This window comes from Phoxinus phoxinus (genome assembly GCF_949152265.1).
Source record: "Phoxinus phoxinus genome assembly, chromosome: 4".
In the NCBI taxonomy this organism is placed as follows: domain Eukaryota; kingdom Metazoa; phylum Chordata; class Actinopteri; order Cypriniformes; family Leuciscidae; genus Phoxinus; species Phoxinus phoxinus.
The window spans coordinates 20,270,498-20,324,457 of NC_136879.1; the positions used below are offsets into that span (position 1 = coordinate 20,270,498).

Genomic DNA, 53,960 nt, shown 5'->3' on the forward strand with positions numbered 1-53,960 from the left:
AAAGTCAGGTTAGCCTGCAGTTTCATGAACAGAGCTTCTCTTAATACAACATACAATATTACAATACATAATACTTTACAATATATCCGTTATAGGCTTTACAGCATACAACCCTCGGATGTATCGTAAGATAAGTGTTAAACCCTAACGTTAAACCCACATCTGCTCTAAGGGACATATAAGATATTAAGTTAACGTACGCTACCTAGCTCCATTATACCTTAAACCAATAGCCCCGGCAATTTTGGGAAACGCTACCGTTAATGACGTTAACGTTACATCCATGTAACAGGCTTTACAGCATACATAACATTACATACATCCCTCGGCATAATACCATGGCTACAGGACCCAGAACAGTCATATGAACATGCGCAGTACCGCAATATAACAAAGCCCCACGAGAAAGACGGCTTAAAGTTAAACCCCAAACCCTTGCATTACAACCATGAAACTGTAACGTATTTCACTTACTTTTTGAGAATGTGAAGCTCGATGGTTGCTGTTAATTGGTCATTGTTGGTTGTTTTTCCAAGACTTCCTGATAGTGAACGGTCTACTGAGTTCTACGTAGACTTATCAATTTCCTCCAGCCAATCAGGAACGTCCGTGTTGCGTCACATGCCTTGACGTCAGCAAACCTGGCCAATCAGCATTTTAGAGGGTAATTTTAAACTAAAATGGAGTGTTGCTATCTCCGACCACGAATATATGTTATTTCTTTCTTAAACATTAGATATGGAGTTTGTTTTTTTAATGCACTGTTTAAACATAAAAGTATAATGCTACAGTGTGTGACATTACACATCCGAATGTGCTCGAGTAAGCAGACAGATACTGCATCATGGTTCGAGCATTACGGAAGGACATTACATCCACTATACAGATTATTTTATAATATATACACACAAATTGTGCTACGTTTAGTTGAACAAACATGGTTCAGGCAAACATACGTAAAAACATACACGTACCACAATGATGCTCTACATGCATAGAAACACAGAAATGCGAACGGACGGATCCACACATTTCCCAAAATGCGCTCTCTGATGACGTCGTACGTCGTTGTTTGGTGTGAGAAAACTTTTTTAATTTCACTGTTTTAGATTGTCAATTTCAGTAATAGGATTATGTAGACTATAGCTGTTATTGTCTGACCAGTTTCTAAATTACTGAATAGAGACGCATTGACGCCATTGCCACCTAATCAGAGGCCTTGCTTTGCATACATGCAAATAAGTGAGTGTAAAATGCCAACGGTACAGGAATAAATTAAACATGTTCTGAATGTATTCTAACAGTGATAGCAGAAAAGTATTCTAAAAATATTTTACCAAACTATTATTATCCTACGTGAAAATCACAAACAATGGGTGCAATGTGTGTATTTCTAAAGAGACGAAAAAATTAACTAGCACTATAACGTTAAGGGCTCCATACCTGTGCTCAAACAATTTATCTTGAGCGTCCATTTACACGAAAGCCACTGAAAGAAGACGGATTCCCAGGCAAGTTGTGTATCCAGATAGCCTGGGAAAACCCAGACCACTCTCAGTTGTAACTGAGTTAGGGTCTGGCAAAGCTCCATAGACAATTCATTTCCACAGGGGCGTCACCAACGGACGTCGGATAGATCTAAAACCAATCAGAGCGATGAATGACATGACGTATGCAGAGCGACGGAGAAACATCTCGAGACTCTCAGCAATTCTCTGTTTGTGTTAACGAAAATGACAATTTTAAATCGCTTGAAACAGACGCAATAGCTGATTCGAACGAGTGATGTTGTGATGTTCCACGGCGGCATCCATCTTTGTAATGTACAAAATCTGCGTCACCGTCTCTGCTTTGTCGTCATCGTGTAAAGCCCGCCCCAGCGTTTCTGATTGGTGCCGCGATTTCGACGGATTGGAAATGGGTTTCAATGGGCTCTTTGCCAGACCCACTTGCAGAGCAAATCTAAATTTGCCGGAAGTGGTCTGGGTTTTCCCAGGCTAGTATCCAGAAGGACTTTGGTGTAAATCGCAGAACACGGAAGTCAGGACACAGGACAGGATTTCAATCGGTCACCTGAAAACAAAGGCACTTGCCCCTACTGGCGTGGGGGTGTAACGGTTGAATTTGTACACTGAACTTAGCTACTTTGTTGGAAGTGAATTTTCTTATTTGTGAAAATCGTTCGATTGATAGATTCTTGTTTTAAGTATTTTCAACTAATACAGTAAAAAAAACGAAATCAGGCACAAAAGTATTGTTTGCTAAATTGATCAGTCTAAAATTTAATATATTCTTTTGATAATCTGCTTATTTTACTTGGATTTCATAAGACCAATAATTTTTGAGTGAATTAAATCAACTGACTGCAAACCTTTTATATGCTACGTCAAAAACTTAAATGGAGCTTGTTTAAATAAACATGACCAAAAACAACCAAACGGGAACGTTGTGTGGTACAGTGCAACCACAGGAGAACGTTTTAGTTGGTTGGTTCCCTTAACGTTTAGGGAACGTTATAACCCTGAGGGAACGTTCCCCAAACGTTCGTTTTTGGTTTGGTTCAAACTAACCTTTAGAGAACCATAAACTAACGTTCCCTAAACGTTCTGTGTTAGTGGGGTTTGATTGACAGGCGATCTGACCAATTATCATCCGCCAATTTTGTCCGACAAAGCAGCCAGGAGAGTTAGTAGATTAACATGGGAGGATTTGAACTTGAAAAACGGAGTGTAGCCTGATGTCTTTCCACAGTTAAAACAACATCCCTTCCATTTGATGCTATAAATAAACTAGAAGGAGGAGATTATCGGTTCAACGAGCAGCTTTAACTTTCCTGGGAAAGATTTTAGTGATTTAAAACAAAATATTACTGAAAGATACCCGAATGTCGTAATGCAGGTTCGTCCAGTCTTCGGGATCCAACTTCCAGAATGCTTTAAATGTCTCACTAATTAAAACAAATGAACCAACTCATCAGCTTATTAGTGTGTTAAACAGGGAGACATCTAAATCATTCTGGCATGTGGGTCCCGAGGACTGGAGTTGAGTAATACTGTCATAATGCATTCTCAAATGCTCACATATAAGTGCAGGGTTTTAAAATGATAAGAAAAAGTCCTGCAACAATTTGTACATACAAGTTTTTTTTCTGGGTGCATAGATTCAGTTTAAAAAACATGGAAGGAAAGAAAACACCAAACAAATTAGTATTTTACTGAAGTTTACTGATATTTACTTGGAATATATTCAGTACTTAAATCTTAAAAACATTAGACAACTGCTTATTTTGTCACTTATGAAGATCTTCAGTAAAAGTCTTATTTTCAATGCATCTTGAACTTTGTGCGGTTTCTTTGTGTGTGTGTGTGTGTGTGTGTGTGTGTGTGTGTGTGTGTGTGTGTGTGTGTGTGTGTGTGTGTGTGTGTGTGTGTGTGTGTGTGTGTGTTAAAATGAACCAATTTTACATCAAATTAAGTAATTTACACAAATAACAAATGTTTTTAGGAATGCATTTCTTATTATTAGTCAATGATCTCATGCTAAAATCAGATCCAGACTCATTTGTATCTCTTGACAATGAAGAAACACAGTAATCCAACCAAAAGAGCAGCTCCAAGACCAGAGAGGGATGGTATGAGAATGTGACTGAGAGTTGCTTGTTCTGAAAAAAAAAAAAAAAAAAAAAAAACTTAATTACTTAAAATGATCACTTATAACAATATATACACAGTATAGTTGTATTGTTATACCTTTCACAACGATAGGTTGAGTTGCTTGCATTTCGCCCTCAACACCCCCGTGGTACTTGACTGTGCATGTGATAGAGGAGTGATCATCCTCTTTTGTTGGGGTGAAGGTAAGGAGAGACTCTGCTTCCCATTTTCCATGACCAATGTGCTTGTAGCTCGGGATGGTTTTTCCAGGGTGGCTCCAGCTGAGAGTGGGCTGATGGGACGGACAGGTGTGACGGACAGAGCATTTGAAGATAGCAGGTTGACCCTCTTCCACAGACGTCTCAGCCAGCAACTCTGGTTTTGATGCTTTCTCTGTACATATATTTTGAATGACAGAACACATATTTCACATAAAAAATGTTTTAGTCTGTTTTCTTATTTTGTACTCTATAGCTTTTGTAATTACAGATTGACAGCTCAAAAGCACACTTACCAATCATATTAATTGTCACACAGTTCTTCACAAAGGAAAACTTGTCTATTTTAGATGTCTCTAATTCCACCCTGAAACAATATGGGCCGTTGTCATGGTTTCTGACATAATCAATCTCCAATGAGCAGTTTAATTCGCCCGGTGAACCAATCAGTTTTGCACGACCCTTGAAATTGTCTAGAATCCTTGTAGGATCATTGTGATAGATGTAATCCTCCCATTTGTCCTTCATGTGCCACATGCCTTTAGTACGACTGGAGGGCTGTTGTTGAGCAGGGTATTTGAAGGAACAGGGCAACACGACACAAGATGAGACCAGAGCATCCATTTCAGGCTCTACCTCCACCTTCCAAACATCACCAAACACGACTGCACAAAGAACTGCAAAATAATAATACAAAAAAATCAGCGAAAGTTGATAAACTTTGATAAAAAAATAACAATTAAATTATTAATAGAAATCTTTATATATATATATATATATATATATATATATATATATATATATATATATATATATATATATATATATATATAAAGAGCCTGAGAGCAGGCTCTCAACCTGCTCTCAGGTTGAGAGCAGGTTGATATATAATCTCACAACAAAAATTAAATCATTTATTTATATAATGTATGGACTTTTTTTTTTTTTATCCTACCCTGAAGCCAGCAGAGAAGAACTCGTGCCCGTACACCCATGATGGACTGGACTGAAGAGGAAAAACATTGCAATTGATAAAAAAAAAATTACTGATTACTTTGTGCATACAACAATCTTCATCTATGGCACTGGATAGGCTTCAATTATAGTGTTCACATATATATATATATATATATATATATATATATATATATATATATATATATATATATATATATATATATATATATCAACCTGCTCTCAACCTGAGAGCTCTCAGGAGTTATAAAATGGAAGCAAAAATGTTTAATTTATTGATCATATTTATGCAAGTAGAATCCGAAGACAAGGTAGTTGTTGGACAATGATATTTGTTGATAAAGGAATAACAAATTGAATCAATGATTGCGCTACTTGAAACAAATGCAAAGGGAATATGAAATTGAGAGAGTCGAGCAGAAGAGAACCATGCACAAGTCTAACATAATTCTAATCATAACATTTTCCTGCAGACTAGTTCACAAGCAACGTGGGCAAACTGAAATAAAGTTAAGATAGATGGGCCTCGCTTAGGAGGTGAAACAAGTTTTTTTTTATATATATATTATTATTATTATTGAGGTTAATATGACCTGTTTTAGTTCTCTATACTATAAGAGCAAAATGACCTTTACATCTTCAAAATAAAAATTAAATAAAAAATTATATTGTGCTACATATGCATATAATATGAATCATACAGTCAAAGGGATATGAATAATAATGGAAATCAACTAGACAAGATTATACAAGGCAGTAACTCTTATGTATATTTGGAATTTTCTCATTAATCACATACAATTTCGCATACACAGACATTTGGTTTTAGATCTAAATATTCTGCTTCTAATCATGATGATTTATCTCGATGATAATATTTATATAAAAAGAAAGGGAGCCTACCTTCTTTTTCAGTGTGTGACTGGTGTGCCTTAAAAGACTGACTGAATTCTAATGCAAACCAGAGATATAAACTGCCTAAAAAAAACAGGAAGTATATTGCTCCCCACAGATTACTGAGAATTCATTAAGACCTGTATTTCATTTCTCATTTTCTCATGCATCCCTTGAAGACTCTGAGCATCAGAGCAAAGTTCGGATGAAGAAGAGAATTATTGTTTATGACTTGATCAAAACGTACATCTTTTGGTGAGTTCGCCAACTAAGCAGAATGTCTCCAGTTGCTTTACTAGACCTTCCACCAGAAGATACATTTTTATCTGGCATCTTAACACTGAATCTTCTCTGACATTCAAAACCAATCATGTTAAGTCATCTAGCAGTCCAAGAGACGGAGAAACAGAATCAGGAGATGAGGTAAAAATGAGCAGACTTTGTCTGACCAGATCAGATTCATCATATTATAGTTCCCCATGTAGTTCAAACTCTGTCAGAAAATAGGACTTCTGGCGCGATGGCTGATTGTCTGTGATAATCCCATAGGTACGTCTGCTAAATGTCTGCTAAAGATCTATCAATCTGGAAAGCATCTGTTGTGTAAAAATAATAATACATCTTAGAAAAGGCAGTTCACATACATTCTAAACCTTACATCTTAAAGATGCAGTGTGTGTTTTTAGCGGCATCTAGTGGTGAGGTTGTGAACTGCAACCAACAGAAGTGACGGTGGCCGACAGGAAAACATGTCTTCATCTGAGACAGCAGAGAGTAGACAATTAAGCAATGCGGTTTCTTTACAAAGATAAATTAAGAAATCATGTTTTAATTTATTTAAAACATAGTAATTAGCCTGGGTTTCCCCATACTGATTTTCGCCTCATCTAGGGAACCAATCACAGAACGGGGAGGGAGCATGAGCTACATACAGGCGCTTTTGATAGACATTCTTAGCACCCAATAAACGGCTCCGGGCATTCGTAAACCACGCCTCAAATACGAGAAAATGCACATGTGGTTCCCAGACCCAATTTCAAAAAACTTTTAATACATATTTTGTTTGTCTTGATATAAGTAATCAGCTCAGTAATTTTGATGGTGATATCTAAAGGTTACATTTTTTACCCTATTCATGTGAGAAAAATAATGAATAGGCGTATGAATAGGATATATTTGGGTCTTTTTCTGAACTTTCCCCTAATGGGATTCTTCTGGGCTTTTTTTTCCTTACTCAGGACATATTGAGGATACAAAATCAGTTGAGTTTGATTCTATTGCAATTTGTTCACCCTTTTTTTCTAAAATGCCTGGACTATTAGAAACATGCAAAATGGCTATTTCAATGTAAGGGGACCCGCGGTGTATGTAGATTCAGGTGCTGGTCATATAATTAGAATATAATAAAAAAAGTTGATTTATTTCAAGAATTCAACTTAACAGGTGCAACTGAAGTGCTCTGAAAATGTCCTGGTAGACGGCTGCGTTGACTCTGGATTTAATAAAGCATGGACCAAAGTCCTCTTTTCTGATGAGAGCCAATTTTGCATCTCATTTGGAAATTGCGGTCCCAGAGTCTGGAGGAAGAGAGGAGAGGCACAGAATCCACGTTGCTTGAAGTCCAGTGTAAAGTTTCCACAGTCAGTGATGGTTTGGGGTGCCATGTCATCTGCTGGTGTTGGTCCACTGTGTTTGCTGAGGCCCAAGGTCAACGCAACCGTCTACCAGGAAGTTTTAGAGCACTTCATGCTTCCTGCTGCTGACCAACTTTATGGAGATGCAGATTTCATTTTCCGACAGAACTTGGCACCTGCACACAGTGCCAAAGCTACCAGTACCTGGTCAGGCCAGCAAACTCGCCTGACCTTAACCCTGTAGAAAATCTATTGGGTATTGTGAAGAGAAAGATGCGATACACCAGACTTCTAAGGCTGTGCGTGAGCTAAGTAATAGACATTTTAATGAGTTCCCATTACGACGCCGCCGAAAAGGAATTGCTGGGTTTCTAAGTAGCCTATTTCGCTCTCTGCACTGCGGACGAACGTTGGGATTAACGCTGTCTCGATACCTGAAGGAGACACGTCATTTCATCGGCAGTGTATGGGTTGAGTGAGAGCTGAACGTTGCAGCGCTGTGAGTGAGTTACCCCTTTTCATTGTGGAGTGAGACACGAAACGCCAAGATACGGAGCGTCTGACTCCCGGTAGGACTGTCTGCAGTACACATTCCTCTTGATAAACTATTCGCTCGCCTTCAACTTACAAAAAAGACGCTACAAACTGAGATCACCTACACACACACACACACACACACACACACACACACACACACACACACACACACACACACACACACACACACACACACACCCTCAACTAACGAATGTTAAAAAATGTCCGAAGTGAAGCCTATTGAAATTAGTAAAAGAGATTAACGCATTGAGGTATTGCGTATGTGAGTTGAATCAATCACTTTATTATTTTTGTTTTGTGGACTTTATTACATGAAGTGCTGAGGAATATTTTGTTAATGAGATATATGCTTAATTTCCCCTTTTCTTTGTTAGTTGCTCAAGGTGGTTATATATATATTCAGTATGATTGTGTGATTCATGCATGCTTTAATTTCTGAAATTGTGGTATGAGAATGTTTTTTTCTGAAGTAGACTAAGTGATTAGAGAGAAGAAAATACAAAAAACCTGAAAGAGTCATACAAGACTTAAATAAATCATTTTATTTTTGATGTCATAACTGTGTGTAGTTCTGTAACGAGTGATATGTTCATTTCATGACTACCACCGTCACACATGCCACGCCGCATTGCTGCAGTAATTCCGGCAAAAGGAGTCCCAACTGAGTATTGAGTGTTGTACATGCTCATCATTTTCATGTCCATACTTTTCAGTTGGCCAGCATTACTAAAAAAACTTTTTTTGTATTGGTCTTAAGTAATATTCTAATTTTCTGAGATACTGAATTTGGGATTTTCATTAGTTGTCAGTTATAATCATCAAAATTAAATTAAATAAACATTTGAAATATATCAGTCTGTGTGTAATGAATGAATATAATATACAAGTTTCACTTTTTGAATGGAATTACTGAATTAAATCAACTTTTTCATGATATTCTAATTATATGACCAGCACCTGTAGAAATGGCTCATTCTAAGGTTATAAAAACAGAACGGTTCATTATGTAAGGTCTTTATACACCACTGAAAACATAGTTATCAGTGGCGGCTGCTGGTCTTTCAAAGAGGGGAAGCTCATTTTCAGCCTACATCATAAAAATGGTCCAAAACTTCCATCAAAATATGTGTATCGTGATTGTCAAAACATTAGGTAATTAAACAGAATTTTATTAAGTTTAGTAAAAACATGTTACAATGTTTACATGGTACAATGACTGTAGACTACTGATTTTATTGCTTGACACACGATTTCATTTCAATTCAATTTTATTCTTTTGATTTTATTCGGATCTTGATTCAATATCGATTCATTTGGATAAATATTAGGTAGCCTAACCTACATTCATTTTTTTTTTCAAGAAAAAAAATCTCATCTAATGCTTTAAACATACAGAGAGCCCTGTCAGCTGGTATTATTATTAAAGGTTAAATAACAACTCAAATTAAATATAATACAAATATAATATAAATATGTCATACAGTGCACATATTTAGCAAAATACTCCTCTCTGTAGCTAATTTTTCTAGCCAACTAACGTGCAATGGTTATTAAATGGCTTTCTTGATCCTGAGATAATGTACGTTAAACCTAAACGTTGTGACATTTTTCTCCAGCTGTGTTATTGACCTCTTTCCGCGTTGAAAAACACTGATTGCTCGATATTAAGTATGAGGCATATACATTTTGGTAAGTTGTACTGGGTCTTTCAACATGCTGGTTCGTGTTTATTTATTATTTACTGGTTGTAAAGAGTGAGAGATGATCTGTCACGTCACATTTACAAGTGCTAAAGCGATATTTATTGTTTGAATTTCGTAATACAAATTACAGAATCGGAGAGCTGAGAATTTGCTTATCAAAAGTAACCTTCTCTTTGTTGTCTGTCAGTGTCAGTGTCCTCTTTGCTTCGCGATTTTTCCCTGCGTGAGAAAAGCATTTTTCGGTTTACTTTTCACTGAGCTCGAATAGCTTCAGCTATTGGCAGAAATTCTGTCAATCAAAAGGAGATGACAGACCCTCCAATCACCACGCAGACGCCCGGAGTCCGGGCCCGCCCACTTCTCCATTCCCCCCAGAGACGCTGAGCGTCCGTGGGCGGGACATAATCGCAGCATTTATCCAATGACCGTGTAGTTTCGGAGCACTGAAAAAAACTGTTCAAAGCAGCCCCATTGAAGTCAATGGACGCTCGGCTTCAACAGGGAAATGCACTGTGACGCCACGGGAATTAATGAGAAGGAAATCGAGTCAGCTGACCAGCAGCTGATTCTGAACGAACTCGTCTTCGAGATGAACGTGTTCTAAACTCTATGGTTCTAAAGCATTTTTAGTCAATAAAATGTTAACAAAATAGTACATATATTTGACCATTAATTGTGGACATTATAGGGGAAGCCGAGCTTCCCTTGCAGTCTTAAAGAAATCGCCACTGATAGTTATGTATATTATATTGCATTTCTGTCAACAGATCCTCCTACATATTACACAATGCACCTTTAAAGACATCTTCTAAATGTCCATATCATCTGACAGGAAACGTCCTAGAGACGTATTGCAGATGAGCAAACACTCTAAAAAATACATCTTGCGGATGTTAATGTAGACATCAAATAGGCATCTCCGAGACGTACTTGTGCTATCAGGGTAACGATTTTTCGCAATACCTTGACGGGCCACTGCGGTCATTCTATGAAAATAAAAATGGAAACCAAAAAGTAAATTGATTGGCAACAAACCTGATTTTTCCTGTTACGTCATCCGAACTAAAAGCGGTATCATAACGTTTTAAAAAGCACATTTAAACTCCATATAAATAAGTAGGTTTGTGATAATAAAAACGAAAAATCACCTCAAAAAGTTCAGCATAAATGTAAAGGAAATGTATGAAAAGAATATGGCTTCTAACCGAATATAAAATGGATGAATGATTTGTTATATTCATGCATAGATTATGTGGCTAAGTAAAAACTTATAAAAAACAGCATAATCTATCTGGTTTCAGTTGTCTTAAGGTTGCCAGCAAGCCAGCCGTTTTCATTCAGTTTCATTTCTATGATTTTTGAGTGACATATGACCTGCTATAAAAGGTTGTAATGGTACAATTCACATTCATTTGCATAATTTTAAGGAGTTCTTTTATAGTTATTCTTGATCTAAGATTTTTTGATGAAGTAAATGTTGAATAAATCAATCTTTGAATAATATTCAGATGCAATCACATTTAGTCAGTGAAGCTTATTGAATCAACATCAGTTCAAGTAGATAGCCTACTATCAAGGGTTGCAACAATATTGTTTCATCACTGACCAATGATCTGAGAATCCATTGTTCTCAGTAATCCTATTTCTCATCTAATTTCCACAATCCATTCAAAGAACAGAAACACCTATCTAACACGTAGCTGTTCATACCACTCACTGAGAGCTGATATAGTCTGAACCGCGGGCACTCATCACTATTTAAATCCAAATCAGATTTCAAACCAAATGAGACCCATTCAAAATCAACTCAGGTAAATACATACTTTTACTTTTTTACTTTTGCATGTAATGTCTGTGAACATGCTGAATGGTTTATTAATGGAGGCTACAGGTTTTATAATTATTGTGCAAGAAAGTAAATAAACTTAACTTAAAATGTAAATAATAATACTTTTATTGTCTTCATTTTTTTTTCTTCTTAGTGCATCACATCTCACAATATATCATGGGCAATGAAACATCAAGGCCTCTGTTGACCCAAGACCCAGGAAGAAATATTTGGAGAAATGAAAAACTCACTAAGGATTTCCCAGACGTCAAAGTCCCTTACAAAGACGCCCTGAGGAAAAACAAGGATTGGAAAGTACTGTCAAAGAAAGACTGCAGTGTGGCGAAACTGAACCTTACCAGAGGAAATCACAACCGCTACTGCCATCTGCCGTCAGCTCTGGAGCAAGAGCAGGAACAATTTTCAGTGCAGAACTGGGAAATATGCAACCCTGTCTTTGTGGAGGAGAACAATCCATAAAGCAATGAGTATACTGACTTCTAGTGGAGAATGTCAGGATCTCTTGAAACTGTAGCTTTGTGTGATTTATTACATAGTCTCTCTTAATTCAGAAAATTATGCTCCACCCAAATCTTTAAATCATTCCGGGGTAGTTCCTGTTTGTCCTTAAAATGTAACTTCCCCTTTTTTCATTGTCAGTCAATTTTAAATGTACAACAAAAATAAACATTGAAAGATTTTAGACTCCATTATATTCCATTTCTTTTACACAGTATCTCAAACACAGGAGACAATGGAGATGGTGATAAATAGAGGTCATGACCAAATTCATAACTAAACCTTAAGTTTGTTTTAGCAGTCGAGATGTTTAGTAATTAACCGACACACGATGACAGTGAAGTGCCACTTTTTCCAATTAAAAGGTAATCCCTGTGAATACAATTTGTTAAGGTCAGAATTATAACCCACATCCTAGTGGTCACAGTCAGGCCACTAGTGGTGCATATTGAAAAAATTATAATTATACACATATTGGTTTTGACATCTATGTTCTCTTAAAAGCAGAAGCTCTGTTTTAGGCTCAAACTATAGTACACATTGTTTTATGATTTTTCTTTGAATCTCTGATTAGTGAGCATCACTATTACTATATAGGGTTATATATCATATATATCTCATATAGGGTTTCATCAGACTCTTAGTATTCAATTCTGGTGTATAGTTGCGCCCATAGCAAATAAAAAATACCACAAATTTACACGGAAAGACCTAACCCACCCCCTAGAACCCACATAATATACCCTAGCAGCCACTGCAATACATTAACATCACTCAGTCAGAGCATCTTAAAAACTGCATGAAGATGCAGAAGTGACACTCTAGCAAACACTTATTTATTTATGGGCCAAGTGGGCCCATTATGGGCCAAAATTATTTATTATAAATGCAGTGAGTTTTCCACAGGAAAAAAAACACACCCTCTCACATCTTATGTGAGAAGCTAGTTGATCTACTCATCTCTCAATGGTATTTCTCTTTCACCCAGTGGATCCTAAAGGTCAAAGGTAGGCCATTTTTTCATGAACACTTTTTGTTATTCTGGTTGAAACTGTCTTCACACCAAGATAGCAATCAATAATAGAAGTGGTCTAAATATACAGTATATACTAATTTAAAATATAGCTTCTGTGGAAAAAATCATCCAATCATTGCATTGATCATCGATCATCCAACACAATGATACGGTAGCTGTGTTCCAATGTGAAGGCTGCACATTTCGAAGGCAGCATTTGAACAGGTGGGTTCAAGCAAGGTGGGTACTTTAGCTTAAAAACGTATACGTAGGAGTCTTACTTAAGAGTGATTCAGGACCGATCTGAGAGCAACTCTGAGCAAGGAAAAGACAAACTTTCATCTTAGTGAGATGAATGATAAAAATGAATGATAAAAATTGTTCCACTCTTTCCAATTACATTGATTGCTGGCATATATTTTTAAGTGGTGGTTTGAATGTTGGTTTTAATGTAGCAAACATGGAATCAAAAACAAGAAGTACGAGAAAGCCCAACTGGACAGAGGAGCAGGGTTTACTGTTAGCCCAGTTAGTGGATGAACACAAGGCCATCCTTAAAGGAAAATTCGGGCCAGGTGTCACAGCACGAGGCAAGAAGCAGACGTGGGAGCTTATAGCGCAAATTATTAAATGGTTCATTTCCCTGCTTGTGCGCACCAGTAAAGACTGCGAGAAATGCTGGTACGTGTTGCAATCAAAAGCCAGAGAGAAAATTGCAGCACACAAGCGGGAGTCATCACGCACCGGTGAGTGCTATAACACTTTTAAAACCGCTGGCAAAGTTCTCAAACAATTGTATACTGTACCATAGCGGCGCCAGGAGTTTGATTGTAGGTGGGCCTCCAGAAAAAAAAAGGGTTCCCCTTCATCTCCGTTTCAGCGACTAAGTAGATTTCAAAATTTCTGATGTCCATCTACAGAAGCCAATAATGAATCAAAATAAGATTATTTGTATTATTTACAAACTTTTGTTTTGTCATGTTTTCATAGCCTACCTCAATAGCGTGCCAACAGGCTTAGGTGTGCTCAGATGTGTGCGCTCTGCAGTTGCTAGGAAACACAGACACGCACGGATATGGATTTCGGTCGCACGGGTCAGCTTCTGTTTTCGGTTAAACTGCGTTGCTTTTACAAGCGTTGATTGTTTTATTACTGCGTTGTAAATAGATAATTTATATTACCCTATAACATAATTTCTATTAAATACACTGACAAATAAAATAAATTGTTAAACTCAAAACTTCAGATTTACTGGGGCACAGCAGATTTATACGGGTCTAGCAACGACCCTGGGCCTGGGTCAAAATGGGCGGTCCCGGACCTGGTAAAATACACCGTGATCATGGCGGATCATATTTCCCTACACTACACCTTGAAAACATCATAATGGGCGGAAAACTGTTCCTGGTTTGGTGGTTCTGTTTATCAAAACTACATATCGCACGATCACACGTGAATTAGCGGAATCTCGTGGGTCCTCGGCCGCAGCCGTCCCGCAACAAATCCGGACCTGGTGGGTATTGAAGGACAGCGGAGCACGGAGCCGACACGCAGCGGAGCCATGGTTTACAAGGTTAACCACTGTCCCCTAACAAGTGGCAATTTGCTGGAATACAACGTCCTTCAAACAGATGTCTCAGGCCTCTCTCCACCACTATCCTGGCATCATGTGTTGCGCAGGGCCATTTTGCAACAATGTCTAAAATCCTATAATCTGCACTGAAAAGAACTTGAACGTTTATGCTGTGTTACCTCTTTCTATTTACATAAATGTCCTTGTCTTCCGACGGTGCAATAATTCTGATGTGGTTTCCATCAATTACTCCGACAACACATAGGAAGCCTGCTATATTCATAAATGCAGTTTTTGAGCCTACAAGGTGGGAATGTCCAGTGGAAACGGAATTAACTGCGACACAATAAGAGTTTCTGAAAGTGCAGTGTGATCATTCTGCTTACAGAAGGTTGTGACAGACCCAACTCATCACTGCTGCATTGTTGCATTTTCAAAGTTGCCAAATATCTTAATGTAGTGATTACTTTCATTTCTGGCACTATGGCATTTCTGTGCTGTGTCAGAGATGTTAGCGTGTCTCTAATAAGATCGGTCACAAACATGATCCCTGCACGATCTAATCTATAGCGTCTTATTAACTCACTGTCATCCATTGTCTGCAACACATTTCTTCTCCCTCTTCATCTTTCTGCCATTTTCTCCTCTGCTAAAGAAACTCTAAAGCCTCTTAAAAGTCCTTGTCCGTACTCCTAACAATTTTGACCTTAAGACCTCTTTTAAGGGTTAAGATGCTTTCTGAATAACTTTTTTCTTTACTAGGATTTTTATTTCATTTTAAGAGTAAATGCCCACATTTCTAAGAATTTATGATGTTTAGTAATTATAACCAACTCATAATGATAGTATAGTACTACTTTGTCCAAGTGAGAGGTCTCCCTATATATTTAGTTAAAGTCAGAATTATAACCCACATCCAGTTCAGATGAAGACACAGTGGTCAAGTTACATTGTGGTCACAGTCAGGCCAGTGGTGCATATTGACAAAAAAAAAAAAAAAAGAAGAAACCCATTGACTTTGACAACTTCTATGTTCTCTTAAAAGCATATTCTCAGTTTTAGGCTCAAAATAGGGCATACATTTAGTTTTATGGTGTTTCATTGAATCTCTGATTAGTGAGAATCACTACTATTGCTCATATAGGGTCTCATCAGACACTTAGTATTAGATTTCGGTGTGTTATTCCACTAACAGTAACATCACTGCAGCGAGTTTTCCACAGGAAACCCCCATCTCACATCTCTTGTGAAAAGCTAGTTGATCTAGTCATCTTTTCACTAGTATTTCTCTTTCACCGAATGGATGTCAAAGGTTAAAAGCACTATTACAGACATCTGCTTAATGAAACTTAATCTCTTTGAAAAGTTGCTGTTCTGTGGCCGACACATTTCTGAATGCATCTGATAATCTCTATAAAGCAAATACTGAAAGAAAGAAAGAAAGAAAGAAAGAAAGAAAGAAAGAAAGAAAGAGAAAGAAAGAAAAAAGAAAAAAAGAAAGAAAGACATGTGGTTAACTGTTGGTGTTATGGTTAACTATTAGTTGTATAGTTGATCATGCACAATGTTCTCTTGCACAAAGCAGTGGGCAATAGCAGAAACTTAACTTAATAAGTAAAAAGCTTTTCTTAGTGCTTGAGCCCCTGCCTATTTAATCACGAAAGTGAAAGTGCCCTTTTCTGTTGTATCGCAGTGCCCTGTGGAACGATATTTCCCCCACCCCCCAGAACTTCCTGTGTCATGTCTAAACACAGGTTATTGTTGTGGCTGTGAAAATTATATTTGAATTATCAGTTGAAAATATGCTTTCATTCAAATTCGTTAAAGAAATTACACACACAATAGACATACTGCATTGCAAGATGCACAGCAGTAATGTTTTTTATAAAAGCTACTTAGATATTCTAATTAAACTAAGGTCTAATCCTGTCTTAATCTAAGCCCTGTCTGTGAAACCAGGCCATTATCTATCATAATTATCCATCTATTAACTTGAGAGTTGGCTTCTTTGGTTTGGGCCCGGCTAAAAAAAGCAAAACATACAGTAGCAACCACCCAAAACACCCAAACCACAGTCTAACAACCCCACAGCAATGCAGTAAAAAAACACTAAGAACAGGGAAAACCCTGGCAATCACCTACAATGCCCCGCAGCATCATGGTGGCAATTTATATGGACAGGTCCACATTTGAATGAATGAATGAATGAATGAATGAATGAATGAATGAATGAAGATATTAAATTGAGGACAGAGATTATTTTTGCACTATCCAGCCAAACGGTAACAGCTGCTAAATTGTGCTGTTCTGCTCCTTTATCGTTTATGTCTTTTCATTGCAGTGCGGCAATTCAGGATCAGTTCGTTTGTTTGCGGAAAGCTGCATGAAGTTCGATAAAAATAAAAAAAAACCTAGACCATTTGTTTGTAAATGTAATCCATTCCTGTATGTCTAGTTTTTTATTTGTTCAAGCAGACCTATTCATCTACATTTAGCAAATGGAGCAAACTAAAGTTTGTTGCAAGAAGCATTATTCTTATGTGGAGTCTTGTACATGTATTCACCAAGAGCAGGGGTTTCTCAGCCCTCGAGGTCCACTTTCCTCCAACCCTTATCAAACACACACGTACACGCCAATCAAAGGTCTTCTGGAGTACTAGAAACTTCTGATCAGGGTTGGAGGTGAACTCTGTAAAGTGGACCTGAAAGGCTAGAGTTAAGAGTCCCTGGCCTAGAGGTTCATTATTCGAATAGGCCCAATGCCCCTTAATTCTACATCCACTGATATGCAGTAGTTCCATTTCAAGGGAACTTGAGCTGCATCGAGATGCGGTGGGAACGCCCTGCGTGATTGCGTCGTGAAGCAAGTATATAATCAGTCCAATGCAAAGACGAGACGTCATAGGCGGTAACGTCATCGACCAGGAAGCTATAAAGCATGCCTGAAAACAGACCGCGACAGCTTCTGCGCCTTCAGCAAGCGATCTGTTTATTATTTCCTTGTTATATTTATAGTTGTCTGTCAAGTTGCAATATATTATGGCAAAAGAGAGCAAGCAAGCGTTGTGTTGTTCCCTGCCTATGTTATACGGGTGGGGACACACACATCAGCGTGTGTTGCTTGTTGGGGAGTGGAGCATGTTATCGTTAGTGTTTTGTTAAGAAAAAAAGAACAAAACAATTAAAAATATAATGAATAAGGCAGATGTTTATGCGTTTTCAATATAAATAAGTCAGCTCATAACTCTGTTGAATAAAGAGGAGCTTATAAAAGGAGGCTTCATCTAGTGCTGTTGCTAAGTTGAATATTTACTGGCCAGCCGAACATTATGAGAGTGAGAATATAAGGAAAACTATATCTCAGCCTCCTCATCTGGGAATGCCAATGAGGTGTCGAGATCGTGGAATAAACCAGTTTCTATTTTATGTGTTTAATCCCCAAACTAAATGGTATGACAGTGCCTCGGGTTAAATAGACGCTTGCTAGCTAGCTATCTCTCTCCCGAGTCGGCGTCATCAAACCCTGACGTTACACACCAGCCATCATAAATAATAGATAAATATTATTAGGCAGCGCTGGTGGGTAAAGTTTACAAGGACATGGATGAATGTGAGGATGTCAGCACTGACGCTATTCCAGAATTGCGTCGCGCAACAGATAAACTATAAATAAATCGTTTCTCCTCGGCGTCCTCTGGTGGGCGACTCTCTGAGGAGGGTCGCAGCGCTGCCAGTTCGGTTGTTTTCCTGCTGGTGGCCACGGAATTATATATATATATATATATATATATATATATATATATATATATATATATATATATATATCCATTCTCAACACAGGATGTTCCTGAGGTTTGCTTTCGGGGGCGAAGCATACCAGTATCGGGTTCTTCCATTCGGCCTTGGTTTACCACCCCGCACCTTTACAATATGCGTGGATGCAGCTCTGGCTCCTCTGAGACTCCAGGGCATTCGCGTATTATACCAAATCAACTGGTTGATCCTAGCTCAATCTGAGCAGATGGCAGTTCGGCATTGATATTTCGTTCTGTCTCATTTAAAGATGTTGGGGTTGCGACTCAATGCCAAGGAGAGTGTGCTCAGCTCAGAGGACCGCTTTTCTAGGTGTGTTATAAACGATTCGCCGTAAATGGGGTACGGGCGCTTGGACTGGATGCAATATATTAGGTGTGGTTGAGGCTACACCTGTACGCATTTCTTTGCTCCAGGGAGTTACCCTCATCTGGAGTCATGGATACTGTGGGCTCGGCCTCTGAGGGAGCCCAGCTCATAGATCCAGGTCTCTTGACTGAGGTCGTGGAGACCATACTCCAGTCTAGAGCTCCCTCCACGAGAAGACTGCATTGAAATGTAAACTGTTCTCTGCCTGGTGCGGAGAACACCTTCTGAATCTTGCTATCTGCCCTATGGTACAGTACTTGATTTCTGCAATGAATGTTTCTTTGCTGGGTTATCTCTGAGGAGAGATCCTTATTTCGTCTTCTCCGTGGTACATGAGGCTGAGGCCTGCACGTACTTGGATTTGCACCTGTTTTTTTTATAGTCTTTCTTCAACCCAGGCCGGGTTGTATTCCTAGGTCCCTACTAAATTTGCGGGTCATTTGTGCTGCAGGCCTTCTGTCCTCCACCTTAATACCCCAGATCAGGAAAAGCTAAACAGATAATGAGCAATTGAGTAGTTGAGGCTATCTCACTTGCTTATGAAGCGGCCAGACAGCCTTCACCTTTGGCTGTCCGGGCCCATTCTACCAGGAGTATGGCTGCCTCTAAGGCTTTATTATCAGGAGTTTCCCTCCATGACATCTGTGATGCGGCAGGCTGGTCCTTACCACATACATTTGTTAGATTTTATGACTTGGATCTTGGCTCCACTCCAGGGTCTAAGGTGCTTTCTGACTGATTATACACTTGGTTCACGACGCAATCACGCAGGGCGTTCCCACCGCATCTCGACGCAGCGTCTCGTTCCCTCTCAGGGAACCAGGGTTACATACGTAATCTGAGACGGTTTGCTTAGTTTATTGGAAGTTCTAGAAGCATGTAACGGTGGCGACCTTAACTTAAGGAATTCATTTCCAACTAAATTTCTAGAAGTGGTGTAAGGTCGCCACCGTTACAAGCATAAGTGGACAGAGTTAAAATTTTCCGTCAAAGCAAGAACCACTGAATCAACAGTTTTATATATGTATTAGGCTGTGTAGCTATACCTTGGGTTTTTTGTTGTTTATTATACAATATTTGTGAAGCTAAGGTTAATAGGATGTTGAACTTATATAATTAATTTATTTAGTTACACTACCATTCAAAAGTTTTTGGACACTGAAACTTTCATGTTTTATTTTTTTAAAAAAACATAATACCATTACAATCACTGGATGCATGTGTAACAGGTACAGAAAGTTATTTTTTATTATAATTCACACAAAATAGTTTATTTTCATATGCTTGATACTACTACTAGTAGATTAACGTCGTTTTATGGTGAGACTTTCTTAAATTGCGTTCATAGCAAGCCTTTTCACTGATTGTTTACAGCTTAAAACGGAAGTTACACCCATAATTCGCGCAAAGCGTCATGGGGTGCAGGAATAGTGTGGATATAAAAATATCTGTGGGGTATTTTGTGCTAATATATATTTGCTATATAAAAATATAGTTTGTGCTAAAACTTCTCACACACACACACACACACAGGCAAACACACACACACACACACACATCAGAGATTTATTTTATATCTTGTGAAAATGGCATTTTACCACCCCTTTAAGGCCAGACAACATGGTATATGCTACAGTCAGTACTCACTGGTATTTTGAGTTTCTGGGCCATTTTTCTGGAGGAAATGCCTTCATTATTTAATGTAACAATAACTTGCATATTATCTCTTGTTAGTTCACGTTTGCCTACCTTGTTTGCCACTGAATGCCGTTTTCTGAAAATTAGTTTTTTTTGTCATTTTTTTTGTTATGTACACCAAACTTTCCAGTTATACACTTAGCAGTATTTTGAAGATATTTTCAGATGGCTCTGTTAATAAGTCATTCCCGGCCTGATTTATGTGAAATTGTAATTAAAACAAATATGGTAAAAATTGATTTAAGGCTATGGACAGTATGGGCCCTATCTTGCACCCAGCGCAATTGACTTTGTACATTGACGCATGTATCATTCCTATTTTGCACCCGCGGACAGCGGATTTTTCCCTCCACAGACACACGTTGGTAAATTAGGGAATGAACTTGCGCTCGCGGGGGCGGTTCAGCGCAAAGAGGAGGCGTGTTCCGGCACAAAAGTTCCCTGGTGCTATTTTGCAGTTTTAGAAAACAATTCCGCCATTGACCAGGAAAAACCCAGTCTAAAGACAGTGGCGCGTTGCGTGATAGTCATATTCTATTTTAAGGGCGCATGCTTGGCCATTATGTAGCGTGTGAGCAACGCGCATGTGTCACGAGGTGACGAAAGCAAAGCGGAACTGAGTTCCCGCTGGAATTGTGTTCCGCCCGGAACGGTGTTACTGTAACACCGGCCCACTTCCGGGTTGCGCGGTATGTTTCCATAACGGCACTGATTGGCCGATTGACATCTGGTGCGGAGGATCTGATGTGGCGATCTGTGAGAGGATTATGGAGGCGGGGCAACCCTATAAAAAGGAAGTACAGAGGCCATAGCAAGGTTGTCGATTCTTCCTGTGAGTTCTCCCTCCGCGTTGTGTGGTTGTTCTTTGTCTTCCCCCGGTGATCTGGTGTGGTTCTCTCCTGTTGGGGAATGTTTGTGGAGTGTTGCAGCTGAAGGACCATCGTGAAAGAAGCGGAGTGTTGCTTGTGGGATCCGAGGGCAGTTTTGAAGAGTGGAATTCGTCGTCTGGACTGGGAAAGAGTGAGATGAGTGATTGACAAATTGAATCTCATAAACGCATGTTTTCTACACTAAATTGGATACTGGTTTGAAGTGCTTGGATCACGTTGTATACATCGCACTGAGTGAAATAGACTGATTCCTTGTCGATCTCTAGCCTCCCCCTCGTCCATTGAAACCAGCGAAGTGAAGCCGCTTGTAGTGGTGAGGAAATTATTCACCGCATCTGTCCCAACTCTGACTATCATCGGCTCTTTAGATCGAGACCTCTGGGTGAGTGTTGGCCTTACTTTGCACTTGAAGAGTGGATTTGTAGTGCTGAAATTGACGTTTCCCATCACGTTGCATGTTTGGAATTGGACTGTCGTGTGTGTGTGGAAGATTTACCTTTTATCGCCGTGCACTCCCCATGTGTTATGCTGGTCTACCGTCCATCATAAGAGTCTAGCAAGATCGATTGCAGTCACCTGTTGGATGTCAGAAGGAAAAGCCCCCGTGTGCACACTACACGTGAGAACTGGTTACCTCTGCTTGAAGTTTGTATGCTGTCTGTCCCAGTGAAAGCCCGGCTCAGCTTGTGACTCTGTCCCCTGCAACACACGTGAGAACTGTTTACCTCTGCTTGAAGTTTATGCTGTCTGTCCCAGTGAGAGCCCTGCTCAGCTTATGACTTTGTCTCCTGCCACCCATGTGAGAGCTGTTCACCTCTATTCGAAGTGTTGATTCCGTCTGTTCCAGTGAACGTCGCTCAGCTTGTGACTCTGTCCCCCTGCAACACACGTGAGAACTGTTTACCTCTGCTTGAAGTTTGTATGCTGTCTGCCCCAGGAAAGCCCGGCTCAGCCTGTGACTCTGTCCCCTGCAACACACGTGAGAACTGTTTACCTCTGCTTGAAGTTTATGCTGTCTGTCCCAGTGAGAGCCCTGCTCAGCTTATGACTTTGTCTCCTGCCACCCATGTGAGAGCTGTTCACCTCTATTTGAAGTGTTGATTCCGTCTGTTCCAGTGAACGTCGCTCAGCTTGTGACTTTGTCCCCTACAACACACGTGAGAACTGTTTACCTCTGCTTGAAGTTTGTGTGCTGTCTGCCCCAGTGAAAGCCCTGCTCAGCTTATGACTCTGTCTCCTACCACCAATGTGAGAGCTGTTCACCTCTATTTGAAGTGTTGATTCCGTCTGTTCCAGCGAACGTCGCTCAGCTTGTGACTTTGTCCCCTACAACACACGTGAGAACTGGTTACCTCTGCTTGAAGTTTGTGTGCTGTCTGCTCCAGTGAAAGCCCTGTTCAGCTATTGACTCTGTCTCCTGCCACCTATGTGAGAGCTATTCACCTCTATTTGAAGTGTTGATTCTGTCTGGGCCAGCCAAAGCCCCGCTCCGCTTGCGACTTGAGTCTGCTGTAGCCCTGAAACCCACCTGTATGGTGCGAAGTGCCCGCCCTTACAATTCCTGTGAGCCCTGATCCACCTACTCGCCTGCGATATTCACCTGTGATACTCACCTGTTCAGTGAGTTGGCACCAGCGCCAGAAGGAAGTAAGCCTGACTCATTTACTTACCTGCGATACCCACCCGTGCAGTACCTACCACTGTGAGTTGGCACCAGCGCCAGAAGGAAGTAGGCCTGACTCATTTACTCACCTGTGATACCCACCTGTTCAGTACCTACCACTGCGAGTTGGCACCAGCGCCAGAATGAAGTGAGCCTGACCCCCCACTTGCCTTGGATTCCTGGGAAGAGGAAGGAAGAGGAATTTTAGTTTAGGATTTTCAAATTGTTTTTATATTTAATAAAGCCTGTCATTCTTTTTATTCCGTCTCCTGCCTCCTCCTTTGATACGCTCCTCAGGGTGATCCTGGTCTAGGGGTGGGTGCAGTCTGGCTTGGCCCACCTCGACCTGTGACACATGCACTTTGATTCTCTAAACAGACGCAGCAGTTTTCATTTTTGCAAATCATACATTATTACAAGAAAAAAATATTAACACACGATGGAAATCATTGTTGTGTCAGTGAAGATGTGAAAAAATAGGCATACATCTAGATTACAAATTTACCCAAATGATTATACGCCTGTTTAACCGAAGCTAATTTGGGTGGGTTTCTCCCATCCTCATACAATGTCACTTCTCTGTGTTTTACGGCCCTGACGAGAACGTCGGTCTCCTCCGCTCCTGGCGTGCGCTGGCAAATCCGCCGTTATAATAGCAATCCGCCATGGAACAAGCGCGCCTGCTCTTAAAGGGAATGTGAGAGGACGCTCTGATTGGTTAATTTCATGTTACGCCCAAACCACACCTATGAATAATGAAGCTACTTCAGACCAACCCATTTTAGATTTGCGTCAGGTGCAAGAGTCGTTTATCCCGCCGGTATAATAGCAACAGCGCCCGGGTTCCACCCACAAAGTTACTTGCATTTCGCGTTTGATACTTGCGTTTCAGATTGTTCAAATAGGGCCCATTATATTTAAAAAACGGCGGTGCCCGCTCTTGCGTGAAAAAAGCTGTTCATGTTATTTAATTTAGCAAATAAAAAATGTTTTGTTGTGCTGTAGTAAAATATATAACATATTTTCAGTACAATATTTGCATAATTTTGTAATGAAAAACATGGGCTGTCCAAAAACTATTTTTACTGGTAGTGTATATATATATATACATACAATTGAACACTTTAAGACACTTTTATGCTGATGTGTACAGCCCATCTTTCAGAAGTCTTTAAAATAGGAAGTGAACAAAGGATTACAGGCGTACACTCAGCCAAATATAGCGGCAAGGAAGCTCTGAAATATTTAGCGCACGTTCGTCTGCTGATGAATTTAGGCACTGTTTGAGGACACGACATTAAGTAAGTGAAAATATTTAATTTTGTACCTACATATAGACTATTTAAATATCATAATATATAAGGCAAATGTTGCACTGTGCTCCATAAACAGTGAAATTAAACAAGGTTCAAAAATGAAAACAATGTGATTCCAAAACAATTCTGATTGTTAGTAATGGCACTAGCTGTAAATGATGACAACATGTACTGTATTCCCAGGTGCTGAACTTTGATGCAGAGATGGTTTTCTGTAGCTGTTTATTGTCACTCTTTCTCTGGCTCAGAGGTTAGTAGAATGAAAATGGTTATCATGTATGACAACTGTTTTAATGTTGTAAATATGTGTTGTCCTGTTTTAGTGAATTTTACTCAATACATGACTTTAATTCTCTGTTAATTTTCTCAGATCTTAGGCCATGAAGTATTAAAAATAAAGTAAAATGAGTCATTCTTCAGACATAGGAATTATTGTCTACTTACAGTCATCTATGGGAAATAAACTATTAGGTGTACCAAGATGAGTGTCTAGGGGAGGAAAATAATTTAGACTCAAACTAAGACGAAACTATCATTGCAAAAAAAAGAAGAAGAAAAAAGAAAAAGGAAACCTGTGCAAATGTTACATGATGTGCTGTCACTTAAATAAACATAAATCTTATATAAAATATTTTAATTGGTCACTAAATTGTCATACGAAAAATTATGTAATATAATTCCTTTTACTGAATCATTCTTCTTTCAGTGTCACCTGCTAATGTTGACGGATGGAACAATGATGTGCCTGCATCTGTGGTGGGTTTGTCTGGGTCATGTGTGGAGATTCCCTGTACGTTCAGCTACCCAGCAAATGGAAAGACATACACAAGATTTACAGGAGTCTGGTACACAGAGAATTATGAGTCAACAGTATTCCATACAGATACCTCAAAAATCAGTGAGGCATTCAGAGGACGCACTAGCCTCACTGGGGATTTGCACCTAAACACATGTTCTTTGAAAATCATCTCTCTGCGTGACAGTGACATTGGGCCATTCATGTTCCGGATTGAGATTGAAAATTTGAACAAGTTCACCTATGCGGCGAAAAAAGTTTCTATAACAGTGAAAGGTAAGAGAAATTTGTTCAATAATGGTTGTGTTCAATCACGGTACTGAATTAAGTTACACAATTTAAGTGTTGTCCTGAGATTAAACAGATTAAAGAGCAAAATAACTATAAAGAACAATAATAAAGAATCAACAACATTTGCAATCAATAACATGTTTTATCCCAGTTTTAAAAAAGTGTAAAAAAATATTTGAAAATAAATAGCCTGTTAAGTCTTTAAATATACAAAATATAACTTTAAATATATTTAAATATATTTTATTATGTGATGTGATGAACACCTAAAGAATACAAAAAATCTAAATGGTTGTTTAAAAAATATGTTCAGAAACAGAAAATAGCACAGTCTGTTTTGTGTACGGGGTTACTGGTGTCATGGCTGCATTATTGCTGTTCCGTTGTCACACTGTGGTTATCTCAGGAACAGACTAAAGACTCAGAATAAAGATGCACTCAAACTTTAATAATACTCTGGAACAAGCTGGCAGGCAGGAAAAACACACATTAATGCAACAGAGACCAGACCAAGCAAGGGTGCATAATAACAAACAGAAACGAGATAATTAATCAGACACGGCTGGGACAAATTAACTAATAATGACAGTAACCATAGAGAAAGGAGTGGCGGGAAACAGAACAAATGAACCGGAACTGGTCAAAAATACAAACAGAAAGTCCACATACAAACTGAAATGTGACATCTGTAAGCGTTATCTGCTGTCAGAGAGTCATTGTGCATTTTTTTTATGCAGACGGCAGTTGTACATATTAATATTTGTGTACTGTACGTACAGTAAGGGAAGTATTGTTAAAATTGCACCTGTAGTAAGTCAGTCTGGTCACTAGGGAATTACTACAACCTTTGAAACATGAAAAACAGTATAGATTAAATAAAATAACATTTTCATTTTAATATTTGTGTACTGTACGTACAGTAAGGGATGTATTGTTAAATTTTCACCTGTAGTAAGTCAGTCTGGTCACTAGGGAATTACTACAACATTTACTGTAACATTAAAAAACACTTAGGTGAATTACAATAATATTGTTGTATCAATATTTGTGTACTGTACGTACATTAAGTGAAGTATTGTTAAAATTGCAAATGTAGTAAGTCAGACTGGTCACTAGGGAATTGCTACAAACTTTGAAACTTGAAAAAAGTGAATTTTAGTAATATTTTAGTATTAATATTTGTGTACTGTACGTACAGTAGGCCTAAGGGAGGTATGGTCAAAATTTCACCTGTAGTAAGTCAGTCTAGTCACTAGGGAATTACTACCTTTGAAACGTGAAAAAACACTAAAGGTGAATTACAGTAATATTTTAGTGTGAATATTTGTGTACTGTACGTACAGTAAGGGAGGTATGGTCAAAATTTCACCTGTAGTAAGTCAGTCTAGTCACTAGGGAATTACTACCTTTGAAACATAAAACAACACTATAGGTGAATTACAGTAATATTTTCATACTAATATTTGTGTACTGTACGTACCGTAAGGGAGGTATTGTCAAAATGTCACATGTAGTAAGTCAGTCAGGTCTCTAGGAACGTACTACAACCTTTGAAACATGAAAAAAAAAATTAATTAGCCTATTGTAATTTGGTTCTATAAATGTATGTCCTGTATTTACAGTAAGGGGGTTATTGGCAAAATATCATATAGTAAGCCAGGGTCGTCACTAGGAACAACTAAAACCTTTGGAACACAAAAAAAACATTAATTATTGGACTTCGGTTTGCACTGTGGGATGAATTAGCAAACGGTCCCTAAAGCAGCCTATGTGAATATGCAGCGAATATGCTTGTTTGAGGTGCACCTTGCCTCGTCTGAAATGTATGCGAGAATAGGCGGCTGCAGTGAGGGGAGGATTGAAAAAAGTGCAGGCAAGACGGGCAGATCTCTCCCGCGGATATCGCGGGATTCACGCTTGTGCACGGTGTTGCTAATAAACTGGATGTAATTTAAGTTCTGTTGCTTTTATAAGAAAATAAATATAATGAACAAGATACTCAAAGTTCTTGTTATTTAATGAAATACCAAAGACGTGTTTATCAATCATTTTTACTTTAACTACATATATTTTATAAATATGTTTTAATAAATATGACAACAATCAAATAACCCAGATCACACTGTCAAAGAGTTTTGGCACTTTTTTCACTCCTCCCCTCCCTGCAGCCACCTACTCTCGCATACATTTCAGGCAAGGCAAGGCGCATCTCAAACAAGCCTAATACATCACGGTTGTTTAAACCAATGAGCATTAAGCTGTGTCGTCAGCAAGTCGTTTCCCATCGTGCTGCAGTCGGTGGAGAGCTACTGCACTCGACTGCAGAATCCGACACGTGCGGCTTGCGCTCGCGAGAGTTTTTTTTTTTTACATACGTCAGCATGACATCAGAGCCAGGCAGACCGCACTCGGACACATTTCTAACCGGCTGATCACCGGTGATCGGTTCTGCGCAGATTATGCTCATCTCAAAAAAGCCTAATATCGAACCTAAAACGTCATGTATCTGTGTCGTTTGCATTGTTTAGCCTACATCAGAGTGTGCATGCCTCTTTGACGTAGCATACTGTACATGCAATTTTGTACATTTTGATGGAAAATGGTTTAAAAAATGCATTTTAAAGATCTAAATCATTCGTAACTCTCCACTGTATGTTGAAGTGCACACGACATCAATTTCTTGCATGCTCATGATTGTGATATATCGTATTACAGTAACGGCACATGTCCATCTGTGTGTCTTCCCCAGATTCACCAGAACAACCTACCGTCTCTGTGAAAGATGAAGTGACATCAGGGGATTCGGTGACTGCTACCTGCACTGTGTTACATTCCTGTCCATCAGACCTTCCTCGTATCAACTGGAGCCACGATGGCAGTCGCTCGAGTCCGTCACAGCCACAAAGTCACGGTCAATGGAAGGTTACATCTTACAACCTTACCTTCACTCCTTCTAGAGAAGACCACAATAAACATCTCAGCTGTTCTGCAGAGTTTAAAGGGAAGACAGGGACCGGCTACAAAATGCTCAAAGTTAAATGTAAGTCTGCTTTAATTGAGTTTAGGATAAATAAATGATCAGGCGCTAATACAAATGTTTGTTTGCTTTTGTTTGCTTTTAATAGTAGTACTGTCAGATCAATTAATCACATCTAACATATGATGTTTTATTAACGAAGTTCGGGAGGAACACGTCGTTCAAATTGCCTGTCCAATCGGTACAAGAGAATGCATATACATACATACATACATACATAGCCGACTCCCATATGTTCCTCAACAGTTTTTCGCATCCCTCCACCACCCAGATTCCTCATGCTTTCCTGGTTACTATCCTAACCAGTGATATGGGGGGGGGGGGGGGTGCACTGGGTTCAGAGCCCTCCCCTCGGACAGCACGCCAAATAAGCATACTTTTTACTCTTTCTGATTATTTTTAAGAGTGTACTTGTGAAATACACATAGGCCTACATACACGCATTTATGTTAGATGTGATAAATCCTGTTTGATCGATTTGACAGCCGTAGTTAATAGTTTTAGGACAATGGTTCTCAAACATTTTGACTATAAAGCCCCCCATCCAACACAATAATCGAAGGCCCCTCAAATTAGATATTTCGTGTGTGGTATTTCTGCTGTAAGTATGACAGTGATGTTTGTTTTCAAACTTTTAAGGTGTAAAAAAAAGAAAAAAGAAAACTGTAAGCATAAGCTTCAATATGCCAAATAATTAACCACAATTCATTTTGTGATTCCAGATGTTTCAAGATCTGCATTTTCCTCAAAATATATATTTTTAAATGTATTTAAAAATGCATGCTAACTTAACACTATAACGCCTAATAGTATAATATTTCATAGTCAAATGTTTACCATTTTCTACTCCTTGATAATACAACTAAGCATTTAAATATAACCTCAATAAGACAATATTGGGAGTTACAGTGACAAATTATATTTGTATGCATTTTATCTAATTAATCTGCTGTTATAAAGTTCTCTTTAATAAACCTTACATGTTATCAGAATTGTATCTTACTTTTTTGGCCATATAAACAAAAGCAAATTGTATATGCACCAAATTGCAAATTTTGGGTCAGATTGTGCCTCTGTATAAAATGAAAAAAAATGGAACAGACAGTTGTTGACATAACATTTTATCAACATTTTATCTCAATCAGATCCTCCATATGATGTAAACGTGGTGACTAAACCCTCAGTGAAGGAGAATGACTCTGCAGAACTGACCTGCTCCAGTAACAGCAACCCTCCTGCAAACAGCTACCAGTGGTTCAGCTTGAATGGGACGTTGCTAGGAATTGGACCCACTCATAAACTGGAGAGAGTGTCTCGGCATACAGAGGCTATTTCCTGTACCGCCATTAACACAGTGGGAAGAAACAGTTCTGGTCAACAGAAAATTAACGTGCTGCGTAAGTACTGAGTATTTTTGACTGGCCCTTTATTGGATTGGAGAGATTACTTTTTTTAACATGAAAAAATTACACACATCAGCTTTGAATTTAACTGTAGATTTGAAAATTATGCTTTCCCCGGAAGCTACACCAGGTATTTTGCCATCTCTTATTTATTATTTAATATACATGTATCAGAGAAACAGGCATAGCAGAATAAGGCTGTAGGTGAGGAGGTCTTCATTCCAGGTTTCTCTATTCCCTCACCCCATCATGCCAGCCATAAATGGTTTCTTTCCCATATGTCTGCTCAGCACACGTTCAACATAATCTTGACTTCACAAAATACATTAGGAAATTATTATAAAAATGAATAAAGAAAAATAATACAAATAAAATAACATTAAACATTTACACCCTGAAAGCATTTTTAATGATTTCAGTCTAAGTGGTATACTTAAAAGTAATGGATTGTAACTCTACAGAAAACATGATATAAAACAGTGCATGGTCATTTGATAGAAAAACTTTCACATTTTGAAAAAAATGAAAATAAAATAATAATATTTCTGGTCTTGTTTGGAGGTTCTTTTGTTATATTTTACAATTACCGTTACAATTTATTGATTAATTTTGTTATTATTGATGATAGACATGATGACTATTAGAAAGTATATACAGTATGGAAGCTCATAAAATCAAGTTTGCCCTTGTTCACAATCACGTCAACTGCATATGAGCCACATTTTGTGTTGATATCTCAAAGCAAACAAAAGTTATGGCATTTGGAACTGTTGTAAACTTTTACTTCTTCTAAGCAAAGACCAGGAGACGTTGGGATAACCTTCAAGCAGAAGTTATCCTTTATTGAGCGTTGCGGCAGTTTCGTCCAACCAAAGCTAATCTAAACAGTATATGCCTGGTATCTTATAGGCATTTTAGGATGAGGGACTTCTGGGGGTGGAGACATTCAAACAAAGCAAACGAAAGTAGGGAGGAGTTGATTCTATCAAGCAGAAACCTGTTTGGCAGGTTATCTGGCTTGCTCAAGAGAAACAGAGCCAATCAGCATAACACTATTGTATTGCTAATCTAATCAGCATAATGCTTCAACGTCTGAGCTAGTGGCTTCAAAAGCCATTTGCAGAACAAAAGGCAAATGGGCTTGGGCTCCGATGGGCTTGGGCAAACGGCTCCGAAAGCCATTTGCAGAACAAAAGGTGAGAGTCTCAATGATCTGACTCATTTACGGTCTTGCAGGAATCTGCTGCTGGAAACTTAAATCATCATTGCAGGAATCTGTTTCTAAAATATTATTCACGGTGACGTTTATGTAAGGAAGCATATCCGAAATAGATTCTTAAAAATTGTTATTCTTTAGAACCATGGTAGCCTCTTTATCAAAAGTAAAAAAAATAAAAAATAAAAAGAACACCTCTGCAAACAAGTTATCTGTGTTTTACTGAACACAATGTAACACTGTAACAGTATCTTAAAGCTGCTGTCCGTAGCTTTTTTTGGTTAAAAATTATCCAAAATAATTTGTGCAAGTACATAACCAGCCAGTGTTCAAAACTGTCTGCTAGCCTTGCTCGATTCAAAAGAGAAAGCTTGTAATAATGTTTTTTAATTCCAGTGGTACTGGTGGATTTCCGTGGGAAATTTGAGCATGTCTTTGAGTCATTACGTCACATCTGTACAAATAAAGAAGGAGTCTCGGCTACGCTATGTTGCGTGTGAGGATGTTGGAGGTAGAGATGTATAGGCTTTTCTCACAGCACTTGATATAATTAAACTTAACAATTTGATGGCGTATCCAGAAGTTCAAACGACAATCACCAGTGACAGCTGGAGATTCATCCATTGTAAAAGGCAAAAGACTTCTGAGTGGCTACAGAAAAAAAAGAGACTGCAACCGGGCCATACGAAAACAAGGATAAATATCGGAAGGGCATTAAATGTAGTCACGCAATGCTTATGTTGTTAACATCAACAATTAAAAAAAAAAGTATAATTTGCACGGTTTTACGTGATATGATAAGCGATCGTTAGATTTAATCAGCGTGATTTACTGCAATGCTTTTTTCCCCTTAGTTGGTCAGCACCAGAACAAAAGTGGATGCTACAGATGGTACTCAACCAGAATGCCTATTACCGCCGCGCCAGCCACCGCGGCAAAACTACCGCGCAAAAAATAATCCAGTCGCATTTCAAAGTCATTCGCAAAATGACCGCCAGGTGGCGCAGAGGGACATTGTGCAAAACAGCAGCTATTGGCAGATTTCGAAATGTAAGCGGGGTTAATGTCAATTAACAGATGAAATAGGCTACTATAGAACATTGTTTAGGACAGAAAAATAGAATCATAATTTAAAAATAGAGACGAGAACAATATAGCCTTTATTTCATAGTGTAGCCTACGCCTAGACGTCGGTGGGCGACATAAGCCTATTGCCCGTTGGGAGCAGCGTGAAAAAAAATAAAAATAATCATAATAATAACAAAAATAACAAACAAAAATAAATTAGGTGCAATGATTATTTGTTTACTATTCTATTGAGGAATGAGACGAATGATGAGCGCTTCTCTGGAGAATAGAGACTGGAGAAACCGGGCATTTCTCAGTGAGTAAATTCATGGCCGAGTGGTAGAACTTACGTATCAATCATGAATTTGTGTTCGGCAGACGCGGCGGCGCGCTCATTTGGATTTATTTTTCTCATAACAGCTAAAATAGCTTAGGCCCTAATAGGCTACTCCGTAGTTTTTTAGTCATACAGATCAGAGTAGAGTCGCCTACATCGTTCAAAACTGTAAACTTTTATTCATATTAGGCTAACGACAAAAGTTTATCTGTCGTCTCTGTCTCCGGGAACTGCGCGTCACAAAAATGAACCGAAAGCCACTTTCCTCCGCTCAGTCACGATAAGAAATCGGCTATGTCTATAGCCTTTAAATGTTTAAATATTTAATAAATGTTATCTGATTAGGTGATCCGTATGAAACCGAGAGGTGCAGAGGATCTACTCAAACATGTTTAGCTATCATGTGAGCGCTTCCCAATGAGGAATGGACAAGGGTGAAAATCTCGCTATAATTAAATGTAGTCTAGGCTAAATCGCCCTGAATTAAATTGTAATAACAGATCAGATCATTTATTTGTCGAAATGTTGCTATATTGTTTCATTTAAGTTCATACTTATTCTATACATGTTATTTAGTTTAGCAGCAGCACGAAGCACTGTGGTTCGGAAATAATTTTAATAATCCACAAATCGCACACCCTGGTTGTAAGGATCCAAAGATCCCCGTGGAATTTAACATTGAGTTGAACATTGTATTCATGACAACAAATGAACATGCGTTTGAACAAATGAACATGCATTTGTATTTAGGTTTGCTTGGAAAAAGCTGGCCCAAGCCGAGGTAGCGTTTTATTTCTTCAATTATTGAAATAATTAAATGTTTAGTATCTTTTATGACAGAAATATTAGCCTACTAGCCTACATGTAGCCTAAATAATTTAATTATTTCATTATCAACACTTTACTAGCCTAATGCTATGTCTAGAATTAAGTGTGAATTGCGACTTCTCTTTGTTTTAAGTCGGTCTCAAACTCAGATAGCCTGTGGGGGGTTGGGGGTTCAGGAGGTGTTAAATGTTCTGTCTTTCATATGGAGAGTGAGTCTGATGAGCAGGCAAAGGCAAAATACTTTTAAAGATCCTGATGTGTCCAAATGTTGGCCCTTAAATTATAAATATTGTAGTTTTATGTATTGTATTTAAAGGGGTTTCACACACACTTTCAGTTGAAGTGTTCAATCCATTTGTTTCAACTGGTTTTGTAGAGTTTTAACATGTTTGAGCAGTGTGTTTGTCAACAATCTGGCATTATCTAAACATGAACTATCGACGAAACGCGTTCTTGCCAACTAAACGAATGCAAGAGCAGCAGATACAGAGCGCTTTTATTCGCGATCTACCTCGTTTTATTGTACGGTGAATTCAACCAGGCATTCTGTTTCTTTGAAGCAAGGCTCAATCATTTGTTACAGTTTTTTTTTCGTGATTTGTATGGATGACACTCAGCGACATACTAGCCTACAGTATTATTAGCTGTATGATGGGTTTTTACCCTGAAATGTTTAATTTCGAGAGAGACCCGGCGCGCGCAGTACAGGGAGACTAAAACTAAAATAAAAGAGATCCAGCGCGAGAGAGAAGCAAAGAAAAACGCATTATCTTAATTTATGTTGCTTTGAACTATTTTCGTTTTGTAGACTAGCCTACTGTTTTAATTGTTTATTTAGCTGCAATTTCTTTGGCAATACAGATTTAAAATGTCGCAAGAATAAGATTCTGTTTCTTAGAAAATAAACTCTAACTCGATGCAACCCTGTTTTAAATAAATAAACTGCCCCGACACTTTATTTAAACCTTGAAATGTCCAGGATCTGTTTTTAAAATTTCTTCCTTTGCTATGGCGGGTATCAATGTCAGTCATCTCAATTTCGTGAATGATTCACAAAACAATAATTTAGCAGATTAAAGACTAGCTTCATCATTTTCATTTTCTGACGCGATCGGCTGATAATCTTCCTTCATCAGTTTTGTCGTCTGTGCAGCGGCTCTACTGGAATGTAGCAAATTGATGTTGTAATGTGCCATTGATAATGAGCTCTTTTCCAAAACGCGATAAACGCCATTTAAAAAAAAAATGAGTTTATCATGTAATTTTGCTGTGTACTGAACCTATTCACTGCTCCATCAACGCGGCATGTCAAAATCGCGATATTTCCTGGTTTAAAATGTACTGCAAGATGCAGTTTCTTTCCAAAACGCGATAAGCGCCAAACCTATTTTTAGCCTAAACGCGATACATCCTCTCGACCAATCAGAATTCGGGCGCGTTCTAAGCAATCAAAATAGGCGGCGATCTGAACAGACGTTTATTTCATTAATTCCTCAAAATGAGTGCTTTAAAGATTACAAATCGCAGACTGGACAAAGATAATCACAAAAAACAACAACAAAAGAAGATTCGCGGGAGGCGCGTTAATACCAACAGTGGGACGTCAACAAAGCTGCTCCCACAGGTTTCTGTCAGGCCGAGAGGCTGTCACCGGACGACCTGATTTTTATTTATTATCTTGATTTTTATTTTATTTATTTATTACTGACTGACTTGCCTATTGAATATCGTTATCATTATTTAATAATTCGTTTTTTCATGCATATGAAGTGGACAAATTGGTCCTATTTGTTACAGGTTTGACACTTTACTAAAAATGACTCTGAATGTATTACTAAATAACTTATTGAATATTGTTATATCATTACTAGGCTATCATGACTTTTTTCAGGTTCGGCACCAAATTACAATTAGCCTAAATTACTAAATAATTTAAATACATTTTTAATATTGTTGTATTTAAGGACTGGTATTTGTATGAGTGTTATGTGCTGGACAATATTAAAATGTGTCATTGGAATTATTTATTTTATTTGTACTATTTATTTTATTTAACTATTTATTATAGTGGGCTTTTATTTATTTCATGCATTTGCACTTGTTTAATTTAAATTAAATTAAAGTATTAAAGACAAACCATAATTTTTTTGGAAACAATTGATGGATTTATAGCGTTTTGAAAAATAAATAAATAAACTTTGAATTTATCATCAACAATATTGTTGTTTGATTTAATAATCATTGTTCAACATGTTCAGACTGAGGCACACAACCATTTTAACAGGATAAATTGAATATTCACAAAATGTGTGGGTCTAGGTAAATAATGTCATTTTCCTGAAAACTATTGAAATGGATTTATAGCGTTTTGGAAAAGAGCTCCTCTTGACTTCAATAAAAAGTTACCTATCTAAGCATCAAGAATGGTAAAACATTTAAGGCTGTCAGCTAAGGCTATGAGATTCGATCTCGCATCGCTTGAATCTCCGTGAAGCTCGTGCTGTTGCGTTGTCCACAGAGCGATCATCGGACCGCTGTTAATATCACGTCTTATGCTCTTGCAAAGCCTCATTGATGTAGCCTAATATTTTTCTATTGCAATGTTTTGTGTTGAAATGTTTTCATTATTTATTAAATGTATTAGCCTACATTTAATTTCAGTCTTGTGATTATATGAATTCGTTTAACTACATGTTTCACTTGAATTGATCTGCTAGTACCACATTTCAATCACTCTCAATGAGCCGCGGCGCGGCGGCAGATTACGCAATAGAGAGAATAAACTGACATTTTTCAAAGTCTGCGATTGTAGCGCCTCTTAGCGGTCAAAGGCAGCAAATACACACCCGCAATTCCGCGGCGGTAAAAGTATTATTCTGGTTGAGTACCATCTGTACTTGTTCAGATTCCATTTTCCGGTGAAAATTCAGTAACACTTTACAATAAGGGTGCACTAGTAAGCATTAATTCATGCTTAACTAATGCACAGATAATACTGAATTAATGTATTACTAATGCTTATCTAAGCTATTCATTAATGATTGCCTCATTAGCAACTAATGAAGAGTCTGTCTGGTTAATATATTAGTTCATATATGAATTGTTATTAATTAAATATGTAATTGTGGATTAATTCCATAATCACTTTTTTTTATTAACTAATAGTGTTCATTAATTTGCTTATTAGTGCACCCTTATTGTAAAGTGTTACCGAAAATTCTTATGTTGGTCATACTTCCAAAAAGTATAATCTGTGATTCTGAATGCCAGTATCTAACAACTCATGTAAAGTTGATAAATCCGCGAATAACTGCAATTGCATTTTTCGAACAGAGATGTTGATGTCAAAGAGGAAAAACTACGGACTGCAGCTTTAAGATTTTTAAGTTAAGTTAAGTTTTTTACACTGTGGTGGGAGGAGTAAGAAACAGATACAGTGGGCGAAGCTGAGGGCAAATGAGTGCCCGGCCATTCTCAGCCCGACGTCGACGGCGTCGATGCATGGGAATCCCTCCTGGACCTGTGAGGACACAGGCGTGCATATGCACGGGGAAAAGAGACGGGGTCTCAGTTATGCTTCCTTAGCCAGTCCCCATGCAGTCGGAGTGGCCGGTTCAGGGTTACCTCTCCGGGGCGCTCTCCCTCTTGTGAAAACAGGGACAAAAAGGCATGGTTTTAGTTGACAGCCTCAACCAACCACAGGGTAAATGATAATAGAAGAAACATCACTTACCTCTATGGTGATCGGGAGGCTGTATCCGTTGTTTCTCAGTCCCAGTCCGGCTTTCCAAGAACTTCCGCTAGCGATAGGGGATGACGTCATCAGCTGGTAGCCAACTACGCTGTCTTAGGTCTGCCTTGCCCACATTCTCCACCAGTGTGGCGGGAGGAGCAAACAACAGACACAGTGGGTGTGGCTTCAGGCATCGGAAAGGCTTTTATTAACAAAAATAAACATAAAATGTTCAAAAAAGGGGAATTAAGATAAAAGTGGGGACAAAAAATAGGGATAAAAGTGTCCAAATAAATGGGGAATCTGGTGTCCTCGCTGTGCTGGGGCACGTAAAGGAAAGGCAGTTTTCAGACAGGATGGACCAGGTAAAAGGTCCTGGCAGCCGCACATGCTCCCCTCTCCGGGTCCGAGGCACGAGGGGCGGCGGCTTCTTTAACGGCTCATCTACCCAGGGCCACGGAGCTGACGGCAAAAGCGTGCCCAGACATTCTCAGCCTGACGGCAGCGACGTGTACACAGGCAAACGGGTCTTGCACAGGCAAACGGGTCCGGCTGCTCTACGTCGTCATGGTATGGGAATCCCTCCCTACTCCCCTCCTGGACCTGTGAGGACACAGCAGCTTGCATATGCACGGGGAAAAGAAACCGGTCTCTCGAGGAGAGGCGCGCTCAGCATTTAACAGCGGCGGTGATGAGGCTTCATTAACTTCAGGTGTGCCTCATCACGCTCCGCCAGTTCTAGTTTCAGCGCTCCTCCTCTCTCTCACAACCCACTCCAGTCAGGAACCTGGCAAAGGGTGGCAATTTAAGGGACAGGGAGGCGCTGATAATATGGGAGAGGCAGCTGTTTAGTCACAACACAATTATAGTTTGTATTGTTATGTTCGTTTTATTTTATTATTATTGAAATGTTGTTGATTAAAAAATGACATTTTTTTCAACATTTTATTTCAATCAGATCCTCCATATAATGTAAACGTGGTGACTAAACCCTCAGTGAAGGAGAATGACTCTGCAGAACTGACCTGCTCCAGTAACAGCAACCCTCCTGCAAACAGCTACCAGTGGTTCAGCTTGAATGGGACGTTGCTAGGAATTGGACCCACTCATAAACTGGAGAGACTGTCTCGGCATACCGAGGCTATTTCCTGTACAGCCATTAACACATTTGGGAGAAACAGTTCTCGTCCAAGGAAACTTAATATATTGTGTAAGTATGTGTGAAGGTTCAACAATCAATTTTTAAATTGGTATTATTAGTGAAAGAAGATTACTGGTTATTATTTAAGAACTATCTATCATCTATCTAATTTAGATCCTCCTGAAATTAAAAACGAATCGTCTTGCCAGTCTGGGATTTTGACAGTCTGTGTCTGTGTTGTGGAGTCCAACCCTCCCAGCGAAGTCAAGTGGTTTGGTCCAGATTTCTCAAAAACCTTATCCAGCTCTAGCATCAAACAAAATAAATCTCTTACCATATTCACAGTACAGAGTTGGCATGGTTTACCCGAGACTGTCCAGTGCTTTGCCAATAACAGTTTGGGAAGCTCTTCTATCACTTTGGAAGCTCCTCAAAATGGTGAGAATTTACATCCAGTCTTTTTAAAGCACTCTATCGTTGTTTTAATGCAGAGGGGGAAAATCATTCAAATATTTGTTTGTTTCTTTTCACAGGCATAATAATATACATTGCTGTTGCATCAGCTATTGTAGTTGTTTTAGTTGGTATTTTGGTGTATGTTGTGAGAAGACACTGGTAAGGGTCTGTGTGTGTGTGTGTGTGTGTGTGTGTGTGTGTCTGTCTCTCTCTACATTAAATGACTCACTCAATCAGTCATGCTTATTCCATATGTTTAGTTCCTCATTTGTCCTCAGACAATTTTAAAATACCTATTTTTCTTGCAGTGGGAATAGAGCTACACGACAGCCTGTAATGAAGAATGAAATGAATGAAAGGAAGACAAGCCCAGAGAGGTCTGATTTAAAAAAAAGGTATTATCAATGTTGAAAACAGTTTTTACTGCTTAATATAGAAACTGTGATGCACTACAATTCAAAATATTATATATAGCCTATAAAAAAAAAGTTTTATTCAGCAAAGATCAAAAGTGACAGTAAAGACATTTATAATGTTACAAAAGTCTTCTGTTTTAAATAAATGCTGTGGTGGCATAGCCATGTCTCGTTTTAAGGATGACTTTAGAGTCATTAGGTCCAAACTCGAGACACGCGGCGTTAACAGATAACGCGTCAAAGTCACCCACACGTTTAACTGATGCCAGGGCGATAAGAAACGTAGTGATCAGAGTGTAATGGTTAAAAGGGATGTGCTTTCAGGGCCTCAAGGACCAAGGAAAGATCCCAGATAGGAACCGATGGGGGCCGCGGGGGATTCACCCTTCTGGCTCCTTTTAGGAAGCGGATGATGAGCTCGTTCCTTCCTATTGCCTGGCCGCGCGCCGACTCAGCGAACGCTGCGATGGCCGCAACATATACTTTGAGCGTGGAGGGGGACCTGCCCATGCCAAACAGCTCTTGAAGGAAGCAAAGCACCCATGAAACTCCACAAGTTTGTGGCTCTAAGCCTTTGTCAGTGCACCATTTAGTAAACACAGACCATTTGGATGCATAAAGCTGCCTGGTAGAGGGGGCTCTAGACTGCGTGATCGTGTGCATGACCCCTTCTGGCAGAGCAACGGGTATCCGTTGATTATCCATGCATGCAGAGACCAGCGCTCTGGATGAGGATGCCAAATCGACCCGCCGGCTTGAGAGAGGAGATCTCTCCTCACCGGGATCAGCCATGGGGGTAAGTCTGACAGCCGCACCAACTCCGAGAACCATGTCTGGTTCTCCCATCGGGGGGCTATGAGGAGCACCGAATGGAGCGTTTCCCTGATTCTCCTGATTACCTGTGGTAACATTGAGAACGGGGGGAACGCCTACAATGGGCATCTGGGACATGTCTGGGCCAGGGCGTCCTCATTCTTCGAAAATAACCTTGGGCAGTGGGCGTTGTCTTTCGACGCAAATAGGTCGACTTTCGCCCTGCCGAAAAGGCGCCACAGTAATTGGACTGACTGCGGGTGCAGGGACCATTCACCCATGGGAACGTTGTCCCTGGACAGTTTGTCCGGGCCATCGTTCAGGCGTCCTGGCACATGCGCGGCTCTGAGTGAGCGCAATGAGTGCTGAGCCCAAACGAGCAGGCGTTCCACACGATCGCAGAGGACTCTGGATCTGACACCGCCCTGGCGGTTCACGTATGACACCACAGGCATTTCGTCCGTGCAAACCAGTACGTGGTGGCCCCGCAGAGATGGGAGGAAGTATTTCAAAGTGTTCTCGACCGCTATCATCTCCAGACAGTTTATGTGGAGGCACTTCTCCGGATCTGACCAGAGGCCAAAGACTGGTCTGCCCTCGAAAAGACCGCCCCCACCCAGGTTGGAGGCGTCCGTCAAGATAACTTTTCTCGGTACGAGACAACTCCCATTGTCACTCCCCGCTGATACCAGTCGGCCGCTATCCAGGGCTGAAGAGCTGAAACGCAGCTCTGAGTCACTCTGATTCACGAGCCGCCGGCGGCCCAGGCTCGGTGAGGCACACGAGCATTCAGCCAGCGTTGCAGAGGGCGCATACGCAGTGGACCCAGCTGGAGCACTGCTGCGGCTGAAGACATGAAGCCCAGCATTCTCTGAAACGTTTTCAGGGAAAAATACTGCCTTTCTGGAAAGACGCGGCCAGACGCTGAACACGGCACCCACTGTGTTGACAAGCGGGCCGCCATAGCCACCGAGTCGAGCTCTATTCCCAGAAAAGAGGTTGACTGACGGTGCAGCAGTGAGCTCTTGGCCCAATTGACCGTGAGACCCAAGCTTTCCAGATGACTGAGTAGCACAGCTCTGTGAGCCATGAGTTCCACCTCTGATTGCACTAAAATCAGCCAATCGTCCAAATAGTTCAGAATTCGCATACCCTGACTTCTCAGGGGAGCGATATCCGCGTCCATTTATTTCGTAAATGTACGGGGTGCTAACGACAGGCCGAACGGTAGGACGGTGTACTGATATACCTGACCGTCGAAGGCGAATCTCAAGAATGGCCTGTGGCGGAGTATGATCTGGATCTGAAAGTACGCGTCTTTCAGATCAAGAGAAATAAACCAGTCCCTCGGGCGAATTTGCGCGAGGCTTTGTCTGGTCGTGAGCATTTTGAACGGTCTCCTCATGAGAGCTTTGTTCAAATGTCTCAGATCTAGTATAGGTCTGAGAGTTCCATCCTTCTTAGGTACGAGAAAATAACAGCTGTAAAAGCCTGACTCGCTCATAGAAGGATGTACCGGCTCTATCGCCCTTTTGCACAGCAGTTTTGCTATTTCTGCGCGAAGTAGGTGTGCTACTTCTGAGTTCATGCTCGTCACGGTCCGGGCTCGAAAGCGCGGGGGACGGCGAGCGAACTGCAGCGCATAGCCCTGCTTTACAACATTCAGCACCCATTCTGACACGCTCGGAATCGCTTCCCATGCTTTCGCACGCATAGCTAGGGGCAGAATGGTCTCCGGGTTCTGATCGCCTCACTGCACGGGGTCGAGAAACTGAGACGGAGAAATCAGCGTGGCGTGCGCGCTCTCGTTGTTTGAATAGGGCGGCTCGCTGACAGCGGCGGCCGGCTGTTTCACATTCAATGACTTGATCGCTTTGGACGGAGAACATTTTGTGGCGCGAACAGCGGGCGCGAACAGCGGGCGCGAACAGCAGGCGCGTAAGCGGGCGCGAACAGCGGGCGCGTAAGCGGCGTTGGGGTTACAGTGTTTTTTAGTAAGCGCTCGTGAGCAGTCACAGAGCTTACGTTTAAAAAACATGGCCGGTAGGATAAAATGGTTTCGCCCCGTGGGATAACTGTGTAACAGAGCGGGCAGTGTGTAGGTGTGGGCACTGGGATGTAGGAACAATTCCTACATCTAACACTCGAGCGGTGCGTGCCCGCTTTATGTGAGTGGGCTCTGTGACAGAGAGAAACACCGGGGGGAACGTGCTTGTGTGTAGGGGTGAACACATTGGTGTGGGCACATTTTCTTCACTTATAACACAGTCGGCGTGAGCCGTATAAACAGACATTACACTATTTTTGAGATTTATCTGGGTCGCCGTGAAAACTTTGCTAAGGGGACTGTCAGAGCGGGTTGCTTTGATGGCGGTCCGGCCGCGGCAGGACTCGCGCATCTCTTCCTCTCTGTGAACGCTAGCAGGATTTTGCAGGCTCGGGCTTCAGCGTGATCTTTGGCCGGGGTCCCCGGGGGGAGGTGGCCTGTGACGGCTGTTCGAGCACGATCTAGGGCGGCCGCCCTGTCGTCGTTGCGAAGATAGCGGAGGCTGGGACGGGCACTGTGTGGAGTTTCGTGCAGGAGGCTGAGCTTGAGAGTGGCCTGCAGAGGAGCTAGCGCGCCGTGGAAGGAACAAGTTCAAGGCCTGTGACGTTTTCTGAACCTCCGAAAACCGGTCCACAATCCCGCTTACCGCTGGGCCAAAGAGACCGGCGTGAGAGAGCGGGGCATTGAGGAACACAGCATGTTCAGATTCGCTCATGTCGGCGAGTGTCAGCCAGAGGTGCCTCTCCGTAACAGTAAGCAAAGCCATGCATCTTCCCATAGCCTGGGCTGCGGACTTAGTGGCGCGGAGGGAAAGGTCCGTCGGGCTGCGCAGATCCGTGACGACGTCCTGAACCAGGCCCTTCGGTGAAGGGGAATGCGAAGCTCGAGGGGAAAGTTCCGGCGAGCGTTCGTATGCGACGGGCTCCGGAGGTCTCTGGGCATGGCGCTTCTTCTTCCGTGGGCCACTGGAGAGAGGCGGAGCGACAGCTTCGGCGTCGAACACGACAAGTCGAGCCCACAGGGTCGACATTGACAGTTCTTTGCAATGGATGCAGCCTCCCGAAGAGAGAGCGAGGGCTGCATGGTCACGGCCCAGGCAGAGAGCGCAGATCACGTGGCGGTCGCTGAGCGTGGCTCTGCACGAGCCACAGGAAAATCGAGGCATTTTGAATCAAACGCCTCGCTCTTTTAGATACCTGAGTCGCGGCGGCAAACTCACGGAGAGATTCTCAATTGAAAAGGATACTTTCTGTCGCCGGATAGCGTAGCAGGCACGGATGGATGAAGGTGGCGAAAACGACCGACTTCCTCAGACGCTTTGATCTCTGAAGGATTATGTGACAGTGAAGACTGGGGTCTTGTTCACAGGAATAAACTACATATTAAAATCAAACATCAACAGTTATTTAAAAACTGAACAGTTATTTTATATTGTAATAATAGTATATTGTAATATTTGTAAAGTGCAGCCTTGGTGAGCAGAAGAGACTCATATATGATAAAATGGAACATACATTTTTTTAAACTTTTGGAATCATTCTATATAATTTGTTCCCTATAACCATTTCAGAACTCTTACCAATGATTTTTTTTAATCTAACATTTTATGCAAAGCAGTAAAGAAGAGAAAGGCTGTTATGAAGATATTTACACAAACTGCCCGGACGGTCATGATTATGAGGTAGGAATTTATATCAGTAAGAAAACACTGTTTCGCAACCAAGAAGTCATTGAGTGCAACAATTCATTAGACATCTATGGGAGTGTTGATTGTGTTGTGATCTGAATCTGTTGTTTGTGTGAAAATCTACTCGACTGAATTGTTTGCACATCAGCTAGCTGTTAGAACTGACAACAACATATTAAATATTCCTGCATGCAGACAATAATATGCAAAAGCTATGACTTAAAAAACAACACTGCATGTGCCTTAACATGTATAATTAAATGGTATTATTTAGTGAACCAAGTCTTTTTTTGTTTAAATGTATGTAACATATTTTGCATCTTTTTAATTAGAATTATGTGGGACCATTGTCATCTGACAGCGCCTTGGAAGATGAATCAGTCTATGGTAACGTTTGACGAAATGGACACAGCTGAGAAAGACCATAAAAGGCAAACAAATCTGTTGACTCATTATGATGATTATGCGATGGAAATGTTCAATACTAAAATGGTCTTGCAACTGAAAAAAACGTGCTATGTGTTAATATCGTATATTCGAAAGCTTTTAATATATGTACTGTAATATAGGCTATGCCAAAATATGTTTATATGCATAATATATAGTTTCAAGTAAGTTTAGATGTCATCAAACTGAAAAATACAAGCAGTAGTAAAATATTTGAAATGCCTGAAAACTAAAATAATACAGTAAGAAAAAGTTAATACTGCTTTAATATATTAATATTCCATAGTATTGGATGGCTTCGATGTTAAACCAATTTCTCATAATGTGCAATCTGCAATAAGCTGACCATGTTATAGATTTGCTTTTATGTTCAATTCTATGCATTGTGATGTTTGTGAAGTAAAATAAGTCATTTTCAAGTGTAGACTGTACTGGAAAAAAAGCACTGTGTGCTTGTGAAATGAGTTTAACAGCAGTTGGCACACATCATGTTCCTCAATTCTACTCCACCTGGCACGGACTATGTAGTTCCCAAATGACCTTCTGTTTTCTAAAAAAAAAAGAAAAAGGTTTCATTTCCTTTTTTTTTTTTATAACAAAAAAAAACGCTTATTAAAACTTTTCTTTGGAAATGAAAGTTAAAAAGTGATTTTTTTTTTGTCTCTTGGGGGATACAAACATTTGAAATATTTAGATCTGGTGACTTTGTTACATTCATTGTTTAGCACACATACAGCATTTGAAAACAACATGACCACCTGTAGTGGGAAATTTACTCACCTTCCGATAAAAGTTGGTATCATGTATTCTCTGGGTCCACAGACTTTTATTTTTTTTGTCTTACTTTGCCTGTGTTCAGTACCAGTGTGTTTAGTTCCAGTTTCCTTGGTTGCCATTGTCATTCATTGTTTCATTGCCTAATTGATTAGAGTCTCACCTGTCCCTCATTACCACTGTGTATTTATACCCTCAGTTAGCTTCTGTACTTTTGCCTTGTCCAAATACCCACACTTGCAGTCTTGGCCACTTGAGAGTGAGTGCACGCGACAGGAAGTAAGTGTGCAAGACTGTGAGTGTCCCATGTCTTAAAATGCCAAAGTGCAGTGTCCTTACTGGACACTAAACCCACACTATCTCGAATTCCGCTTTGGAGCAGTATTCGAGGATAAGTGTATCCCACCACCATGCATTATGTTCAGGAACTTATGTGCCCCCGGAATCGCGAGATGTCAAGGAAAACATTCCACTGTAAATTAAATTAATTAGATGCATATAATTTGATTGTAAAAACATAGTGTTGCACATTTTATTGGTGGCAAGATTTTATTGGAGGCCTATTTTGTACAACATTTGCAACTGTTTTTATAACTTAATTAGAAGCACCACAATTTTTACTTTGTGTTTTCTGTTTGTTACATAGCGACTACTGAACAAATATATGTTGAAGTTTATTTTAAAATGCAAAGTATTGAAAATATAATAAATAAAATCTCTGTAAACACTTTTTGCAAGACTATAAGTGTGCCATCGAGTAATCAAAAGTTCTACACACACTTGCAGTCTTTACACCTACTTGAACACTTGGGCCAAATATGGAAAAACGTCATGCAAGTGGAAGTGGTCAAGTGCAAAGACCGCAAGTGTCTTGTGTTAACGTTGCTACCTGAATATAATCTTTGTTATTTTCTCTGTTTGTTGAAATTTTATGAATTAAATTTTTACGTTTTTCTTTTGTCTGTAAATGTTTGTATCCCCCAGGACACATCACCATTTGGGGATATAAAATAGACTATGTGGTGTATAAATGTATACTTTGTGGCCTGTTTTAGAAAATCAATTCAATACTCTTACATGAAAGTTTATATTCCCTCATTTAGCCATTAATAGTAATTTAGGTAGCAATATTTAATTCAGTTTTAGCTCAACTATACATGGATTTTTCAGACAATTTCTGTCAACACTTTCTAAGGCAGAAGGAAGGGACAGTGTCATGCAGTAGTTTTTCCACCTGTGGTTTTGGCCCCCGTCTAATGAAGCTATGGGCCCTAACACTTAAAAAACAAATATGATGTTTCTATGTACAATAAATAATAAACAATGCATATTTGTTTTTGTTTAAGTATATGGTCTCCAACAAAAAACATGCAAATTTGTATATACAGTGCCCAGAATAAGTGAACACACCCATGCTAAAGTTGACTAAAAAGAGGAATAAAAAAATCTTCTTTTGGAAATTGATCTTAATGCCTTAATTTAAAATAAAAAAAATAGGAAAACTCCAATCTTTAAGGGCATCAATTTTATTTGTGAATGAATAATGTATTGTAATTAAATGTTCTTCCTTAAAAAACAGGGTGTTTTTAATTTAACACTCCTATGTTAAATTCCCATAGAGGCAGGCAGATTTTTATTTTTAAAGGCCAATTATTCCACGGATCCAGGATACTATGCATCATGATAAAGTTCCCTTGGTCTTTGGAATTAAAATAGCCCAACATCATCACATACCCTTCACCATACATAGAAATTGGCATGGTTTTATTTCATTCAAAAAATGCCCAAAAATCAAACCTTCATTGAAGTATAAAGAATAGAAAGTTTGTTCATAACAATTCTAGGGGTGTAAGTAATTGTGGCCAATATGTTTTGGAGAAAAACATTTATTTCATAATGTGATTTTCTGTTCAATTTCAATTATTTTACTTCAATGACAGATTTTTGCAAATTTTCTAACTGAAAGATCAAAAGTATAAACAATGCAGCTTTATTTTTACAGCCATCTTTGATCATATGTACCAAGGGTTCCAAAAATTCAAACCACAACTGTACATCAGGCTTTTTTGCCTCAATTATGCAATTCAATGATAATTGAGAGATGGACAAATAAATGTTCCCCAAAAGCCTGTTGTGTAATATTTGACATTTACATTAACTTGAATAAAATAAAATAATTTAAAAATATGTTAAGTGTCATATAGGTATGAATAATCAAGTAAACTCAATTTGCAATCTTACATTTACTTGCTAAAAAATAATTAAATATTTCACAGCAAAAAAACCAACAACTTAGCAATAAATAAATTTTCTGCTGTTTCATTATGGACTTGTCCTTTTTAGGGTTAAACATTGTCAATTGACCATTCGCAAAGACCCGCCCCCTTTAGTTAATAAATTAACTAGAAGGAAGAGATGATCGGTTCACGAGCAGCTTTAACTGATGCTCTACACCGACAAGCTATGCTTTGTCCGACAAGCAACGCCGCTCTCACGCCACACCATGTTCTCACGCAGTGAACAATATCGTGGAGCAGAGAGGACACTGACAACACACTGAGACAGGACAGACCAGGTTACTTTTGATATGAAACAAAGTCTCAACTTTCAAATTTGGTCATTTTTTCAAGAAATTGAAACAATAAATATCGTTTTGTGGCTCTTTAATGTGTCGGACAGATCGTTGTAGGGCCTCAGTTAAAGCTGCCCGTGAACCGATCATCTCTTCCTTGTAGTTTCTTTATAGCATCAAATGGAAGGGATGTTGTTTTAACCGTGGAAAGACATTTCCACGTTAATCTACTAACTCTCCTGACTGCCTTGTCGGACAAAACCGGCGGATGATAATTGGTCAGATCGCCTGTCAATCAAACTCCCTGCAAAGTGTCAATTGAGGCCAGTTTCGTTGTGAAACTGTAGCTAAAACATCACCCGAAATTTCAAAATTGTGTTAGAAACACATAAAGGAACAAACTAAATATTAATTACTTCCTCCTTATAAAGGAAAACAAAATAACCTATATAATAGGCTGTCGCAAAAAGTTTCAGTTTCAGAAAAAAGGAAACATTAAGATGCCACTGAATAAACCTCTGTAAAATTGCAATGTTTGAACTATATCGACAAATTTGCAATAAACCTCCTCAAAATTGACTGAGCATTTTGAGTCATAATTATTTACATTATACTTATTGTATTACGCGACTAGACTTTCTCTCCATGGCTATGGCATCTGCATAACTTAAAACAACAACAACAACAACAACAAACATTTGCAATAAATTTTAACAATGTTGTGTGGATTTTGGTCCCCTAGGAGAATCAGGAAACGTGCTTAGATAAAGTTAAAATGTGTTTTCTGATTTGTCTACAGTCTGCTATTTGGACTGGCTGATGAATGATCAGATATGACCCTGAAGCTTCTCTAACCAAAGTACAAAACAAGAAATGGTAACATCCTGCGACGGCTGCCTGTGGATGATTTTCTGTCAATTTTTTTCCTATGAAAGGCACATAATCAGTACAGGATTTTTCATGTTTGGTTTCAATATCCACTCAAGTGAAAAAACGAACCACTGGAGGCTAACTGTAACTAATCTGGAGGCTAGCTGTAATCAAACATAAAACAAAGTCATGGCAAGGCATGAAACAGAAACAAGAACAACGACAGGAAACATTCAGTTACACAAAACAATACTAGACAAAGACACAGGGCAAACATGAGGGCTTAAATACACAAGACTAAACAACGAGTGCCATCAACCGAGTTGTGTGTGTGAACATGACATGTTGAAAAGAAACGTCTTCTCTCCCATCTAACATTTATGTTTAGGTGAACGCAGCTCAAGGAAAAGCAGCTGATAGACCAATGCATGACATCAACTGGGAGATTTATGAAGGTATTAGGGGATTATGAAAAATCTGACAGTTCTTGGTCAAATTATAACAATTTTGGTGTAGTAACAAGGCTAATGAGTATTTTACAAAGTTTAGGTTTATGGTCATTTATGTTTTATTTTATGTTCTATTATTTTATTTTTCATGTGGGCTATACGGTGTTGGAAATAGCGAACAGCTGAGAATGATTTGACAATATCTAATGATGAAATTAAACAAATCAGAGATGCTGTTATACAGAATAGATTGCCGTTAGACATTGCCGTTAACTGCTGAGAAAGGAGGAGTGTGTAAAATGTTGGGATAGATCATGTTGTTTTTACATTCCAGACTATAGTATATACACTATCAAAAGTCAAAAGTTTTTGGACACTGTGAAACTATCATGTTTTATTTTTAAGAAACAACATAATACCAACAATCACTGGATATGTGTTTATACAAAAAATAATATACAGGAAAAAACAAAAATACATATTTTGTCTAACGAAAAGCCTATCTTCAAAAAAGCCAGCTTTTGCAGCTCTAACAAATTCTAGACATTCTATCAAGTAGAAATTCTAAATTTTGTTTGAATGTTCACTCCAGAAGTATTGAAGAAGTGTCCACAGATGCTCAGCACTGGTTGGTTGTCTGGCATTAACCTTTCTGTCAAGTTTGTCTTATAGTAACTCGATAGGGTTAAAGTCGGGTGACTGTGGGGGCCATGTCATCATTTTCAGCTTTCCTTCTTCATTTTTCTTCAAATAGTTCTGTATATGCTACAGTACTCACTGGTATTTTGAGTATCTGGGCAATTTTTCTGGAGGAAATGCCTTCATTATTTAATGTAACAATAGCTTGCCTATTCTCTCTTGTTAGTTCACGTTTGCCTCCCATGTTTGCTACTGAATGTTATAAAAACATGCAAATATGACCCTAACCTGGGGTAAAACACATCCACTGTTTGGCAAACCGTTAAGCCCTAATTCAATTCAGCTGGACAGCGCAGTCAGTCAACTGTGACTGAGACACTTATTATAGCATTATACTTGTATCCACCTTATTTTGCCACGCGGAAGTAAATACGATGACGTACTTCCTTCTAAAGTGTTAGACTTCCGTTTCGCTAGCTGGTGGGTAAGAAGCCATGCTATGGGAGCACGCACAAAACACTATTAAATACCGTGATGGTTAATATGTATCACACATGCGGTGGATGAAAAGAAGAAGTGGCCTGACATCTTATGAGAACATTTTCAATAATTTTGTGTTGTGACTCGGAGTAGACGGGTCTTCAATTCTCGTCTCAGCAGCTCTTTTAACCCTTGTGTTATGTTGGATTTCTGTGTACACCCCTTATGGTACGGGTCAAATTGACCCTAATTGGATTCAATACAATTCCTCAAAAATGACACTATGAAAAACAACAAAGATTCAGGTACAAATTGTAAACTTTTAATATAAACATTTGTCAAACATTACAACAACAACAAATATATGAACATATGATTTATGAAAATGTTTTTTAACCATTTTTTAAAACTGTTTTGTTTTGACAAAATTTTATTATTATTGATTAGCAGTAGGCTATACTGTTTGTTTGTTGTTGTTTTTTTTACATTTTATGCTTAGAACATCATAACTGATCAATTAAATTTAGCTGTATAATGAAAATAATGTTTACTTTTCCTAAGTTGGCTCAACTTTTGTTTTGTAGACTCATTTCATAAAGTCAAGAAGTTACTTCTGACATGATGAGCACACAGCAAGTGTGTGTTTTCTGCATATGAATTTCTTGCACTTCACACACGGTGCTGGTTTTGCTCTCGCACTCGGATGGGCACACCTCACATCACAAGTGCCCTGCCATACATAAAATAAATGTTGTTATTTTGTGTCTGTACAGTTTCTTTTGAATAGCTGCCTATGAGGGTCAAATTGACACTATTAGTAATAATATGAACGTATAGTAATTGTGTTTGTATATGTCAAAACACATCAGCATGTTGAAACTTTGCATGCATGTTCATGCTGATAAATGAGAAAAAGTCACAAAATATCAAGAAAAAAAACAAAGGTTTAATTTTATTTCAGGTAGCTTGAAAAAATAAATGATAGCTAATTTTTACAATCTGGCTGACAAAATATTTTTCTGTATTGAAATAAATATGGACAAGCTAATTTTTTAGCTTCATAAGGTAGTAAAAAGCCACAATAACAAAATATAACCAATACATGTTATTATTTTGGGTCGGTACAGTTGCCTTAGAGCGTTAAAATATGCGGGTCAAAATGACCCGCGAACATCACGAACGTAATAGTAATTTTGTTTGTATATGTCAAAACACATCAGCATGTTGAAACTTTGCATGCATGTTCATGATGATAAATGAGAAAAAGTCACAAAATATCAAGAAAAAAACATAGGTTAACCAGTATTTCCAACAACTAGAAAATCGAAACGGGTCAAATTGACCCGCAACATAACACATACCAGTTTTTTACGTTTTTGGTATTAACATTTTTTTTTACGCAATTCGGTGATGACGTCATGTTGGGGAGAAGTGGAGGAAAGGCCGTCAAAGCCGATGAAATGCATGGTCCGAGGAGAATGAGTGGATAGTTGGTGTAGTGTCCTGGCGAGTTGCTGTCATTTAGCAACGCAGCAATGAGATAACGACACGTTTTTTTTTATACTGTCATTGAATAGCACCGAGTGAAAAATCAACGTTTTTTTTATAGTGGCAGTGATCATGACGTTAGTTCAGATAAGAACTGGTAACGTTAGCCTTTGTCATCATAGTACTGGTACTGGTCAAATAGAAGGCATCGTTCTAGCTATATGGGCATTTCTAAGCATTTATCTCTTCCTCCGGTGAAAATGTTGTTGCAAACGTAGCCGCCGCGTGTCTGTCGTGGTGTTTGGCAGGTGCTTTGTGCTGAAGATAGCATAGGCCTACACCCATTTTAGGCAGGATCATGGTCCCCATCAAGCCAGCACGCACGAGTATGTTGTTTGTTTACTTTTTACACAAAGTCTTATGAACCAACTTAAACAGTTATAGGTGACTAGAGATGTGTTGTATAGACAGTGATCATATTCTATAATCTGCGCTATCTGAATACTCTCGTCTACTACTCGTCTCTCTAGTCACTCTCAACGCTCTCAAGGCGGGCTTTGGTAAACTCTCTCCCCAAGGTGACGTCATGCAATGCATTGTGGCGGAAAGGAGAATCGTTGCCTCTGTAAGATAGTACCTACTTTTTCGTATTATATTCCGTTTTGCGATACCCAACAACAGAAAATACAATGGATAACAGTTTAAATGTTCATTACCAACAATCAAATTGCACAAATTCGTTGAAAAATTAAACCTGCAACCAGGGTTGGGGAGTAACGGAATACATGTAACGGCGTTATGTAATCAGAATACAACAATCCAGTAACTGTAATCCGTTACAGTTACGTCAAAAAATGTAGTAATCAGATTATAGTTACATTTTGAAAAAAGGGGGAATACTTTCAGGATTACAATGGTTTAATTTAAAACTTAACAAATCCGTATTTTGGCATAATAACACTATATATTGATTATACAGTTCCTGGTTCTGTTGCCAGTAATGACTCACGTGTGCCACCCGCTGGTGCACGCACTAATAACAGCCATCTACAGTCTCCTCAGACGCAGATTGACTCACTGCTGCGATGCTGCCCGCGGGTAAAAACGCTTTCAATTCATGGATGCTGTAATCTGTAGAAATTAGGAGAGTATCTTTTTTAGTACCCAAAATGTCCTTTCTTAATCTCTTCTCTCTTAATGGGATGTTCGCTGTCAAGGTAATGTAGGGGAACTCCCACTGCCAATGCCCAAGTTCAGTCAGGCAAATGAAGAAAGATCACGGCTTTAGTCAACATGTAAGCCCAGTGTAAAATAAACTAGGCCTAATATGTAGATTGTGTGTAGAATTTTTAAATGTTGTGTTTTTATTTTTTTCCTTGTACATGTTAGTTAAAAATAAAACAAAATATTCTGTAATAATACCATATAGCCAGTTTAGCCACTAGATGTCTGTATAGTCCTTTACGTAAATATATATTCAGGGCTGTGAAATTCTTAATAAATAAAAGTTTTTTTTTTTTTTTTTTAACAATATTTTACCTTGAAGTAATCCAAAAGTAATCAGATTACATTACTTTAATATTGTGGTACTTGGATTACGTTACTGAATACTTTTTTTATTAAGTAATTTGTAACTGTAACGGAATACATTTTGAAAGTAACCCTCCCAAGCCTGCCTGCAACACGGCCTTTAACTATCACCAGTAGGTTTGCAGGCTTTTGTTGTCTTTTGTGTATTTTGTTTTTCGGTGAATTGATTTTGTTTGTTTCATATAGGCTATATTTCTCATCATTGATCTGAGTTTGTGCATTCTATTTTTGTGTGTGTATATATATATATATATATGCATTTATTTTATTTAATTTTTTGTGATTTATATTGATTATATTCTTTTAAATGTTTCTTTTTCGTAAACTTGTTGATTGTTTTTTTTTTTTACCTGTTCCATCAGTCAAGAAGTTTGTCGTTGACGCGGCACCTCGATCAGATGGGCTGAACTGACGTGGTGAACTCTTTTAATACTTTTAGACGCATGTCGCCCTGGTCACTCTGTTTATATATATATATATATATATAAATGGTTTATATATATATATATAAATGGTTTAGCTATTTTATTATTCAGTATTTTCCTTCAGAATTGGGGGCGGCCAGCTGAAGAGGATAAGCGATCCCTGTATTGTGGTGGTGGGTTCTTTGCCTGAATGCTGTGCTCACAGTGAGGTGTGCCGTGCCATGGTGTGAGTGTGAGTGTGCACGTATGATTGCTGTGTCCTTCCCGTCAAGGAGTGCCAGTACCCATTTCTGAAGTTGTACTCGACCCATGTCTGATACCTGACTGCAACGAACCTGCAACTAGCAAGCAGCCATATCACCATGTAGCCTAAGCGGGGGTGAGCCTGGTTAGTACTTGGATGGGAGACCTTCTGGGAAAACCAGGTTGCTGCTGGAAGAGGTGTTAGTGAGGCCAGCAGGGGGCGCTCATCCTGTGGTCTGTGTGGGTGCTATTACCCCAATGTAGTGATGGGGACACTATACTGTCAAAGAGCACCGTCCTTCGGATGAGACGTTAAACCGAGGTCCTGACTCTCTGTGGTCAAAAAAAATCCCAGGATGTCTTTCGGAAGAGTAGGGGTGTAATTCCGGCATCCT

At 39.2% G+C, this 53,960-nt stretch overlaps 2 protein-coding genes across 6 annotated transcripts; one reads left to right on the top strand and one right to left on the bottom strand.

Annotated features, from left to right (window-relative positions):
• Positions 1 to 3,207: 3,207 nt before the first annotated feature.
• Positions 3,208 to 5,792, bottom strand: LOC306996810 (sialic acid-binding Ig-like lectin 14). Of its 2 annotated transcripts, none has more exons than XM_079609706.1 (5): positions 5,750 to 5,792; positions 4,827 to 4,877; positions 4,168 to 4,548; positions 3,750 to 4,046; positions 3,208 to 3,661 (listed from the first exon to the last, which is right to left on the bottom strand). In XM_079609706.1, exons 2-5 carry the CDS (start codon positions 4,864 to 4,866, stop codon positions 3,558 to 3,560), a joined length of 822 nt encoding a protein of 273 aa, XP_079465832.1. In that variant the 5' UTR covers positions 4,867 to 4,877; positions 5,750 to 5,792; the 3' UTR covers positions 3,208 to 3,557. The 2 variants fall into 2 exon arrangements, with proteins under 2 accessions (XP_079465832.1, XP_079465833.1); XM_079609707.1 differs by having other exon boundaries at positions 4,827 to 4,872; positions 5,750 to 5,786.
• Positions 5,793 to 24,176: 18,384 nt separating this feature from the next.
• On the top strand, positions 24,177 to 46,284 carry LOC306997292 (myelin-associated glycoprotein-like). 4 transcript variants are annotated; one of them, XM_079610528.1, is made up of 11 exons: positions 24,177 to 24,304; positions 24,503 to 24,569; positions 25,026 to 25,391; positions 28,156 to 28,446; positions 29,589 to 29,840; positions 37,987 to 38,238; positions 38,344 to 38,607; positions 38,703 to 38,784; positions 38,934 to 39,020; positions 43,519 to 43,582; positions 43,921 to 46,284. In XM_079610528.1, exons 2-11 carry the CDS (start codon positions 24,524 to 24,526, stop codon positions 43,984 to 43,986), a joined length of 1,770 nt encoding a protein of 589 aa, XP_079466654.1. In that variant the 5' UTR covers positions 24,177 to 24,304; positions 24,503 to 24,523; the 3' UTR covers positions 43,987 to 46,284. The 4 variants fall into 4 exon arrangements, with proteins under 4 accessions (XP_079466654.1, XP_079466655.1, XP_079466653.1 ...); XM_079610529.1 differs by having other exon boundaries at positions 38,934 to 39,002; XM_079610527.1 differs by lacking the exons at positions 43,519 to 43,582; positions 43,921 to 46,284 and adding an exon at positions 39,366 to 39,656.
• Positions 46,285 to 53,960: the final 7,676 nt, after the last annotated feature.

Excerpts from the sequence above, each read along its gene's own strand:
- LOC306996810 (XM_079609706.1), bottom strand. The coding sequence starts at position 4,866 with ATGGGTGTACGGGCACGAGTTCTTCTCTGCTGGCTTCAGG. Across the intron at positions 4,549-4,826 it reads TCTTCTCTGCTGGCTTCAGG|TTCTTTGTGCAGTCGTGTTT; the intron begins GTAGGATAAAAA and ends ATTATTTTGCAG. Across the intron at positions 3,662-3,749 it reads TCAACCTATCGTTGTGAAAG|AACAAGCAACTCTCAGTCAC; the intron begins GTATAACAATAC and ends TTTTTTTTTCAG.
- LOC306997292 (XM_079610527.1), top strand. The coding sequence starts at position 24,524 with ATGGTTTTCTGTAGCTGTTTATTGTCACTCTTTCTCTGGCTCAGAG. Across the intron at positions 25,392-28,155 it reads AGTTTCTATAACAGTGAAAG|ATTCACCAGAACAACCTACC; the intron begins GTAAGAGAAATT and ends TGTCTTCCCCAG. Across the intron at positions 39,021-39,365 it reads AGGTCTGATTTAAAAAAAAG|GGCCTCAAGGACCAAGGAAA; the intron begins GTATTATCAATG and ends ATGTGCTTTCAG.